This window comes from Pristis pectinata, chromosome 29 (genome assembly GCF_009764475.1).
Source record: "Pristis pectinata isolate sPriPec2 chromosome 29, sPriPec2.1.pri, whole genome shotgun sequence".
NCBI lineage: Eukaryota > Metazoa > Chordata > Chondrichthyes > Rhinopristiformes > Pristidae > Pristis > Pristis pectinata.
Window position 1 is genome coordinate 22,276,857 of NC_067433.1, and position 72,089 is coordinate 22,348,945.

Consider the following 72,089-nt stretch of genomic DNA (forward strand, 5'->3'; position numbering starts at 1 on the left):
CTTAAGTATAACCCGCAGTTTTCTACTGTTGTTGGTAACAATGGCGGTGTTTTATATCCCGGTAAGCTGCAGTCTCAACTGCCGTAGGCGGAAATTGATGTCTAATTCCAATGTTAAGTATGGTTTCTCTCGCTGCTTGTGTCCACAGACCTCGTCCAGTCCCTGTTCTTTAAAGAATGGAATGGAAGCACAAGAGACTGTAGATTCTGGGATCTAGAGCAAAGAAAAACTGCGGCGAATGTCAAAGATTTACAATTACTCTTCCACCCATCCCCGTTATATCACAAGCCACACATCGGGAATGCTGCAGCTTCTCTGTTCCTGCACCAACACATGTCCTTACGCCGTGACTCAGAGCAAATTCCGAGAGGAGCTGAAGATCGCGGTGAAATACCCGCTGAATCGGATTGTGAAGATCGTTAAATCATAGGAAGAAATTGTGTGAAACAGTGTAATTAAATCTACCTGCTCCCTACACTCCAGCTCCCCCCACACGGTTAAAAGGGGAAATTAAGTTAACTGTTAACAATGTTTCATGGAAACAACATAGACACATCTTATCCGGATGCATCACGGTTTGGTCTGACATCTACTCTGCCCAAGAGCGCAAGAATCTAAAGAGAGTTATGAACTCAGTTCAGTCCATCCCGAAAACCAGCTTCCGCTCCATGGACTCTGTCTACAATTTGATACGGCAGCCAACATAATCAAAAATCAATCCTACCGCGGTCATTCTCTGTTCTCCCCTTCATCCGAGCAGCAGATACAACAGATGGAAAGCACGCACCGTCAAGCTCCAGGACAGATCGTCTTCCATTGTTATAAGACCATTGAACGGACCTCTTTTCCCTCAAAGATAAACTCTTGATTTCACATTCCACCTCGTCGTGGCCCCATCACTTTATTGTCTCCCTGAACTGTATTTTCTTTGCGACTGTAACACTATATTATGCATGATGTTATTGTTTTTCCCTTTGTACTAAATAAATGCACTGATGTTTTGAAATGATCTGTACGGATGGCAGGCAGAACAAAACTTCTTTCACTTGTCTCTTTAAATATGTGACAAAAATAAACCAATGATAATTACAATTAACAACGCACCTCCAAAACAACCGATTGCAGCTGATCCGGAAGTCACCCCCGACTCCCCATCCCAGAGATATCCCATTTGACTCGCACATCCTTCCCCCACTCATCTCTCATTCCGACACCAGCTGGTTACCTCTGCCTTCGGGATCTGGCACAGAGTGTCCGCCCTGAAGCTTATAGCTGTTTACCCTTCTCCACTGCTGCCTGATCTGCTGAGTGGCTCCGGTACTTTAAGATTTTCTTTACGTTCTGCTGCTCCTTTATATCGCCATTCTCCCGCCTTCTCTGTCTCTCTGTCGGTCTGTCTCTCTTTGCCTGCCTGCCTGTCTGTCCGCCGTCCATCGGTATGTTTCTGTCCCTCTCCGATTCTCTCTCCATGACTGCCCTTTATCTTCGCTTTCTATCTCTCGCTCCCCATCTGTCCACATTCCGTAGCTCTCCCGCTTTCCTTACTGTATCCTGACCCTGATACCCTCCTTCTCCTTGCTCTTCATTCAAAGACAGCTCACTTATTTAGCAGTATTTGCAACGTGGAATTGCAATCCTTGAATTAACGCTCATGAACAAATTATACTGTTCTATAAATGTTGGTAAACCACCATTAATTCTCCCTGCAGCTTCCTCTGTTTCAGAAAAAAAATCCCAGTATTTAAATTTTTTCCCACAGCTGGAATGTCCCAGAGCTGGATATATCCCCATAAATCTTTTCCTCCGTCACGAAAATCTCAGCTGTTCTGTAATAGGGCAATGATCATAGAGTAATCGGGCACAGAAACAGTCCCTTCTGCACCTGGGGTCCACACTTCAATCACCCATTTACACCGATCCATTTTATTCTCCTCACATTCCCAGCAAACCCATCCCCATATTCTCCCACTCGACGACACACAGGGAGCATTTTACAGTGCCAGTTACCCTACCGACCACATCTCCTTGTAAGTACTCTCGGGTGCAGTAGCGTCGGTTACTGCTGAACGTCAACGGATTATCTGCAGCCGACATGGACATGATGGGCCGAATGGCCTGCTCCTGAGTTGTAAAACAGTATCAGTACATGGTGTAAATACTGAGCAGGTCAGGCTGCATATTTGAGAGGAGAAAGGGAGCGATCGTTTCAGACCAAACACCCTCGGCAGAACTGAAAAAAGGACAAAAGATGCCGGGGGTCGGGGGGTAGGATTTGACCCGAGACGTTAACTCAGTTTCCCTACCCACGGACGCGGCCTGGTCTGCTCAGAATGTCAGCATTTCTTTGTATTTTATATATCCACAATTTGCACTTTCAGATATAACACTCGACCATTTGCTCCGGACTCGGATCCTGTGGCCCAGAGTGTGTGAGAAGCAAAGAGATCACCTCTCATTCACTGAAACCCAGAGAGTGTCGGCCCACGCTGCTGAACCTCTCCTCACAGGACAGACCCGGTGAACATTTTACTGCATTTCCTCGGTCACAGGTATATCCTCCCACAGGTAGGGGCCGGACCTGAAACAGGAGGCCGTGAGTCTTTAGATCTCCCCATCGCAGAGGGTGGTGGAAGCAGAGATGTGAATATTCTTGAAGGCCAACGTGAATACATGGTCAAACAGTAAGGGGTGAAACGTCACGGGGAGAGGAGGGAATGTGGAGTTCAGTTTCCAGTCAGATTATCTGTGACTTTACTGAAGGGCAGAGCATAGCCGGGTGGCCAAGTGACGTACTCCTGCTCCTGATTCGCATGTCCGTATATCCCAGGTGCCGTCTCAACTGGGCCCTGTTAAATTCCAATGAGACGTTCTTACACCGTTACCTAAACCCTCTGCAGTAAAGATCAACATAACGTTTGCCTTCCCACTTGCTCACCGACCCTGCATGTTAATGTTCAGTGTTTTGCGTCCAAGGACTCCCGTCGTCCACAGAACACCAACACCTTTCAATCACTCACCATAACATAAAATCCATTTTCTTCGCAGCATACCACCATGTTCCACATTACACCCCAACCGGCATGTCATCACCATTCCCTTCGCCTATCAATATCCCCCGGGAGCCTCTCAGCATCCTCTTCACAACCCACAGTGACATCCAGTTTTGTGTCATCAGCAACCCTGGATATATTGTCCGTGCAAGTCAAACAAACTGCAGCTGCTGTAAATCTGAACCAAGAACAGAAAATGCTGAAGGGGAAGCATCTGTGAAAAGAGGAAAAAGGTAACTTTTTATGTTGAAGATCCTTCACATTCCGACCTAAAACGTTTACTCTGTTTCTCACTCCACAGTTGATGCCCGACTCGCGGAGGTTTTCCACTTTTTTTTTGTATTTTATTGGCCGTGACTCACTGCTCCAAACCATTGATGAGGTCAGCGGCTCCAAACCCGGAAATAGTCCACTTATTCCCGCTTCCTTCTGAGTGTCTTTGTCGCGCAATCGGTCAGCGCTTTAGGCTGTTATCCGAAAAGTTAATGGTTCGAGCACACCTAGGGAAGCTGGCGATCAGGCAGCTTTTGCTGTGCGTTTCATTTTCAGCTGGTAACACTGTGCTGTCCTGAGACGGGAGCTGCCTGCTGCTACCTCACTGGGTTCAGTGGAAGAACTCCCTGCGGGGTGTCACATCTGCAGCCCTGATATTCTTCTTTCCTTTTACCTGAATATATCAGTTTCTTAAAGCGATGTCCCTGGAATTATTCCGACTGAGTTCTGAGTTTCCGGACTTGCCGAGTTTGATGTTCTGTCTTCAGTTGTCATTGGACCTGTGATCATCTATTTTGAGTCTGAACAAATCCGATGACACGTAAGAGACCTGGAACGTTCACTGGAAATGTCTCCCCACCGACGCTGCCCGACCTGCTGAGTGTTCCCGCCGTTACCTGTTGTTTTTATTTGAGAATGAGGTGCGGCGATATGTTTGGTGGAAATATTCGCTTCATCCTCCGCTGTCACAACGTTTTTTAAACTAACGCAAAACACCTTCAATCTAAAACTCGAGCCAGGAATTACAGTTGCCTTAAAATATTCAGTTCAGTGATGTGTGCGCCGCGGGACAGCATTCCCCCACTCGGCACCCGTGCGGTCTCTCCCCCAACCCCTCTATACACTTGGGAAGGGGAAATAAATACTTCCAGATGCAAAAGTCATCGGGGGCAACGACCTTTAAACTAACCGACTTGCCGCGTTTGGTGACGCAAATATCGGAAATGCGATTTCTTTTGGAGGGTCAATGATCGTTCAGTTTGAATCTAAATAGTTTCTACCCACGGAGGTTATCACGGAATGTTGGGAGAGCACGTAACAGGGGCATGAACTTGAATGTTCAGCCATGATCTCACTGTATGATGGAGCAGGCTCGATTCGAAGGGCCGAATGGCTTGAGCCAGCTCTCTGTGTTTTAATGTCTCGGCTCTGTGCTCAGCGGCAGAGAGACGGCAGTTTACCTCAAAAGCTGCTCACTTCTGTCGGGGATGTAGCTCAGTGGGAGAGCGCATGCTTCGCATGTATGAGGCCCCGGGTTCAATCCCCGGCATCTCCACGCTGCTGAATATGAATTTTGATCAGTGATGGGAATATCCACGAGACGCTGTAAAATCTCTAGCGGCTGAGAACTGACAGGAAGAAACCACCTCCAATATTGCACACACACTTTATACCTCAGTCTCACCCCGCCTGCACACAGCACTGTCACTGGTCAGTTTTACCGATAGTCGACTGCATGGAAGACGCTCACTTGGCCTTGGAACGTCTCCGTTGCTGCAAACAACAGCATTGCAGAAAGAGGGTTAAATAAATAATGTAACACTCATTGCTGAAATGTCGGGATCGTTCGATCTAACTGTGTCGGAGCAAAGAAAGCACAGAGAAAATAACCGGTTGTGACGGAAAGTAAGAAACACTCAGAGAAAGAGAAATGTGCAAGAGCGAAATAATGGAGTAAGTCAGGAATGAACGAGAAGTCAGCAGAAGAAAGGATATGATGTGGGGGAAATGACAAATAAAAACAACGAAGGGAACGAGCAACATTCACAACAGAGTAAAATAACACGACGTTTCCCCAACAGCAGTTTGGCGCAGCGGGAGCGTGCTGGGCCGATAATCCAGAGGTTGATAGGTGGAAACCATCCTCTGCTTTTTGACTTCGTGTTGACAACCGCCCATTTTTCAGCGAAAGTATCTGAATTCACTAACACACCCATGCACTGGGAACAGATCAGTAAGAATAATGAGAATGTTCCTGTGGAGCACAGGGCCTGACAGGGCCAAGGAGTGGGTGCGGGGACATTTACCAGGGTGTTGCCTGGAATGGAGCGCCTCAGTTATGTGGATAAACTGGATCGACTGGGTTAATAATCCTCGAAGCATGCAGGCTACTGGTTGTACAAAATGATGGGAGACATAGAAGATAACTTTACCCAAAAGCACAGGTGTCTGAAACTGGAGAATAACCGAGAAACAACCACGAAAGGGGTAGTTGGAATCAGTCCGAAGCACAGCTTTGTGAACCCCGTCACTACTCTGCCAGGTCAGCACACTGGACCTTGTGGCGCCCCGTTGATCCCCATGTGTCATTCTATGCTGCCTCCGTGTTGCTCTGGGTTTTATTGCAACCATGAAATCTCGGTAAAGAGATTGTTGCATTTGAGGTACGGACCTACAAACATGAAAAGAAAAGAAAATCAGCACCTGATCTCTTTGCAAAGTCAACAGTTCAGTTTCACCAAGAGACAGAATGAGCTGCTGGCTCTCCAACACGGACACCGTAATCTGACATTTACTTGACCACATCAACAGGACCGAGAAGTCAATGAGTACTCGGGATTGGATAAAATGACCCAACCAGATGTAGGGGAAAATATCGTGAGGTGCAAAATTTCCCACAGGGCAAACAAAATGTTGCTCTTGTCATCTACGTCTGCAGGTCAGACGCTGTCTGCTGTTCGGTGCAGTAATGTTTGACCCAAAGAACAACCAGGAGTCAGAGAGAGAGGGAAGACGGAGGAGAAGCAGAGGAAGATAAACGGAATGTCCCACAGCAGGACCGCAGAAAGAGGGTCCAATAAAGAATGTTAAACACGTTCATTTCTGAAATGTCGGGATCGGGTATCCGACTGGGCCGGAACACAGAAAGCACAGGGATAGTAACCGGTGGGGCAGGAGAAAAGGAACAAAGAAAGGAAGAAAGAGAGACAGGGAAAGAGAGACAGAAGGAAAATAGGTCAGGAAATAAAGAGAAGTCATAAAGGGACACGATATGATGTCAGTAAAGAAAATGACAAAGAAAGATGAAAGAAGGGAATGAGCAACATTCACAACACACAAGGTGAGACAATGCTTAACCAACAACAGAGTGGTGCCGCAGGAGCATGCTGCGCCCATAACACAGAGGTCGATCAATCGAAACCGCCCTCTGCTATTTATTAAATCAATTCACTGTTCACCAATTTACCGTGAAATATTGATTGAAACTTCTTTCGCACATACGCACTATAAATATGGGCAAAGAAATGGTGGGTCCGGTCAGATATAAAAATAGGGATATTCCCGGTGACCAGGATCTGTACGAACGGTATGCAAGACAAGTTTCTCACTGTACCGCGGGATAAGTGACAATACTAAACCAATACTAAACAGGACATTCTCGTTGAGCATAGGGAGTAACGGTAGCCCTAAGTGGATAGGAGACGGTGCGGGGGGGGGGGGGGGGGGAGGGAATTGGGTGCAATCACCAGGATGTTGACTGAGGTGGAGCGTTTCAGTTATGAGCAGAGACTGGACAGATTGAGTTTGTTACCATGGAGATGTGTAGGGTTAAGGAGACCTTAGACGGTTATCTCACTGTATTAGGGGCGAAGATGGTGGGAACCTGTTCCCCATTATAGACGAGTTTCAAACTAGAGCGCATCAGAGGAAGAACTTCACCACGAAGCGTATGGTTGGGGTCTGCAACCCACACCTGAGTGGAAGCTGGAGGCAGGTACTCTTGCGATGTTTGACAAGTAGCCACACGAGCTCTTGAATCACCAAGGCACTGAAGGTAACAGACTAAGTGCTGGAAGGTGAGATTAATTAAGATTGGCACTTGATGGTCAGACTGCACATGTTGGATAAAAGGAACTGTTTGTGCGCGCTATGATCCTGTGAACCTATATTACATTTGTCACTGCAGAAGAGAGGGCTAACGCTCCTCACGGAATGGAGGGGATTGAGAGGAGATATCCCAGATGCACTGTCCCTTTTATCGATTGCCCAGAAAAAGTTCAGGTATGCAAAATGCATCCTTGATCCAATGACCACCTTACAGTGGATAATAATTCAAGAAACGGGGATGGGGTCTCTCTTATACTCAACAAGAACCATCGAATTAAATGCATTTAGGAAGTTGCGCACGATATTGCCAGAGAAGGTCACTCAATCCCTTGATTTATGCACGCCGTATTTCTGAAAAGGTTCATTTCCAGAAGTTTTGGTGTCCGAATTTTAAAAGCTCTTTGACCTGCGATGATCCGAAATGGAACCCAGGTCAACTGCTTGGAAGACAGCTATGCTCACTACTGTACCACCATCGCCACACAGATGTGTAGGCGATCCGGGTCCTATGTAATCTGACTCTCTGACTCAATCACCAGTTCCCGAGCTGCTTTCTGACAGCTGAAAACAAAACAAAATACGGCTTGTCATTCTGGTCACACTTGGACACAGTAAAACCAGCTCCCCATCGGGGAATTAAACCCTGCTCTCCAGCGGGACAAGCAGTTATCAAACTTTCACACGTGGAAGAGTTAAAAACTCGCGCTTGGCGGTTCAGGTACAAAGCCTCGGCGGGGCGAAACGCGAGTCGGGGATCTGAGCGGACAATTGATGTCGGTAATGAATAATGAGAACAGATTATTGAGAATTTTCCCACCAGCAAAGTTTTTTCGGAAGTGTATCCTGTGATTTGGGACATCACTGGCACCCGTGCACCTGAGAGAAAAGGGAGTACTTCAGCCAGGGGAACAGCTCCCTTCAAAGAAAAGGTTTTTGGTACCATCTGCTGCAATTACAGAGGGGACTTTTCTTTCCCTATCTTACTTGTGTCAATAATTCATCCCAGACCATTAAAACAATGATGCTGTTTTGTCCTAAAGCTATAACCCTGGGATATGTCTAAGAGGCTGTTACACGGGACCCGGACTCTCAATGTCAGTGGCGGCAAGACCTGAGACAGCAGACCTTCCACACAGAGCTGCTGCAAGTTTCCGTGCATCCCTCAGCGCGTACCCCTGAAGCTGGAATGTGCCAGTCAGAAGAATTCCCTCATGGACATCTCATCCTACTAGGAGAGCAACGAGTTTCGGACAGACCAAAGGGCATCTTTCACCCAGCTGATGATATTCCAGCAGCACTTGATGTCTGCCTGGGTGTGTCGGCGGGAATAGCACGGAGATCACAGGGTTCTGTGTTACGCAGGTGCTCGGGAAGAACCTCGGAACGGACCCTTGCTTGCTTTTACCGACCTTCCTGACAAACGCACAGTCCACGAGGAGTTAGATGATCATCTCAACCGTACGGAAGTCGTCCCGCAATTTGCAATGCCCATCCAGTCAGCACCTCTACCACGAAGGTAAATGGCAGTGGGTGCAGGGAAACATCACCACCTGCGAGTACCAGTGCGAATCACACACTGAGTTTATCTGGAAATATATCACAACTTCTCCATTGTTCTTCGTTCTAAGTCTTTCCATACACCGCCAGCAGAAAGCAGCTAAACACTACCTTCACAGTGGGACTTCTGAGATTGCTAATAAATGTTTCTTTGATAGAAACGCGTAGATCCTAAATAATTCAACAAATAAAATCAATGCGAACGGCCCACTGTTAATCAAGTAGCCAGGCAGGGCGAATGAGGGGACTGCTGCAGATAAACATGGGCAGCAGGAATCGGGATGGAGAGCATTGTAAACAAGTGGCAGCTGTTCGCACGTTCTGTGCCAATACAATCCACAGGAAAAGAGTCGAAAGGAGATGTATATCCGATTGAGAGCAGCACAATTCCAAAGTGGTCAAAGTGTGTGAGTGGCGAAAGCGTGGTATTTGTGGTGGGACTTTCTCCATTGCTCCGAGGGCTGTAGATCAGCACGGGCTCACCAATGAATACAGAGTGGTTTATTGTATTAGGAAAAGGAAATGCTCTTGAAAGGTGCTGAAGCAAGAGTGAAGTAATTTGAGCAGCTTCGCAGCTCTGCAATACAAATAGATTGGAGATGAATTGGAAAGTGAGAGGACATTGATTGGAGAAAGCGTCCCGGGATGTTTCGTGTTTATGAGACCCAGTGACTGGTGGACACAATGTGGGAGTGTGACCTGGACATAACTAGGACTGGCCAGGGAGGCTGTCATGGAGGTGTAATCAGGACGCAGGACTTCCAACACAAGTACAACACGAGGATAACACGTTGTCATTTTATGGTAGTTTGTTTTGTTGACTGCAAATGCGGTTTTATGATTATACAGGTCAAGATTTAAAGAAAAAAAACACCTTGAAGTAAATAAGGAAACAGTATCATGGCTATTTGGTACCGAAAGAGAGATCGGCGAAACAACCTACGAAACGATCGTCGATTTCAGCAAATTCAGGCATGGAATGGACTGCCAAAAATTGAGGTAGGATCAGGACATTGTAAAAAACTACAAAACTCATCGTGATAAAAATTTGAATATAAAAAAGAGACTGCAACAAACTCCATAGTGCGAGGTGAAGTGGTCAGGTCTCTCAGTTTAATAGGTGCAGATGCTTCGGACCTAACGGCCCATTGCTGTGCTGGAAAATGTTGTTCTACCGCTATCCCAGTGTTGTGAATAGGGTCCGTGTGTCCAACAGAAGTGACTCAAATATAAGTGTGGATATATTGATGTCTACAGGGGTAACTGAATAGAGTATATTTTTATTACGTTAAGTGTCCTCAGCTGTTTGCATGAATTCCAGCACGGAAACCTCCCGAAAGCCATAGGAAGGAATGAATCTTCCGCTTAAAGGAAGACGTGTACTTCACTTCACCTGCCACGCTAAACTCTATTTCTTAATTTCAGCAGCCCAGTGTGCTCCGCCTAATGTTACGAATGATATCTAGTTCCAGCTGGTTATAAATAATACTTGTTCCATGTTATATACAATACTTGAACATAGAACAGGACAGCACAGAACAGGCCTTTAGGCCCACAATTTTGTGCAGAAATAGCTAATCCCTCCTACCCAAAGAATGCACAAATCCTTCTACTTTCTTCTCATTCATGCTCCCATCCGAGCCCCTCCTAAAAGCCCCCAATTAATTTGCCTCCACCAGCCTATCAAGCAACGCATTCCAGGCATCCACCACTCTCTGAGTAAAACAATTACCCCTCATGTCTGTTCTGAACCTACACCTTCACACCTTAAATGCATGCTCTTTGGTATTGGATCGCTTAACAATTGGAAAAATATGTTGCTTGTCCACTCTATGTCCCTCATAATTTTATAAATTTTCAACCCCTCAGCCTCAGCCGCTCTAGAGAAAAGAGCCGAAATTTGGCCAGCCTTTTCTGATAGCACATGCCCTCTAATCCAGGCAGCATCCTTTTAAACCTCCATTGCGCCCTCTCCAAAGCCTTGATGTCCTTCCTGTAGTGCGAGCAGAATTGCACGCAATACACTACATACGGCCTAACCAGAGTTTTATGGAGATGCATCTTAACTTCTTGACTCCTGTACTCAATTTCTCGATTAATGAAAGCAAACATCCCATCAGCCTTCTTCACCACCCGATAAGCCGTGGACTTGCACCCCCACGTCTCTCTGCTCTTCAATACTGTTAAGCGTCTTTCCCTGAAGAATACACCGCCTCTTGACATTAGTCCTACCAAGGAGCAGCATCTCACAAATAACCACGTTCAACTCCATTTCTCTACGCACGACTTCAAGTGATCTATACCACGCTGTGTCCGTTGCCTATCTTCTACACTATTCACAACTCCACCAATCATGGTATCGTATGTAAGATACTCATCCAGGTCATTTATGTACATCACAAACAGCAGAGACCCCAGTACGGGTCCATGCTGAACACCACTCCTCACAGGCCTCCAGCCCGAATAAGTCCCTCCACCCACACCCTTTGTCTTCCATGGGCAAGCTAGTTATGGATGCACACAGCCTGTTCTCCCCTGACCCCATGCATCCGAACTTTCTTGATGAACCTATTATGTGGGACCTTCTCAAATGCCTTGCTGAAGACCATATAGATGACATCCACAGCTGTAGCTTCATCAATCTCTCTCTCGTCACGTTGTCAAAAACTCATCCAGGTTAGTAAGACACAATTTGCCCCGCACAAAGCCTTGCTGTCTTCCCCTAATGGAGCCAGAGGATTCCAGATGCTCCTATATCCTATCTCTAAAAAAATTCTCCAGCAATTTCCATACAAATGACGTGAGACTCATCGGTAATAGTTCCTCGGATTTCTCTTGTTCCTTCCTTAAACAGTAAAACAAATCAGCCACGTTCCAGTCCTCCGAGACCTCACCTGTGGACAAAGAGGACAGAAATATACGAGTCAAGTTCGCAGAAATTTCTTCTCTCACCTACCTCAGTAACCTAGGGTATGCCCATCAGGGCCCGGTAATTATTATACACCTTAATACTGTTTAAGAGACCTAATACTACTTTCTCCTTAAACTTAAAATGCCTAACAAGTTTACGTCCTCACTTCCAATTTCTGCGTCCTGTTGTCCCTTACCAGGGTAAATACTGAAGATAAATACTCATTCAGAACCTCGACCACGTCCTCTGTATCCAAACATAGGTTCGCCTCTTTATTTTTAAGTGGTCCTAAACTTTCCCACGTTATCCTCTTCTTCATTACGTAGGTACAGAATGTATTTGGATTCACTTTGGTCTTACTTGTTAAGGATTTTCATGTCTCCTCCTGGGTTTCGGAATTCATTTCTTGAGTTCATTGCTAGCTTCATTATATTCTTCAGGTACTCTATCTGATCCTAATTAGCGAAGCTCTACGCACTTGTTCTTCTTCTTCTTGATTTGTTCAATGTGTTCAGGAATGTTTCCTTCATCTTTATGAAGGTCCAGCTGGAGAGCGCGTTACTGGATAAGTGGTAGGGTTTCAAAGGTGAAGCATTGAGTGCAGAAACTGGATGTTCCTGTCAGAATGAAAAACAAGGTCATCAGAAACGGGGCGCCTTGTTATCGATGGATATTGAGGCCCAAATAAAGAGAAAGAAAGTGACGCACATTCGGTATAAGCAGCTAAGATGAAAGGAGGCGCTTGAGGGGCATATGAAATGCAAGAGAACAAAAAAGAGAAATTAGGCGCGTAAAAAGAGGACACGACGTTGCTCTGGCAGACAGGGTAAAGAGAATCCCGAGGGATTCTACAGCTATTTTAAGAGCAAAAGGTTAACAAGGCACAACATTGTTCCTCCTGAAGAGTAGCGTGGATATCTATGCATGGAAGCTGGGGAGATGGGGAGATAATAAATGATATTTCAGCATCTGTATGTACCCTGGAGACAGACACAGGGACTATAGAACTGAGGTAAAATAGTAGTAAGGTCATGGCCCGTATCCGAATTATTGAAGAGAAGGTGCTCCATGTATTGAGGCGAATTAATGTGCATAAGTCCCGAGACCCTGACAAGATATCCCCTTGAACCGTGTGGGAGACTAGTGCAGAAATTGCAGGGACCCGGTGAGAGATACTTAAAAAGGTCCTTAGCCACGGATGAAGTGCCCGAGGACTGGATGATAGCTAATGCTCTTCTGTTGTTCAAGTAAGGCTCGAAGAATAAGACGGGGAATTGTAGGCTGGTGAGCCTGACGTCAGTCGTGGGTAATTTTTTGGAAGGAATTCAAAGGGACAGGATACTTAAGTACTTGGATAGACAAGGCCTATTGAGGTCTCGTCAACATGGCTTTGTGCGTGGTAGGTCATGCCTACCCGATCAATTTTCGAGGAGGTTACCAAGAGTTTCGATGAGGGAAAAGCAGTGGACTTGGTCCATATGGCTTTCAGCAAGGCCTTTGATAAAGATCAACATGGTAGGCTGCCCCAGAAGGTTAAGTCACTTGGCATTCAGGATAACGTATCTAGTTGGATTCAACATTGGCTTCGCGGGAGAGCCAGAGAGTGGTAGTAGATGGTTGCCTCTCTGACTGAAGACCTGTGACAAGTGGTGTGCGGCAGGGATCGGTGCTGTGCCCGTTGATATTTATCATCTACATTAATGATTTCGATGATACTGTGGTAAACTGGATCAGCAAATTAGCGATAGCACCAAGATTGGGGGCATATTGGACAACGAGGAAGGCTATCAAAGTTTGCAGCGTGATCTTGACCAGGCAGGAATATGGGCTGAATATTTGCTGACAGAAGTTAATGCGGACCAGTATTGTACTTCGGGAGCACAAACCTGCGTAAAACGTACACAGTGAATGGTACGGCACTGACTTGTGCGGTAGAAAACAGCAACCTGTGAATACAGGTCCATAGTTCCTTGCAAGTGGCGTCCCGGAAATATAGGGTCAGAAAGAGAGTTATTGGCAATTTGGCCTTCATAAATCAGGGCATTGAGTACAGGAGTTGGATCTCGTGTTGAAGTTGTATAAGACGTTGACGAGGCCGAAATTGGAGTATTGTGTGCAGATTTCGTCACCTACATGCAGATGTTAATAACCTTGAAAGAGTGCAGGGAAAAGTTACAATGATTATGCCAAGACTAGAGGCCCTGAGCTTTAGAGAAAGTTGAATAGGTTAGGATTTTATTCGCCTGGTGTGCAGTAGAATCTGGGGAGATCGATCGATGTATTTAAAAATTATGAGGGGTATAGACAGGGTGAATGCATGAAGGCATTTCCCCCTCGGGTTAGGTGAGACTAGAACTACAAGACAGAAGTTTAGGGTGAAAGGATAAATCTGAGAGGACACTTCTTCACTCAGAGGCAGGTGTGAGTGAGTTGCCAGCAGAAGTGCAGATGCGGGTTCGGTTGTAACATTTAAATGAAATTAGGATATGTACATGGATGGAAGGAGTATGTTCGCACATGGTCCGTGTGCAGTTTGATAGGACTAGGCAGAATATCAAGTCGGCATGGACTGGATGAGCCGAAGGACCCGTTTTGTGCTGTGGGACTCTTATGTACCAGGATACAGCGAAAACCTTTTGTTTCCATGCCATTAAACAGATCATTCAAATGTAAATACATCGAGGTAGGTCCAGAGCAGAGAAAAAAATGCAAAATGCAGAATATATTGTCACAGCGACATTGAAAGCAAACAATTACAGAAAATACATCTGATGAAAGCAGCTTTCAGAGAGTCGCCATGTCCAGGACATAATGTTAGAATAAGGGAGTCGTTTATCAGAATGAGAGATGGTACTTCATATCTTTATTAGACACATGCACATCGAAACACAGTGAAATACATCTTTTGGGGGCAGACAGCAAGTGTTGCCACGTTTCCGGCGCCAACATAGCATGCCTACTACTTTTTAATCTCTACATCTTTGGAAAATGAGAGGAAACCTGATCACGCCTAGGAAACCCACGCATACACGAGGAAAACGTACAAACTCCCTGCAGTGAGTGGCCGGAATTGAACCTGGGTTGCTGGCGCTGTATTAGCGATATGCTAACCGCGGTGATGTGTCGTTGATGATCGGTGGAGAATTGAAGGGCCGAAGGATCTGCTTCCGTGCTGTGTCTCTCTGCGACATTAAATGTCACACTACCAAGCAGACTCTTTCCCAATGCACCAAAGCGCATCTCACTGACATTTCTCAACCACAATGCTGTTGCACCGTTATCTCTTCTATGTTAACATAGTAGCTTACTACACAGAAGGATACTATTCTGCCCATCGATTCTATGCTGGATCATCGTGGAATTCAATCAAAAATATTCCCTTGCAAGTTATTCTCCCCACTCTGCTCCTCCGCCCATCTCCCAACAAACCTCCACAGGACTGATGGCATCACCTTCAGGAGCAGACACCGACTCTGTATCGATTCCAATCTCCACCTTCAAACCCTTCAGGACTGCAGTAAACTACTCACCCGGCTGTATTTACGAAACATGGGCATTTTCTGCCCCTTAATACCACCCACTGTCATTACGAGCTGGCGCAGTCTTTCACAGAGTCGCAGACAATTAAAGCACTCAGATTGACTTCTCTGCCAACCCTGTCCATGCAGACGGTTTTCGCTAATCTACGCGAGTCCCGTTGACCTGCATTAGGACAGTATACTTCTCGGGTTTGTTCACTGATATGCCGATCTGAATGTCTCTTCACGGCAGTGTCGGATTCCCCCCACTCCCTCTGGCTGCTCGTTCCATGTATCAAACAATTTGTGTTTAAAAATAATATACCCGTTAAATTCTCTTTAAAGCTCATTCCTCTCCTTTTATACTATGGCACCATGTGAAAAAAGTATTTTGACCACTGAATTTGTATTTTTTTCTCCTAAACCTATATGCCTCTGTTTGTTTAATTATCATTCAGCAAAACATTTTACCAAAAACATATGCAGAAGAGAAGCCGTCCATGACCGACGAATCCGTCACATGTAAGTCGAAACTCATTCATTCCTGTGAGATGCTCGAATGAGATCATTTGCTTGACCTTGCGCATATTTTACTAAAATAAAAACTTTGCTTTCACCAGAGTCAATGGGCCTGAAGTAATGTCTTTGTTGACGTGGTTAAAATGAGGTTGCAGAATCAATTATCAGGGGTATCACTCTCAGACCTATAGAAATCTGGAACACTTGCTCAGTGTCAATGCCCGAGCAGTAGCCAGCACAGTGATAGAGGCGCCGCTTCTCACAGCAATGGGAATTGGATGGACGATAATCAGGAGCATCGAGCGAATTTATTATCCTGTTATTTCAGGCATTGGAATTCTCGGTACGGTTCAATCTCGCGGTCAGTGACGTTTACTGATCTATGATACGGATTTCCTTGTCGGCCGCGAATAGAGCAGTTCGGCGACAGAATGTACTAACCCACCGCTCCTTCGATTTATAACTGAACAGAGGCAGTGTTCTTCCTCCAAGCCTGACATTGTCATTATTCCCTGAACTGAATGATTTGCTGTACTGTACGTTGTTTTAGCCAAGAGCCGGAATTAAAGTCACGACGGCTCATGAAGAAATATTACTTCGGGAAACAGAGTATACTGTAACATTTCCAGAAAAGGTCGAACCACATTTCTCCTGTCATCCCCGCTCTCTTGCAATCTCTGGCTTCCTCAGAATTGCCGGAAGATTAATTGGCCGCTGGAAGATGTCGCCTAATTTGCAGCTGAAGGAGACACTATAACAACGTTGGGGGAATTAAATTAGATGAGAGTAGAATTACTGTAACTGTGTTTATGACAGGTAGTGCGCATGGTGGGCCGAACAGATTGTTCCCCTGTTTTTGTTCTTATGGGAAGTAACCATTAATGGGCTGTTTAAGGCATCAGTTAGTTTGTTGGACTGGGACATTGTAGGTATCCTATATAATATCCCGCAAGGTCATCAGCTTGCCGACCACGTCTCGGACAACTGCTGACCAACTCCTATACCCCACCGACAATATCCAACAACAACCCAAACCAGGCGCACATATTCACGCAGTTTGTAGCGTCCGTCTAGGGGTTAAACCTTATGATACACTGAGCGGACTAATCTGGATCAGTTGCTGTGTCCTCCCAGCACTGGACAGCACTCGTGCTCGTACTCGGACCTCACGTAGTCTGTTTCGTGTCGAACTGTTATTTCGTGATTAACTCTGTCTAAAGAGAAACGATTCGTAGCGTGGAAGGCGCCGGATGAGGAAAGAATACGTTTCTCTGTGGTTGGAGCAAAGAAGTTCCAAATGTCATCGTGGTATTTTGCCTTCGGTTTGATCAACAATCTCTCTACTTCCTTGTCTCTCTTTTACAGGTAATGTGGTGGCGATTGTTATCCTGTCCCGGGGAAAGTGCGGTCTCTCCAAATGTATCACTCGCTAGCTAGTGGCCATGGCATCAGGCGACCTCCTGGTCGTTATCACTGATCCCTTGCCGATGCGACTTGGTCCGATTTATTTCCCACATTCATTTCTGCGCATCACGCACGTGTGCAGACTCAATATTGTCCTGCTTATTGCGGCCACGAAGGAATCCGTTTGGCTGACGGTCGCTTACACCATTGACCGGTTTGTGGCCATTTGTTGTTAGAAGCTGAAAACAAAATATTGCACCGATCGAACGGCGGCTGTGGTTGTAGGGTCAGTGAACGTGCTGAGCTGTCTTCTGGTTGTACCATGGTACTTTGTTTATGAGGAATAATGCTTCATTAATGGTGTTCCATGGCGGTGCGACACAATACCAAGCTGGTTAATTTCACCAGCCTGGGTAGCATTTGACATTGTTGACAGCGTCGTAACTCCTTTAATACCCTTCTTACTGATCTTACTACTCAATTATCTGACGGTACGGCGCACCATAGCGGCCAACAGATTCCGCAGGGAGCTCCGGGACAGCAGCAGTGGAGAGAATGACATGGAATCTGAAACGAAGAACCGAAGGAAATCCATTATTTACTCTTCAGTATCACTAGCAGTTTCATCTTGTTGTGGTGGACGAACGTTGGGTATCGAATTTATTTCCGAATTGCATGCAATAGGCGGCCCATGACTGAAGAGCTTGCCATCACGAAACGAACAGCAATCATGTTGCATGTTCTCAGTTCCTGCACCAACTCTTGTATTTATATGGTGACGCAGAGCAGATTCAGAAAGGAACTGAAGAACGTAGTAAAGTGCCCATTGAATTTAATTGTTAAATTGTTCAAGCTATAAAACAGCTCAAAACATTCCGCCAGTGGCATCACGCCCTTAAGATCCCTCCGCCAGACACGTCCCTCATTCTATCCATTCGCTGTTTGAAAACTCCCCGGTAATTCCCTTATTACCTTCCTTACTTTTTGTTTGTCCCTGCCCTCTCCTGTTTGGGTCATGCCAGCCAACGGTAAGCGATTCTTACCATCTCCCACAATCGATGTTCCACTTGATTTGCATTCCACCATCAGGTTATCCTTCAGCACCCTGTGCTTCGGGGAAATCAAACGCAGTTCAACAAATCTCTGCGTGGAACTGAGACACTCCAATCCGGGTAACATCCCGGTGAATGACCTATGCAGTATACAGTCAATGCGGGTCAGCATGGACACATTGAATGTTTCTGCTCAGCGTTGAATAAAAAAAACTAGTCTTGATTATTACCTCATGAAACTGAGGACGTAACTCCTTCCATTTTTATTTGATGGTTTCCATGTCTGTCTCAGTATGTCCAAGTCTATCTGTCTCTCTGCGACTGTGTACGTATGTTCCTCTCTGCTATTCGTCTGTCTGTCTGTCTCTCAGTGTCTGTGTGATGGTGTGCGTATGTGTCTCTTTATCTTTGCGTCGGTCTCTGTATACACCCACTTATTTATCTGTCTGTCTAAGGTATGGCATAAGCGGGAAACAGGAGGACCAACCCCACCTTTTCTCCATTCGCCGGGTATGATGGGGGATAGGATGAGAATGTTCTCCCTCTCTCTGTTCAATCTCTCTGCATGAGAGACCGCCATTGCTATTTGTTTTCTCAACATGTGCGTTATTCTTTTTCGTGTTCGATCAGGATCCGACCCTCTTTCTCCAATAAATCATTTGTCTGTGGGAGAGGTGGTATCAGAGGTAAATATGGCTACTGGCGGTGGTGGTGAGGGAGACAAGCAAGGAACATGCACATTGGAAGAACAACAGTTTAATTTAATCCGAGCGATCTGACATAATATTTTTTCTGAATTTCGTTATTCCTGTGTTGCACAATATATTTAGTTGTATAACTTGCTGTACTTTTTTATACCTTTAAGGCTTGCATTGTTACTGCTACCAGAAAATAACAACTTTCACAAAATATATCAACGATTTTGAATTTACAAAACAAATTGCTTTAATTATGTGGTTTCCCCTTTCTTCCTCTCCCGATGGTATCAAAAGGATAGAAATGCACTTGCTTGTTCTCGAGTAAGTCTATATTCTGCAGAAATGGGAATAGGATTGCCCTGATTGGGAGTTTATCATGGACACACGCGCGCGCGCGCGCACAAACACACACACATATACACACACACACACAAATATACACACATAGACACACAGGCACACAAACACACACACATACACACACACACACACACACACACACACACACACACACACACACACACACACACACACACAGACAAAGCACGCAGCAACACATTCCAGACCAGATACACAAACAGAAAGGGAGAGAGAGATGCAGAGGGATGGAAATCACACAGACAGACATACAATCATCCGAACACACACAATCACTCGGCCTGCAGTCAAACTCACTGGCAGTGAGACATACTCAGAAGAAGAGATACTTAAACACACATGGACAAAAATTGACTCATAAAAACACACAAAAAATCGCGCAACAAAACCTTACATTGCACACGCAAAGAGAAAGACACACACCCGGAAATATGAGCTGGTCACACATCCGCAGACAAACAAGCGTACAATAAAAACACGAAGCACAATTTACTTCAGCGCGACTACGTCAGCATTTCAACTCCACTCAGGCGTTGAGAAATCGAAAGAGCTCAATCAGTATATCTCCAGCCAGGCTTGTTCTTCTGTTGATGCAGGCGAACAGAAGATACAGCTTCTCAAGGCCAATTATTGAAACCACTTCGCCCGACCCATAACAGCCCTACGCAGTCTGTCTGTCTGTCTATCCGTCTCTCTCTTTCTCTATCTATCTATCTATCTATCTATCTATCTATCTATCTATCTATCTATCTATCTATCTATCTATCTATCTATCTATCTATCTATCTATCTATCTATCTATCTATCTATCTATCTATCTATCTATCTATCTATCTATCTATCTATCTATCTATCTATCTATCTATCTATCTATCTATCTATCTATCTATCTATCTATCTATCTATCTATCTATCTATCTATCTATCTATCTATCTATCTATCTATCTATCTATCTACCTACCTACCTATCTATCTACCTATCTATCTATCTATCTATCTATCTATCTATCTATCTATCTATCTATCTATCTATCTATCTATCTATCTATCTATCTATCTATCTATCTATCTATCTATCTATCTATCTATCTGTCTATCTGTCTATCTATCTGTCTGTCTGTCTGTCTGTCTGTCTGTCTGTCTGTCTGTCTGTCTATCTATCTATCTATCTATCTATCTATATATATATATATATATATATATATATATATATATATATATATTGATAAGTTCCCTTTCATCCCAGAGTTAAAGGACTTCGGACTGGGGTTAAAATATTGGTCAGTTTCCGAATGCAGAGGTAGTTGACTGTGAGCAATTCTGAGGTGTTACAGTTTGGGAGGTCTAATGTATGGGGTAAGTATACAGTTAATGGCAAGACCCTGAACAGCATTGAGCTGCAGAGGGATCACGGGAAAACACGGGGTCCTGCTGTTTAGACAGAGCATTGGAAAGGAAAACAAGGAAATCCTGATGGATTTCGGAAAAAAAATCGTTTGGCCACAGCTGCAGTTTTTTTTTTGAAAAGCATACAAAACTGAATAAACTGAAAATCCGAATCAAATAAGCGAAGATCTGGAACGGCTGCATCAGTAGGAGGAGAAGTTATACTGGGTTTAACAAGGACACTGAAACATTTTGCTGGAATAATTGCAATGATGAAAACCTGTCATTCTGTAGATAGACTGGAGAAGCTGAGGACTCTCCCCATGGAACAGGGATATTATGAGGAGATAATATTGAAGTCCTGAAAGTTAGAAAAGGCTTTGAAATAGTAAACAGGGTGAGGCGTTGTCATTGCGCTGCAATCACCCATTGCTCTCGCAGCCTTTGACTGACAAAGCTGAAGAAGCTTTAACGTGCCCTGACACCGCACTGTCCATCCCTGGGAGAGTTGGATAGCGAGTTGCAGGAGCGGTCAGCTCATTCTTCCTTCGGGGAGTTTGCTGGGGTAACGGGGAGACGGCTTCACTCTCTGTTGACGAGTTGTGAACCTGCCTTTGGATATGATCAGAGACATTCCCCACGGCAACAGTGACTCAGATGTAAGGACACAGGAATAAGCCAAAGCTTTATTCGTTTGAAATGTAGCGCTCTCTTTATTGCCAATAACGAATACCTCATTGTTCATTACCGATGTCTCGCACACATTTCTATCAGTAATCGCGGATACTTTGAGAAGGAACTCAGTGAGTGATGGAGAATTCACAAAGCAAATGTTCATCAGACATTAAATACAACCAAACAGAAATGTTGCATTTGAAGTAAATACTTGTTGAATGCATAATAACCCAGAATGTCCAGGTATCTCAGAGCAGAATGAACGCAACATGGGCGAGAAGCAATGGCTGGAGACCAGGGCTTGGATGCGCCAAGAATCCGCGGCCAGTCCGGCCCCATTGTCATGTAGAAATAGGAAGGGGTGAGATTTCACGGCACAGTAATGTCCGAGGGTGGCAGATCTCTTCTGTACAGATATATTACTCTGTTTGTAGTGACACATCCGTCCAATAACGGATAACAGCTGGACAGGGAATGATTTGTCAAGGTAAAGGGTCTGGAGCCGCAGGTCACAGGATCTTGCGTTGTTCCCGTCTCCCTCAGTAACTGGTCATAGCGGCTGGAGTATTATTGACTGATGCCACAAAGTGACCCAGACTTCTTCTGATGGAGCAGTTGCATGGGTTTGTCAAAACAAGAGGGTGGAGAATTTCAAGGAAAACATTTGGGACGATCCTCATACCAGACAGAGGAAGGAGAGAGGAAATGGTGACCTCACCCCGGGGTAACGTGATGACATCAGTTGTCTCTGAACACCGGTTGTGTTAATTGTTGGCTCCGATTAATCGTTAATCACAGGTGCAACAAGGATGTCATGTCGAACAGTGTCGGGCAATGGAAGGTGAAGCAACACATGCCCCACACGGGGATGCGTCTGCAGAGTCACTGTGGTGCGGCTCAGAGTCGGCACCAGTCCAACACTTCCACATTCTTCCAATAGAGGTAGCCCTATTTCACGATAATTAAATAATCCTTGTCCTTGTGGGATAAACGGACCTCCGGCGGTCTGGGATTTCGGGACTAGTTTCCAGATTTCGGATTGTGTTGCAAAGCCAACACAGGGATGTAGAGGTGACAGTTTGGGCGAACTTTCACAGCGTTTAGCTGACTGCCCAACCTAACTCCGTCCCTCTATATCTGCTGCTCTCACACTGTCGACTTTTCTTTCTCTGTGTCTTAGTTCCGTACGTCATTAGCGGTAAAATAGGGGAGAGTAAGTGTTAAAATAAGAAACATAAGTAAAGACCTGCACCTGATGGAGGGTGGAGAAGGTGTGGACACGAAGAATCAGAGTGGTCGAGACGATATAAGGAGAGGTGCACGCAAGGAGCGAAAAAGACTGAGCGGCGGGGATTGTAGCGAAGGGAGCATCAATAAAGAGGAGAATGAGCAAAGTGGGATGGTGAGGAGAGTAAGCGAGCCCGACCTGAGCGAGCGAGTGCAGAGACCCACCTGGAATAACAGAGAAGCAACTGGAAGTATCAACGGATCAGACAGGATGGACAGGATGAGAAGCAGCGTTCGCGCCTCAGTTGAATAGCAATCGTCAGAATTGTGAAGAAGAGAAACCATATCGGTGTGACGGTGCGGGAGGAGCGATGCAGAGTATGTGGATAAAAATAATCGCTCTGACAGGGGGAGAACTGGGTTTTGTCGAGATCCACTGGAAGCGACTGCTTCAGAACACTGTAAATACATGATTTACACTTGCTGTCATTTGGGGTGTCATAGAGTGAGCACGAAGGTTGATTAAATTTCAACGGTTTACACATTTTATTACAGTCATTTCATGAAATAGATAATCCGATTCAGCGGGTATTTCACCGCATTTTGCAGTTCCTCTCGGAATTTCCTCTGTGTTGTGGCTTAAATATACGTATTGGTGCGGGAACCGAGAAGCTGCAACATCGTTGCTGTGTATTGTGTGATATAACGGGCATTGGTGGCTGAATAATAAGAACTCTTTGCAATTCGTCGACAGGTAGAGAACGTCACCATTGTTACCCACAACAAAATAAAACTACCGGTTATACTGAAGAGTAAAACGATGGATTTCCTTCGGTTCTACATCTCCGGGTCCTTATCATTCTCTCCACTGTTGCGGCCCTGGATCGCCCTGCGGACTCGACTGGTCGCTAAAATCCGTCTGTCCGTCAGAGCACTGAGCAGTAAAATCAGAAGAAACAGGACACAAGAGGTTAAAATGCGCTGGAACATCTCATATGCTCCCCATGCAGGGGATGTAGTGTGGCTGTGTTTCCGGACACAATCCTCGGGAACACTATAAATTATATCTCTTAGCTCGTATATGATGTATCAAGGGAACGTGTCTGAGCATCCCAACACACTCACTGTCCCGATAACCACAGCCTCTGTTCTCTCGGTGCAATATTTTGTTTTCAGCTTCCCACAACAAATGGCCACCAATCGATCAAAGGTGAAAGTGACCGTCAGCCAGACAGAAACCAAGGTGCTCGCAAAAGCTAACCATAGACCGATACGGTACACGGGAGTAATACGGAGGAATGATCGTGGAAAATAAATCAGAGCAGTCCATTCAGCAGGGGGTCCGATATAACGAGTAGGAGATCTGCCGCTTCCATTCCCACCAGGAAGCGAGTGATAGATTTGGAGGGACAGCAATTTCCATGGGACAGGATCACAATCGCCACCAAGTTAACTGGAAGAGAGATAGAGAGAGAGAGAGAGAGAGAGAGAGAGAGAGAGAGAGAGAGAGAGAGAGAGAGAAGGAAGCAGCATAGAGTTCAGACACGGAGCCAAGAGTTGGATGGGCTCAGATGATATTTTCGCTTTGTTGCTGCTTCCAGTGGTTGAAATCAGCTCCTGTACCATGAAAAAAGTGCCGCGAGAGGACGCGGTGTCGCGCTGAATCGAGAACGGGATGAGGGAGCTAAATGACTGGATCATTTCTGGGTAAGGATTCCGTACTAAGGATTCCATACTAAGGACTGGAAGGTTCAGGTGAAGTGGGGCGCCAGCGGGGTAACTGACTCTGCAGAGGTAATACGTGAGGAACATCTCTTCCGGGTCTGGTTGTATCTCCCGGTGAGCGAAATGACTAAATCCGGTCGCCCTGCCGCGGAACTGTTCCATTGACGATACATCAAATTCCTGCCGCTCATTGTCAGTGGCAGAATAAGGAGAGGCCGGCTGATTGCAACAGATACAGTGGAGGCTCAGACAAGCTCAGCGCCAGACATTCCGATCAATACTGAGCTCACCACAGCGAGGCAGAGGAGTGTATTTAAAGGGCCAGCAGCTCACCTTGTTCGCGGTGCCAGATGCAGAGATAATCGAGACATAATTTCACAGCAGTGATTTCAATTCAACGCATTTGAGAAATTGATTGAAAAGAGATTGCAGTTGTTGTTGAATCTCGCCACATTACAGTACCGGCATGGTTTATTTGACTCCTCTATGAACTATCTCATTTTCAAAATACGTCTACGTAACGCATATTTATGAAAAAAAAATCGCAGCCTGCATATGAAACATTTCAAAGCTGTCTTTTTGTTAACAGCTACCTTAACCGGTTCCTGGTCATGTCCCGGGCACACGCCCCCTGAATATTTACAGTATTCAGTATCAACACGCGAGCAGATTCAATGCAAATACAGTGCTGCTGTTCCAAGACAAAAGGCGCAGAGACCCGGGACATACCATTGTTGAAACGCTTGGACTAGGCAGATGGCTGTGGAAAGAAGTAGAGACAGAAACAGTTCAGTGCAGTAGAAGTAAATATCAATGTCCATTAACGGCAGCTGAAACAGTGGCTTCCAGGAAACTCCAACGGCTGAAATTACAGGAAGTAAATGTCTCGTATCCGCCAGATTACTGGGTATCCCATTTCACTGAGAATATGTGCTCCGGCATCCAGTGCTCAGGCAGAAACTCTGAGCTGATGTCCTCCAATATCTCCGATTTGTACAGAGGATCAGTCTCCAGTGACACGGTCATATCCCTGACCACAGATCTACGTTACAGTTGCTTGAACAAACACATTACATCAGAGCCATTTTGGTGAATATCACAAAATACATCAACGTCCTCTGGTTTACCGTAACAAGATCTCTCTCGGGAATAAAACATGAAGCCGTAATCATAAGAGACTTATCAAACAACAACCATCGGCTCCATTTACAGTCTTCATCGAGGTCTTCTGACAAATGTCCATTCTGGTAATGAATACGTAAATTGTACCTTGATTTCTGCGGATGTGCGCTGTGTTGAGCGATGTCAGCAGGCCATATCACTCTGTCCTGTAGTTTCCCAGAGGAATGTGCATCTCCTTCCTTCAGTTCTTCAGCTCCCTTCTGGCCGCTGAGTCCTGGTAACAGATGCAGAACGGCACTGTCCTTTCCCAGCTTACCTCCGGTCTCGACTGCCAGCAATTGGAGTCTTGTGAGGATAAATTGATCGAGCTGTCTTTTGAGGATAGGTTGAGAGAGCTAGGGATTTTCATCTGGAGAGAAGAAGGATGAGAGGTGACTTGGTAGAGGTGTACAAGATGATAAAAGGCATACATCGAGTAGACAGTCAGAGACTTTTTTCCAGCGCGACAATGGCTAAAACGAGGGGACATAATCTTAAGGTGATTGGAGGAAGGTAGAAGCAGGATGTCAGGAGTAAGTTTTTAACACAAAGAGTGGTGCGTGCGTGGAACACACTGCCGGCAGAGGTTGTGGGGGCAGATACATTAGGGACATTTAAGAGACTCTTAGATTGACACATGAATGATAGGAAAATAGGGGGTTATGAGGGAGTGAAGGATTAGATAGATCTAAGAGCAGGACAAAATGTCGGCACAATATTGTGGGCTGAAGAGCCTGTACTGTGCTGTAGTGGTCTATGATCTATGTTCTATATTTCTATTGCGTTTTCACAGATATTGATTTGATTCAATCCCACTAAAGATCTGCTGCCGACGTAAACACGCACAGACACAGACAGACAGACAGACAGACAGACACACACACACACACACACACACACACACACACACACACACACACACACACACACACACACACACACACACACACACACACACGGTTGGTGGGATGGATTGAGAAATGGCAGATTGAGTTCAATCCTGATATATGTGAGGTGGTGTTCTTTGGAAGTCCTGCCGAGCCGAATACATGCACCGTAAATGGTCAAGTCCCAGCAAATATTGCAAAAAACTGACGGACTTTGATGCACACGTCCAAAGATCCTTGACGGTGCTGGTGGAGGTCGATAACGTTGCTCCCAATGCACATAGAGGACTGGCCGTCATTATTTGGGACATTGAATTCGGGAGCAGAAAAGTTATGCTCCAACTTCGTCAACATTGGTCAGACCTCAGCTGGAGGACTGCATGTAGTTCTGGTCACTACACTCTAGTAAGTATGTAGTGGCGCTGCGGAGAGTGCAGAGGAGATTTACCACGTCGTTGCCTATCGTGGAGCGTTCCAGTTGTAAAGTCAGACTGCTGAGTCTGCGTCTGTTTTCCCTGGCGTGAACAGGTTTAAATGTGACACGATAGAAGCATTTAAAATTAGGAGTGAATTCGATAAGAATTAATAAAGAAATTATTCCCCTTATCAAAGGCAATTTAACGAGGAAATAGGTAATAGACTTAGACAGGATCTGAAAGTGAACTTTTTCATCCTTAGAGTGGTTAGTACCTGGGCCACACTACGTGAGAGAGCAGTGGAAGCAGGACCGCTGACAGCATTGAAGAAGTATTGAAGAGAACGTTTGCATGATATCGGTACAGAAGGCTGTGGGCCACGTGCTGGACGAAAAGATTAATACCGATGGGTGTCCTCTGGTCGGCTTGGACGTGTTGGGTGGAATAACCTGTTTCCAGGCTGCTTGGCTTTATGACTTTATGGCACACAAACACTGCAGACACACACAAACACGCAAACAAATACACACACACATATAGACACGCACCCAGATGCACACAATCACACACAAAGACACACAGTCACACACACAAACTTACAAGCACAGAAACACACACACACACACACACACACACACACACACACACACACACACACACACACACACAGAACTGTAATGCAGCGAGTAGAATCTCTGCCTCACAACATTGGAGATCTGGGTTCATTCTGACTTTGGATGCCATCCCTGTGCAGGTTGCACATTTTCCGTGTATACGCGTGAGCTTCCACCGAGTGCTCAGCTTTCATGCCACATTAAAAAGACGTGCTTGTTGATAGCTATGTCGGTCGCTGTAGTTTACTTCTGGTGGTGGGTGAGGAGCAGGCGAGAGAAAGTGAAATAGAGATAGAGAAAGAGAGAGAGAGAGAGAGAGAGAGAGAGAGAGAGAGAGAGAGAGAGAGAGAGAGAGAGAGAGAGATGATTCATTCTGTACCTGTAGTCACTGGAACAGTGTGAGGCTGTGGGTTCCTTTTCTGTCTTTCCTAATTCCGGGATTTAGTATCAAAGCGCAAGTAAACTATATATGTTATTCAAACTATATTTACCACACAGTGTGCAGCTACCACTGGTTGACAATACAATTATATTACAGGCAGTGCAGCCTGAAAAATGTTTGTCTTTGGAACAGTATATTTCGATTCATATAGATAAAAATTACATAAACAGCAACTTCTTCCCACCGTATGCAGGCAGACGGCAACTTTATGTCGACATTCTTTCCACCACTTGATCCGCAGCTTTCTCTGCCTAATTCAAGTGCTCGTCCAGATACTTTTTAAAATATTGTGAGAGTGCCTTCTTCCAGAACCCACTCATGGGATACGGTCCAGAATCAAAGAATATAAATCGCACTTCGCTCCCCTCTGAATGCCTTACAGGTTGTCCTTAGTCCATATCCTCTTTGACGACTCAGTCGAGAGAAATAATTTCCTACTTTCTGCTTTCTCTCTTCATCGATTTTCACACGAAGACAATCATTTGATGCAACGCTCTGAGTCTGCATCGTCCAGGCTGTAATGGCAGCGCCAATTGGACTGATGGAATTAAGACTGTAGAGTTTTGGGTAGCACTGTGTGATGTTGTGAGCCGGAATGTGAGGGCGGCTCTGAGTCTCACAGAACTGACACTGGGTCTCTCATTGCAGAATGTGGGTGATTGGTGAACTGCTGGGAAATTGGTATTTTAGGTTGAAAAGGTTGTAGACGCTGGCTTGTAGAGGCTGCGTCCTCTCGAATTTAGGAAACTGCGATATTATTTGTTGAAACACAAAGAACGCTGAGGTTTTAGAAGAACAGGCATGGAAAGAATGTTCACACTTCTGTGAGAATCTATCACTCGTGGATACGATTTAATGAGTAGCGGTCACACAATTAAGGGTGATGTGTTTCCCGCGGATCGCCAGTGTCCGGGACTCTCTCTCCCTGTCTCTTTTTCTCTCTATCTTTCTTCCAGGGATTTGGAAGCCAGGTTTTAAATGTCGTTCAAAAGAGGTAGACAGGTAATTTATTACAGTGGTTAGAGGTTACCGCGGGTAGGTGGGGAAGTGAAGTTGGGGTTCTCATAAAATAGTGCCTAATCTGATTGCATGGTGGAGTACGCTTGTGCGGCTTAGTGGGGGCTCCTGCTTCTAATCTGGATGTCACTGTTTTTGTATGCCCTTGTGGTCTGGTGACCAGGACTGCACACAGCTGTCCCGCTTTGGCGCAAATTGTGTTTGTACAGTTCCAGCATATCTCCCTGCTCTGGCAGTTTGTGCCTTTAGCCAACATAGGAGTCTTCCATCCGCCTCCTTAACCCACCGACCCACATGTCCCCCTACCGTCAGGCACATGTCCACCTGCCCCCAGGGTCCCTCTGCCCCTCCACATATCTCCACATCCCCCATGAACTTTGGGTCCCCTGACAGTTGTTGGTCTACCCACCTGCATCACCCCACCTCCCGGGAATAATTCCCATTTATGACCTGTCTGCCCACCTGCCCAACCCACTGATATCTTCTTGAAGCCTTCAGCTTCCCTCCTCACTGTCAGCCACACGGCTAATTATTGTAACATCTGCAAACTCCTGCATCAGCTCCTCACACTGAGAGTAGAGTCGTCCCTTCCCATCAAAAGCAGGAGACCTGGCATTGGTCCCTAAGGAGTCCCACTGTAGGCAGCCTTCAAAGACAAGTCAACTGTTCCTCACTTCCCGTAATGAAGCCAATGCTGAGCCTAACTTGCGAATTTACTTTGGCCTCCAACAGATTTTAGTTTCTGACCAAACTGTTTGTGAGGATTATGTCACACACATTGTCAACATCAAAGGAACCACTGAAGAGGCACAGACGTCCCAATTCCTCCTTGTGACGTCTTCCAAATATCCTTCCGCTTGCATACCCACATGATACACCAGTAGTAGGTCTCGTTGATAATAATTCAGCACCTGTCTCAGTGATGTTTCCTGCGGCCTATTTGAAGTTTTCCAGTAATCCCTCCGCCCTGCTCCGACGATGACTCTTCTGTGGAAATACGGACTACCCTGGAGTCACAGAGTAACACGACAATAGGATCTGGTACTGAGATTGATTGTATCCATGACAATCCTCATGTTTACATCTATATTAATCCTACGTGCCAGCCAGCTAGTCCCCCAAAGCCTCCTTTGTCTTGGCAATTGAAGAGTTCGCCGAGATACTCTTTCGACGCTGTTGGAAATTCCTCGTCCCTCATCCAGTCGTTAAGTGCATTCCAGATTGCAGCCGTTCCCCTCACTGTGTGAGAAATTTCTTCCTCAAATCCCTCCAAGCAACATCCCATTTACCCTCAACCTGATTCGTATATTCGAGGTGCCGTTTCACCAGGGCCCTGTGAGGCGTGTTTTCCCATGTACACAAACCCTAAAAAAAAATAAGGCCGGCACACCGTTCGTCTTACTACTCGCTCACTGACTTTGCATGGGACTCCTAAGTGTTGGTGTTCTGAAGAACGCCCGTGTTCCTCAGAACACCAACAACTTTTTATCTCTCACAATGGAAATGATATAACTACTCCTAAAGTGCACCCAAAATCTATTCCACACCACACACTGTCACCCAGAATTGTGTCATCAACATAGCTGTGTACATTTTACACAACCTTCCCATCCCAACACATCAAAGTCATTGTGAAAATCCGGGTGTCAGCACCGATCGCTGCTCACCACTGTCCAACCTAATGATGAACCATGTATTACCACTTCCTTCAGGGAGTCACAGTGGGGTACCTGGTCAGCACATTAGGCTGCAGACAGAACACGATGCTCTTTCTTCCCTACAGTTTTGACGCAGCCCTCGCGGTAACACTTATTCCTTCGAACCATTCGAATATCCACTCCAAATTTCTCTCCATGAATTGCAAAATCTACTTTTTATACACATATCAAACAACTTCTTATTGCATGACAAATACTTACTGTCACAGGACATTCCTTTTGCGCCAGTTTTAATCAATGGACGAAATAGAATATATGATCCCTCCATTCAAAACCGATTACAAACATCTTGCTATCTTCCGCAACACAAGAAAATCCTATCCTGCGCATTGTGGATGTCTTGGCCAGAAGTACGTAGAGTGCGGGAGGATCACACGCGGTTTTCCTGGTTCAATTTAATTACGTTTGCAACCAGTCGGTTTTACTGATAGTTGACTCCGCCGAAGACGTTCACTCAGCATCCGAACGTCTGCGTTGGCATAAGCGTCAAAAGAGTGAAAAGCTTTAAAAAATCTCGATTTTCTGACGATCAGCGAAAGGCATGGACACTGTCCTCCATCACGAAAGAAAAATACAGACATTACTCCCGCATTGGAGGGCCTCAAAGGCGTCAGTCGAACCGATATGCAATGGGTGAGCCTCAGCTGATGATTTCGCATTCCTAACTGGCCAGTATACTGAAAAACGACAAAATGGGCTCTTGACGTCACAATCTACCTCGTTGTGACCTTGCACCGTATTGTCTACCAGCACTGAACCTTCCCTGTTGCTGTTACGCATTATTCTGTATTCTGTTATTGTTTTGCCTTGTACTACCTCAAAGTACAATGTAATGAATTGATCTGTATGAATGGTATGCAAGACAAGCTTTCAACTGTACCTAGGTACATGTTGTCATCCCGAAATCAATTTTCCCTTTCCGTCCGCTGTAAATAACACAGTGCCACAAGGTAGATTCGAACAAATACCTTTATTAGCAGTGCACCGCTAGGAGAATTCTCTTCAGCACTCACTAACAGTCGCTTTCCGAGTTCTCTCCGAACATAGGACAGACAGACATCTGTACATCAATTGTCACGCACATCCCATGCAGACAGCGCCGTGAATTCGGTCAAACTATAGAGATCCCGAGACAGCTATAACACCTTTTGTCTTAGTATAATTGAGTTATAATGAAGGCTTTCAAATGCAGGTATTAACCTTCATTGTTCAGACCAAGTCTTCACCTCGATGTTAATTACACTCAGTATCGCCACCGTCTGACATATCGGAATGGTTCGTTACCACAAAGAAAGGCAGTTAACATACTTAACATTCCAACCTAACTAGTGGGTCAGCAGCTTGCTAGTCCTTGCTAAAGAAATATAAATACATATATATATATATATTGTTTGCCAGTTATAGGTATGGTTGCAATTCTTAACTCTTCACTTCCTCATTCCCTCCTTTTTTTTCATTTCATGATAAACTAGAGCGGCGCTGAGAACGCAGCCAAGAGCTCATTAATATGGACCTTGCAACAGGTATTTAGACAGGCCAGCACCACACAGCATATTATTATAATCACTATTAGTCCCACAGCTCCATGCAGTAGGTATAATGCCCACGACCCCCCTAGCAGCCACCCCAACCAACTTGTCCCTCCTGTATTATCTGTCTAAAGCTATCTACTTGCGTATGAATGTCCTGAATGCATGGGAGATGTTGTAGGACTCATCTCTCACGTTGTTGATACATTTGTCCCCAACTATAGCACATACTCCTCCTTGCTGAGCTAGCTGGTAGTCCACAGCATACCGGGTTTGCTGGGCATAAAGTCGAAGCTCGGCCAGGTCCCGGTTTATCGCCTTCAGTCCCTCCGTAGTACTGTTTCCCAGTGCATCCAGTCCACAAATAAGGTAGTTCCGGTTGTTTGTGGCTATAGTTCCTGCCGAACCCCCCAGAAAGAGAGTACTCAGGAATCCATGACTTAACAATGCTAAGAAAAATCCCAATGACATAGGATCCCTCTAATCCTCACAGATATCCTCAATAACTGACCGCACCACAAGTCTTCGTCGGACATGAGCCTTCTGGGAGCAGGGGACCGTGACCGGCCCGATCGTTCCTATTGCAAACCAAGCTGGCAGAGTGGGGGTGGCTGTGATGTAAGCGCCGCTAAAGAGGAACACATACCCTTCCTTAGCCCTGGAGCAGATTACATTTCCAGATTGCCGTGGACTGGTCATTTGAGAATACCAAGAGATCCCAGCAACATTTCTCCCATGCTCCTTCATATATTCTCCCTGGTTAGCCATTCTAAAGAGACATTAGACAATTTCACATGGGTCCCGTTCCCTTCTCCACAAATCCATCGCTCTCCTGAAAGTAACGTAGCACATCCAGTGGCAGAGAACTCACAGCTAAACCATCCCACTTTAAACCCTTAATTTAAATCTGTACAGGTAGAGGCGGCACATTCTATCGTATGCTGTACAATCGCTAGCCCACAATCCCACCCTTCGCCGGTGAAACAGTGGGAGAAGGACTGCTGGTGGGCTGCACTATTAGGTCCTGTTACTGTTCCCTGCAAGCATTTAACCGGTAGTACCCTCCTGTAAGTTCCCGTCTGCCCAACACACTTTGTTTTTGAAAATTCATACTTTAAGAGAACACTGGGGCTCCAGCTTGGCGTGGCTACAAAAAGGCCTTCCACTGACTCTGCCAAGGGGTAACAAACGGTGCAATTCCCATGTAGCTGCATATGTATTTTGTAAAACAAATGATCCTCAAACACACACACACGAGTACTAGTAATGGTGCGGAGTCCGAATTTAAAACGTATTAGCTTTCCTCCGGTGGCCATCGTTTACAGTCGCTCAGATGAATCCAACGTTCCTGGCCTTTTACTTTCACGGCTGTTGGTGTTTGGAGTAGTATCTGAAAGGTGCCTTTCCACCGAGGTCCCAGTTTAGGGCGGTCCCAATCCCGTATCAGAACCGAGTCTCCGATTTCCAGGTCAGGCAATTCGGTGTTCTGCCCTTCAGGTGGTTTAAAGGCGCTCTCCACCTGCGAATGAAGAAACTTTAAAGAGGACGTAAGTTGTCTGAAATACCTTTGTAGTTTATCCCCCATGATATTAAGGTCAACCTTTGTGGGAGTTTGGGTGGCTGCATCCTATGGGGTTCTTCCCGGACGCCCATAGACGATTTCAGCAGCCGATACACTGCTGGCCGAGTGGGGGGGGGGTGGTTTGGGGGGATTCTCATATGGTATAATGCTAAAGGGAGAACCTTCAACCAGTTTAGACCTGTCTCTGACACTAATTTGGTTAGTTTATTCTTAAGGGTGCTGTTAGCTCTCTCTACTACACCTGCTGACTGAGGGTGGTAGGTTCAGTGGAACTGCTGTTCGATATGCAGTGCCTCGCGCAATTCCTTATTTATTTTCCCTATGAAGTGGTGGCCATTGTCAGAACTTATCCGTCGGACTATAAGTAGTAACTTTACTATGGTTGAGGCCTTATTGTTAGTGGTTGGAAAAACTTCAATACATCTACTAAATACATCAACAATAACGAGACAGTCCTTGTAACAATGTACAGGCGGTAATTCAATGAAGTCGAGTTGTATGCATTCAAAAGAACCACCTGGCAAGGGGGTTTTGCCTGGGGAGCACTTCACCCCTTTCCCAGCATTGGTTTGTTGGAATATCGAACACGACCGTATTTTGCATTGTGCTGCTTCCTCCAATCTGGGGTGCCACCAGGTACGTCGTAAAATGTTACTCATTCCCTCCATTCCAAGGTGGGTGTCAGAATATAGGTAGTCAATAAGCATTGGTAACAAAGAATCAGGTATACATACTGGAGCAACCCAAAGGCCGTGTAGCGCATAGTGCGCACACCCATGCCCCTTCCACATTTGTTTTTCTGAGTCGGGGCGTCCCCCTGTAAGTGCTGCACACTGACCATGTCTGGGGTGCCCGGCGTTGCTATCTTTGGCTTGCCAACAACTGTTTGTTTTTCCACAGTGGAAATGATTTTAGACCCCTGGCGTGCTGCCAATTTGGCTTCTGTATATGCCCTGTAATTGCCCTGGGTCATTAGGGAGGCATCTGAAAGCCGAGCGGAGCATCCATGATGGCCAACTTGATTGGGAGGAGGATGGCTTGGAGGAGGTTCTTTACACAAGCCGCATTCTGTATGGGGCTACCTGTAGAGGTCAGAAATCCCCTGTGTGCCCAGAGTTTGCAAAAATCATGGGCAACTCCAAAAGCATAGCGGGAGTCAGTCAAGATGTTAGATACTTAGTCCTTGGCTAAACTGCACGCTCGGGTCAGGACAAAGAGTTCTGCTTTTTGGGCAGATACTGGGGGCTGCAGAGATGCAGTTTCCACAATCTGGGAGTCGTTTACCACGGCATATCCGCCAAGGTTGGTGCCCTGTTCAGAAATGTAGGAACTACCGTCGACGTACAGGTTTAAGTCGGCTGACTGGATGGCCTTATCTGAAAGGTCCGGGCTGGGTGCAGTTATAAAGTGGTTACGAATTAGACAGTCATGAGGTGGGTCCGCAAGATCCTCAGGTGGGGCATCTAGGAAGGTGGCAGGATTAATGGTCGTACAGTAGGCAAAAGTGAGTAGTGGGTTATTCAGGAGAGCTATCTCGTATCTGTTTGAGCGGGCCTGGGTAAGGTGTTGCGTCTGGTGAGAAGTTAAGAGTGCCGTTACGGTATGGGAGGAATAAACCATCACTGCCTGTTGCAGGGTTATATTGGAGGCTGCTGTTACTAGGGAATAAATGGCTGGAAGCATTTGTGAGCATGGTGGAAGTCCACTTGCAACTGGGTCCAGCCGAGTGGAGTAGTATGCCACCGGTCTTTTCCTATCCCCATGGGTCCTAGGTAATTACGAGAGTGTGGTGGTGGTGGTGGTGGTGGTGGTCCACAAGGGGGTCAGTACACTGGGGTTCTTAAGTCATTGGGGTACAGTGGGTATCCTTTACTGGACCAGTAAACCCCTTCTGGAAGTAAAATTGCCGCTCCATTTGAAGCCCGTATTGTCGGAGTAGGAAGGTTCGGGCCGAGGGGGTCTCTGCACCATTTCCTGTTTTGCCTTTGTGGCTTTCGTATCGCGCCCGTTACCCCAGAAGTGGACAAGCGCCCTCCTCATGGCTTGTCGTGTGTGGTCAGGCAAGTTCGTGTCATTAGTGCGGATAGCTGAGGCCACTCCCGCAGGGATGCATTGTAGTAGGAGGGCATTGAACTCGGGGGAGGCATTGCCTCTGTTGTAGGCATCGTCCCCCGCATAGGTACCGGAAAGTGAACAGAAACGGTCCCAAAAGTCTGGGCCGTCCTCACCTTGTTTCGGTCAGCATTCTAAAACTTTAGTTATGTCAATAGGCTGTTGGAGGGTTTTACGAATGGTAGTTCTAATAGTGGCCACCTGGTCCTGAGGCCGGAAGGCTGCCTGAAAGGCTGTCCAGTCAGCATAGTTCCCCAGGTATTCTTTCCACTGTGCCACTTCATTAGTCGTAAGGGGAATGCAATAAAGACTGAAAAGGTCTTGGGGGCGGTCTGATACATCAGAATTTTTCCGATCATATTATCGATGAAATCCTCCGGGTTGGGTTTACGATTAGGCGCCTGACTCATGATTAAGCACATCTCCTGAGGCTTCCAAGGGGAGTAAATTTGGATTGTAGGATTAGCGCTGGCTTGGGCTGGATCAGGATTGGGAACACTCCTGTTGGGGAATTGTTTCTTAACCTTGTCTCCCTTTACCCCGTTCAACATGGTTGGTAGGCTGGGATCTGTAGGCTCGCCATAATCAGTGGTAGAATCAGAGTCGGTGTCCGTCTGAGAATGTATTGAAGGACCGTTCCTTGCCAAAAAGCTTCATCGTTTGTCTGTGACCTTAGAGCCACCTGTATGTGGGCTTTCCCTTCGACTAAGCCGCATCCTGGTTCGGGACGCAATAGGGCCATGGACTTGTCCTGTGGGCGGGACTTGGCTAGCAGTCGCTGGTGGTAAGGGCGGGACGGCTGGCGGGCTAGCCGCATTATATGGGGGCGGCAATGAAACCGGAAGGGGGGGGTAGGTAGGGGCTGTGGGTCGGACCATCCAATCCTCCTCCTCTTCGTCCGTATCATTACTTTGGAACAACAGGGGCATGCCAGACATGTCGGGAGGTACCTCCACTTTATCCTTACTACTTTAATTTTTATTTCTGCTCTTCTCCTTATGCGCCTCATTTACCTCTTCTCTCTCCCTTCTGCTCTTTTCAGCATCGTGGTCTCCGCACTGAGACTTCAGGACTTCCCAACACTTAGGATTTCCCTGTTCATCACACACACTAATTCCCCTTTTGCGCGCATTATGTTCCCAGCTAGCCTGCTTAGATTTATTTGTTAGGTCTTCGGCCGTTTTTCTCCAAGTGGTCATTAATAATTTCCATTTTTCCACTGTATTCCGCTCCCAAATTGCCTTTTCTGCCTTTAGGCATTTATCTACGTCCCAAGTTCCCCCCAATGGCCATATTTCGTTTCCCAATTTCTTATTGAGGCATGCTGATAATTTACGGAAGTTACGCTCGTTCTCGGGATCTTCTTTACATAACTTAGATAGTGGGGTATTGGACCCAGACTTATCGAGAGTTTGTCCCATTTTTGTATTCTACCAGATCGGACGGTACGAATCTCTGCGACCTATAAGATCTGTCTCTTTCCTTCACCCATTTCAGGTTCCTGACCTTCCCGTGGGGGATTTCCCCTCTTAAGAACCGGTCTAAGGCAGGGTGGTAGTACCGGAGAACCGATCTCAGAACTTAGAGCTCAAAACCTTGAAATTCACAACTTAAAATCCCAAACCCAAAACGGGGGACTCAAACCCCGAACTTAACTTAACTTAACTTAACTTAACTTAACTGGGGAATCGAACCCCGAACAGAACTTAACTTAACAGGGGACTCGAACCCCGAACAGAAATTAACTTAACTGGGGACTCGAACCCCGAACAGAAATTAACTTAACTGGGGACTCGAACCCCTCCTTACCTGTGGCACTTGGACAGGTTCGCGAGGAGTCCGTCAGAGGATTGTCGGTAAGCGAAGGGATCGATCAGGTGTCCGACTGCCTGAGAGGGATCAAGGTGAATCTTACCTTGTGGGCCCGTCCGTCTCAGGTGGCCGTTTTCCCCGTCGGTCGCCAAATGCTCGCCAAATTGTCGTCCCGAAATCAATTTTCCCTTTCCGTCCGCTGTAAATAACAGTGTCACAAGGTCGATTCGAACAAATACCTTTATTAGCAATGCACCGCTAGGAGAATTCTCTTCAGCACTCACTAAGAGTCGCTTCACGAGTTCTCTACGAACAAAGGACAGACAGACATTTATACAGCATTTGTCACGCGCATCCCATGCAGACGGCGCCGTGAGTTTCGGTCAAACTATAGAGATCCCGAGACAGCTATCACACCTTTTGTCTTAGTATAATTGAGTTATAATGAAGGCTTTCAAATGCAGGTATCAACCTTCATTGTTCAGACCAAGTCTTCACCTCGATGTTAATTACACTCAGTATCGCCACCGTCTGACATATCGGAATGGTTCGTTACCCGAAACAAAGGCAGTTAACATACTTAACATTCCAACCTAACTAGTGGGTCAGCGGCTTGCTAGTCCTTGCTAAAGAAATATAAATGCATATATATATATTGTTTATATATATATGTATATATGTTGTTTGCCAGTTATAGGTATGGTTGCAATTCTTAAACCTTCACTTCCTCAATGTGACCATAATAAACCAATTTCAAATCGAATTCCAAACTTTGACACTTCATTGTTACGGATAACAAACATGGTGATGTTGTTGTGAGCACTGCAGCAGCCGTTCTTTCGACAACATTTATTGACTGGTAGACCTCAGATGTTGGAAATATGAAACAATATAAATGCAACGAAAAGAGACAATTTGAAATGGGGATGAGTCGGGGATCTTTATTTTAGTAAACTAGTTGTGTTTATGCTTCCGTACTAAGAAGACATTTGTCAGCCATGTGTTGAGTGTATGGAAATCCACTAGATTGCTGTTTAAATTCTAACTTTTAAGTTTATTTTTATCATCTACAGTGAATTTTAATCTCATGACATGTGGAGCAATAGTCCTGAGGTGAAAATAATAATTAAATTTCCATTGTCTAATCTAATGACTCAGTCTCTCTTATTAAACATAATCAATGTACTGCAGGATCTGGAAACAGCAGTCTCCTGGACTTCCGTATAAATGTTTTAATGATCAACAAATCGGGTTTGCATTTTTACAGAGCCTACCATTTACTGTGAAGAGGTATTTCACTCCATTCTTCAGCTCCTCCCTGAACTTCCTCTGTGTTAGTCCATAGATACATGTATTGGTGCAGGTACTGAGAAACATTAACATAAACCCAGACTGTTGCAGGATATACCTCGGCGTGCTATAGTGTCTGTCTGTGTAGGTATAGTTTTCAGCTTGCCAATTCACAGAATGAATAACATTGGGCATCCACAACAATATGAAATTGGCTGATAGAGCGAACAACAAAATCATTGACTTTCGCCGGTTCTCCAACTCCTGATCTTGATTCTCACTGCTGTTCCGGAGTCCCCGACGGACTCGATTTGCAGCTAAAATGTGCCTAACAGTTAAAATATTAAACAGCAGAATTAAACAGATTGGTAATACCGGAGTCATGATTACGGCAAATAACTGGTAGGCTCTCCACACAGGCGATGTAAAATATTCGGCTCTGGTGACGCATTGCGATGAATCCACTGTAAAATAATATGGAATACACTTGGCAATATACACGGCACCCACTAGCACTATCACAACGGTTGCTGTTCTCTCGGTGCAATATCGTTCCCGCAGTTTATGACAGCAGATGGCAATATAGCGATCGAATGTGAAAACCACCGTCAACCAAACGGAACTATCTGTCATTGAGGCCCTTACGACAAACATCACAGAACACGCAGGAGTTGTGAACAGGAAATGAGCAAACAAATAGATATAATTAATCTGCTCCAATATAACGCCAACGAAAACCACAATCAGATCAGCTGCTGCCATTGCCACCAGGTAGCGAGTAATGCATTTGGAGAGACCGCAATTTCTTCGGGACAGGATCACAATCGCCGTTAAATTTACTAAATGAAATGATAACACATGGCGTTACTTCCCAAAGGACACTCATTCGTAAGTGTGAATGGAATTGCACAGTAAAAATAGTATTTCAGACAGGGCCACTTTCTGGAGTCACCGCCAGGTTACCAGTCCGCCTGCCGGGACTGAGATGGGATGAGGATGGCCAGTCAGACTGACGCTGCACTAGCGATGCACAACTGACAGCACACCGATCTCAACCAACAGGAAGGAAAGCTGTAGGCTGAGCTTTCTTTGAAATAAAAGTGTTTCTGTCAGTTAGTGAACAGATGGCTGGATGTATCTGTACTTGGCCTCAAAAGGGGAGGGTATCCAGCTCAGTCCCAATGGTTTGAATAGGGTTGGCGACTTAAGTGGACAGGCACAAGCTTATTACTTGGAGTTAATAGACTGTTTTACGGTGCGTTTGGAATGAATATATTTAATAATTGCATCTGTAAAATATCTTGAAACTATTACATCTGTTTCAGATAGATATTTGGACGGAGAAAGTTTTCTGACCTCATGTTATGTCAAACGGCTCTAAGGGGTATCCGAACAGGGAGTCACATCATCCTCGTTAAATTGAGCCGTCACTCGCTGACAGCTCTGCCTTGCAGAACGAAGATACCAGCGAGACTTCCAGGACGCGAGGAACTCCATGGCAGTAGAGATCAATCGTGTGATCGGGCATCACGCACGATGGGAAAAACAGAAGTTGCCGGGAAGAGTATGATCAATGAAACGTTTATGGGAATGAATATGTTAATAGAAAATCTGTTGTAAATTATTAGTCTTACCCAGATACTGAGGTCAATACACTCAGTAATCATTTAGTTAGATGCCAGAACTGGAAAACGAGAAACAAAGCACCACATGAAAGGAGTGATTAAAGCAATGGGTCAAACATTGTATTCCCCATCCCTGGAGGGAAAGGACCTGAAGGTGGCGATGAAAGGGACAGAATCAGTAGTGGGGAAACGGCTGCAAACACTGCTTAGAAGAGAAAAACTATTCTTGTTTAGAGAAATATACATAAACAGCTGACAGACAGAACTACACTTTTCTAAAAGAAAAAAGCAAATTGACTATCAATCGGTACACAAGAGAACAGGTCGTGTTTGTTCTTTGAACACCAAATTCCAATTGGCAAGGTAACACTTAAAAAGCATTAAACATGAACGCATTTCTGAATGACAATGATATCGGTTCGTAATTGAATGCAATTCGAACGGGTGGTGAAATGACATTCCCATTTATTTTCTGTTCCAACGGACAAGATTTCTTCAGTGTCAGGTATCTTGGTATTTTTCCAGACAACAGCGTTTGAGCCATTTTTTTTTGCCTGAGAGTTAAACGACATGGACTTGCGCAGAGACGGGACAATTATTATTCTCTCAGATTGGGATGACAACAGAGGAAGAACTTCATTTACATTTAGAGGCAGGAAAAGCTGCCGATAATCGACCGCTGCCAGAATGCGTCTCCCTGCTTTCTCCCGGCTCCTTCAGTCAACCTTCACGATATTGTAAACACAATTGTGCTGAGACTGCCTGAAGCAAGAGCGGATTCAGTAGTGACCAAGTCTCAACTGGCAAACCAAACAGACCTCAGCGGCAGTGAGCTCTGATTGCATTTGAAAGGAGGTGACCTTGTTGCAGAACCTTATCAACACTGCACTTTAAAAGAATAGTTAAATCTTTCTGGTATTCGAAGGTGTAAGTAAAAATATGCATGATGTGTTTAGGTTGATAAGACATAAATATATATGTAAATGTATCAAAAACCTCTCAAATTGCCATACAGAAATACACCACGGAGGTTATATTAATTATATTTTAAAACAAATTCCTTCTCTCTGAAATGTTACGATGGACTGAGCACCTGGACAGCAAGATGCAGCTAATCCACGATGCCGCAAGCGTAAATTACGAGCAGACCCACATATATACCAGTGAGTTCCACTACCTTACCAGGAATACCGACCGCTGCAAGTACAGGATAGTAAATTATGACGATATGAAAAATTGCTGGATATCCCATTTTCTGCCTGAAGCAGAGATCGGTTGTACGAAACGTTCCAACTGTCCACAGCCTCTGTTTCACGGAGCTCTTATACACCAGACGAAATGTCAGTTGAGCCAATTGGTGTCCTCCTGTGTCAGATATAATACAACCCACTGAACAAACACCTCATGTTAACTTTTTTTTAATTCATTTTGACATTGAGCAACATATTGAACCCTTAGAGGATATAACAAAGAAACACTGTATGTCGTTTGGAAAGAATTTCAGTGGAGGACGTTACAAGTTCTATTCTGTCACGAAGTTTGTAGAAACATATTTTGTCCAATGGTTCGTTCCTTCTGAAAACAAATGCCATCAACTTCACATATCGATCAATTATATCATTAGTGATATCACCTGGACGTAGGATGAACAGAATTTACTGTCGCAGATGAAATGAGGGATAAGCCTTGCTGGGCGGGGTTAGTTTATCAGCCGGCTTGTATTTCAAGTGGGTTTAGTGCTGGAATAAATAGCTAAGGGTTGTTGAGATATAAAATAACAGGTTCAGAGCATCCCGGTATTGCTCATGACATCTCCCTCTAAAAAGATCCGATAACCTCCTCTGATATTTTGCACGGACACCCAGTTGGCAGAAAGCTGGTTGCAATGTGTACACAGACAGAGGACAATATTTTACAGTATAGATTTAGTGAATTTGTCTAACTAACTTCGCAAACATAAGCCATTATGCGGTCCTTCCTTATTTATTATTATATCTGCATTATTTATAAGTATTTAACGGGTCAGATTCTTTCGATAAATCTGACACATCTATTTTTCTTTGAGCAAAACTTTCCAAGAAAAACGACAATTTTCTCTTGTCTTCTCATATCGTCACTTCTCCCCACACACGAACTCTGACCTCCGAAGAACGTTTTATCCCCTCCTTTATTTGCTTGTTTGTGAATCTTCATGACTTTATGGTGTAGCCGAGAAAAAGGTGTTAAAAATATTGTCAATCATGGACGTACAGTAGCATGCAAAAGTTTCGGCACCCCGGGTCAAAATTTCTGTTGCTGTGAATAGCTAAGCGAGTAAAAGACGACCTGATTTCCAGAGGCATAAAGTTAAAGATGACACATTTCTTTAATATTTTAAGCAAGATTGCTTTTTTTTATTTCCGTCTTTTACCGTTCCAAAATAACAAAAAAAGGGAAAATGGCCCTAAACAAAATTTGGGCACCTTGCATGGTCAGTACTTATTAACACCCCTTTTGGCAAGTATCACAGCTTGTAAAAGCACTGTAGCCAGCTAAGAGTCTTTCAATTCTTGTTTGGGGGATTTCCGCCTATTCTTCCTTGCAAAAGGCTTCTAGTTCTGTGAGATTCTTGGGCCCTCTTGCATGCACTGCTCTTTTGATGTCTATTCACAGATTTTCGATGATGTTCAGGTCAGGGGACTGTGAGTGTACTGGCAAAACCTTCAGCTTGTGCCTCGTGAGGTAAACCGTTGTGGATTTTGAGGTGTGTTTTGGGTTCGTTATCCTTTTGTAGAAGCTATCCTCTTTTCACCTTCAGCTGTTTTACCCACGGTGTGATGTTTGCTTCCAGAATTTGCTGGTATTTAATTGAATTTATTCTTCCCTCTACCCGTGAACTGTTCCCCGTGCCACTGGCTGCAACACAAGCTGAAAACATGACCGATCCACCCCCTGGCTTAACAGTTGGAGAGGTGTTCTTCTCATGAAAGTCTGCACACTTTTTTCTGTAAATATACCTTTGCTGACTGCGGCAAAAACTCTATTTTAACTTCATCAGTCCACAGGACTTGTTTACAAAATGCATCAGTCCAGTTTAGAAATTCCTTTGCATACTTCCGACGCCGAAGTTTGTGGTGAGGACGCAGGAAAATGTTTTCTTCTGATGACTCTTCCATGAAGGTCATATTTGTGCAGGTGTCTCTGCAGAGTATAGCAGTGCACGACCACTCCAAAGTCTGCTAAATCTTCCTGAATATCTTTTGCAGTCATACGGGGGCTTTTACTTGTCTTTCTAGCAAGCCTACGAGCAGTTCTCTCGGAAATTTTTCTTGATCTTCCAGACCTCAACTTGACCTCCACATGTCAACTACCATTTCTTAATTACATTGCGAACTGAGCAAACGGCTGCCTGAAAATGCTTTGTCATCTTCTTCTAGTGCTCCTTTCCTTATTTTCGCTCTACAATTGTACGAAACAAAAATAATACACTAATCTTGCTTAAAATATTGAAACGAATGTTTCATCTTTAACGTTATGACTTTTGGAGATCAGTTCATCTTCAACTCACTTAACTATTCACAGTAACAGAAATTTTGACGAGTGGTGCCCACAATTTTGCATGCCACTGTATAGAGCGCAAGCAACAACTGATAATGTATTTTTCTCGCACTGCATTCCACATCTACACTCTCCGTGAAACTAGCTCGTTCAGTCACAGTATGACTGTCCCTCAAAGACAACATCTCAGCCGGACGTCTCTGACGTGCCACATCTTGACCTGGTTGCCCAAATATTTCTCTCTCATTGTCAATCCATGGATAAACCGCAATATATCATGAATTTTGGATAACGTAAAATGCATATCAGCAAAAGTTTTATCGATTTACTTTTGCATTTCCGTGTTTTTCAGGCACAATTTACCGCATTAATCCACACTGATTCCGAAATCAGTCCTGCACATGCTGGAGATCGCAACATTGACACCTGTCACCTGTCAGTCCTCCAAGATCGGGGAGGATAGGTTATTCGGGAGAACAATGAAATGAAAAAAATAGAGCAAATAAATAAATACTCTGGAGATCGTGTATCTGCATGGTGCCGTGTGTTATCTCCATCTCTTTTTGAACGACAGCTTCTCTGGTATATACAGGAACCACAGTGAATAAACATCTGCGATTTATTACGAGGAGAAAAGGCATTGATGACGCCCAGGAGAACGTTGATAAGTTGAATGTCTCTAGCATGTGGATATCAAGAAAGGGGATGTGCTGAAGCTGTTAGGAAACAGCGAAGCGAGGGAGGAGATGGCTGAACAGTTGGCTAGGATCTTTGGGTCTTCATTGTCTACGAGAATGGTACCGAAGGATTGGAGGGTGGCAAATGTTGTCACCTTATTCAAAAAAGGCAGTAGGGAAAGTCCAGGGCATGACAGACCAGTGAGCCGTACGTCTAACGTGGGCAAGCTGTTCGAAAGGATTCTTAGAAATACGATCTATGGGCATTTATGGAATCATGGTCTGATCAGGGACAGGTAGCATGACCTTGTGAAGGGTAGATCATGTCTCACAAGCCTGATAGTGCTCTTTGAGGAGGTGACCAGGCATAATGATGAGGCTAGTGCAGTAGATGTGGTCTACATGGATTTTAGTAAGGCATTTGACAAGGTTCCACATGGTAGGCTTCTTCAGAAGGTCAGAGAACATGGGATCAGGGAGGCTTGGTCGTGTGGCTTCAGGATTGGCTTGCCTGTACAAAGCAGTGGGTTATTGTGGAGGGAGTGCATTCAGATAGGAGGGCTGTGACTTGCGGTGTCCCACAAGGATCCGTTCTGAGATCTCTGCTTTTCTTGATTTTTATTAATGACTTGGATGAGAGGGTATAAGGATGGGTTGGCAAGTTTTTAGACGACACAATGGTTGGTGGTGTTGTGGATAGTGTGGAGGACTGCCGATTATTGCAGAGGTACATTGATAGGATGCAGAGCTGGTCTAAGAAGTGGCAGATGTATTTCAATCCGGAGAAGTGTCAGTTGATACACTTGGGAAGGTCGAATTCCAAGTCAGAGTACAAAGTTAATGGCAGGATACTAGGTAGTGTGGAGGAGCAGAGGTATCTGGGGGTCCATAACCACATAGCCGTGTAAGTTGCCTCACAGGTGGAATGGGATTTTAGGAAAGCTTATGCGATGTTTGCATTCATATGTCGTGGAAATGAGTTTAAGAGCCGCGAGGTAATGATGCAGCTCTACAAAACTCTGCTTAGACCACACTTAGAGTACTGTGCCTAGTTCTGGTCGCCTCATTACAGGAAGGATATGGAAGCGTTGGAAATGTTGGAGAGGAAATTTACCAGGATGCTGCCTGGTTTAGAGACTATGGATTATGAGGAAAGTCTAAGGGAGCTAGGGATCTCCACTTTGGAGAGAAGGAGGATGAGAGGAAACAAGATAGAGGTGCACAAAATATTGAGAGGAATAGATAGAGTAGACAGTCAGCGCCTCTTTCCCAGGGCACCAATGCTCAGTGCAAGAGGACATGGCTTCAAATTAATGTGTGGTAAGTTCAATGGGGATATCAGAGAAAGATCTTTTACCTACAGAGTGGTTGGGACATGGAATACGCTGCCTGGGGTGGTGGTGAAGGCTAGTACATTGGTCAAGTTCAAGAGTTTGCTCGATAAGCATATGGAATAATTTTAAATAGAGGGATATGTAAGAGGAAGGGGGTTAGACATACTTAGGTGAGGTTTAAAGATCGGCACAACATTGTGTTCGGCAGGGCTGTATTGTGCTCTACTGTTCTATGATTCTATGTTGATCTTCCCGTCCGCCAGTTGTATTGCCAACCGTGGCCTATTTATTCAATACTTCTCTTCCCGGGTCTTTGCAGCTTTTTGGAACTTAAATGATTTCCGAGGATATTTTTTTACATCCAGCAGCTGGTCTGATACAACCTTCCTCGGAGATGCCTTGAAGATCAGTTAGCTTCCCATTCCAACTTTGCTTCCATTTCGACAAATGTGTCTGTATTTTTGCAGGCTTGCTTTTCCACAGTCGAAGCCAATCTCTCTTAACAACTTTGAACTGATGCATTTTAAATGAATGATTTTATTCTTTTTGAATCCATGTCTCCAACCATGGCTCTAATCTATACAGAAGACGAAATATAATGCATAATAGTGCGTAGGAAACCTCATAAACCGTCCGCCACCCAAACACATCATCGCTGATATCCCATTTCTGCCTAACTTTCTGTTCGAAACCCAGCTCCCTTCAGAGTCTTCACAATCGGCTCCTCTGATCTTCCGCCAAAGTGAATGACCGCCGCTATATCCACACCTTGATCCATATTTCATGTTCTCTCTCATGATGAGTCTGACTCTATTTCTTTGAAAATGATCTTACTGCAGTTCGGCTTGCCACTTATCCAAGTACCAGAAGCAGACGTGGATGATTCGCTCATCCAGAATTTTGGTGCAGAGAAATCAAAGGAGAAGGGTTCTGGGCTCGTGACAAAGATGGTTTTAACCCATCTACAGTCCCGCATGGAGCTCCAATTAAATAAAGAGTGGTAGATGTGATTGCCTTAACCATGAAGAGCAGAGGAGTTAATACATAATGACCGGGCTGTCAGTGTAAAGCCAGAGGCAGAAAAGCTAAAGAAAAAAATCTGTCGAAGAACATAAGTCCGCATTTGGAAAGGTGGGGATTAATCGGTGATACTTACTGTGGTTCGTTTTCCCCAAATGCTCGGCTGCACCTTCTCTATGTTAATTACGATCTCCCTTCTCCTGGCACTGTTTCTTCTGCATCATTCAAGGGTACTTCAATTTGTTTCACATTCCCAGATCGTTCCTCCTGTGTCACCTCCATCAACTGCCCAATTTATTTCAATGACTTGCTGAGCATTGCACCGAGAATATCAGTAGCTCTTACAATACATTGGAGATACATATTCTTACAAATCACCAATATCACTCGTTTCCACTTCATTCAATACACCCATGAAATATAGTGCGGCAGTACACAGGGCCCAGCCCCTCAATGACCCTTGGATGCAGGCCACGACCTCACTGATCTTATTGTGAGATCTGCCTCTCATTTATTAAAACCGGGAGAAGGACGAAGACTTCCCTTCACCTTAAGCACTTGTTAAACGTTTAATCCTGAAGCCCAGCATCAACAATGTTAGTTTCAAGGATTACATAACGTCCTTGAAACCCGGCTCCTTTCATAGTCTTCACAATCGGCTCCTCTGATCTTCCGCCAAAGTGAATGACCACCGATATATCCAAACCTTGCTCTATATTTCATGTTCTCTCTCATTATGAGTCTGACTCTATCTCTTTGAAGATGATCTTCCTGCATTTCGGCTGGCCACTTATCCAAGTACCAGAAGCAGACCCGGATGATCCGCTCATCCACAGCTTTGGTGCAGAGGAATCAAAGGAGAAGATTCTGGGCTCGTGCTGTGAACATTGGTTTTTCATTTGTTTCAGAGCCTTTGACACTTAGCGCGAACTGAAACGATATGGCTCGAGGTCACCAAACAGAGTTAGTTCTCATTCACCCACACGGAGGAGTATTTCCATTATTTTCCGTTTTCTGTTTTCACGTGTCTGACGTGTATTGTTTTATGAAATCACTGCCTTCATCCTCCGCTGGCTTATTACTTCATAAATAATGTTATTAATTTATTATTTTATTATTAATAGTAATTTTTTGCCATTACAGGAATGTGGTTACAACGTGGAGATGAGTGAAATTAAATATCCAAGGGTATCATGTATTATGGAAGGATAGGCAAGAAGTTAAGGGAGTCGGGTAGCGTTTTTAGTTAAGAATAAGATCAGGGCGACAGTGAGTGAAGATATAAGATCAAGAGAGCAGAATGTTGAGTCCATCTGGGTAGAGATTAGAACATAGAACACTACAGCACAGTAAGGACCTTCGGCCAACAATGTTCTGCCGACATTTTCTCCTGTTCTGTCTAACCCTTCCCTCCCGCAGAGCCCCCTATTTTCTATCATAGTTATCAGGAATAATGAATTGAAAAATCAATGCTAGTAGTTATATGTGGGCCACCTAATTACAACGGCACAGGCAATAAACCAAAAAAAAAATATTTGATGCATGCAAGAATGGAAGGGCAGTTGGCATTTCTCCGTCAGAAGGCATAAAACCATTTTTAAAACAGTTATTCCATAATACCTGGAGTAATTTCCATCAGATGGTCAGAAGATAAGGCCAGGATCCGGATCTATAGAAATTAAGCGTTTGTTTTTCGACTTGCTGTGAGCGACGGGTAGCTGAGGGAGCAGCTGCCTGAGTCGTACTGATGTTTTTCTTTCACCTGCGGAGTGTGTCCAGCAAATGCAATTTTATCCTCATAGTTCGTGTATCGCAATATTTTTCTCATTGTCTGTAACCGTTGTGCTTTGGATAGGAAATCTGTGAGAGTTGGTGAATTCTCAAATCGTATTTCCATCTTGAACTACATGAGAGCAGCTGCTTCGCCAACCTCTAATTCATGGTCATGACAATTGTACTCCGACACCCAAATCTCTACCCCACCTACACTGTAACCGATCTATCAGTATTTAGATAGCAATTTGTCTTTCTGTGTTAGGGGTAAAATTGCATCACCTCACTACATCCACGTTAAACTGCACCTACCATGCATTTGGTTAATCACACTGAAGCTTCTTTGTTCAAGCTGCAATTGTCCCATCAAGAAAGGCGAAATAGTTTTTGTCCATATTCCTTATATTCCTGAGTTGACAACGATTTGGAGGGGGGCCTGTAAACGTAGTCAAACATTCACAGTTCCAAGGAGGAGTCACAGTATAAATGTTGAGTTGTTTTCACTCGTGGGACGGTCATGAACAGGAGGACTCAGCTAAAAACAATAGGAGGCCAGTGACTTAAAGCTGAGATGCTTTGATGTTTTTCTCTTAGAGGGTAGTTAATCTCTGGAATCCTCTGCACACAGTGTGGTGAAGCAAGATCATCAGAAGTATTTAGAAGGAGATGGTTACATATTAAAGAACCGAGGAGATGAAGGAGATGAGGAACTGGCACTGAAGAGGAGTTGAGAACAACATTGATTAGTAAACATATTATTGAAATAGGGAGGTGAGGGAGGAGACGGCTTGAGCAGCCCGCTGGTCCACTCTTTCTTCGAGATTTATGTAGATCATAGAACATAGAACACAGAACATAGAATATTGCGGCGGAGGAACAGGCTCTTCGTTCCACCATGTTGTGCCGAAAGAATTAAACAAGTAATTAATTGCTTAACTAAACAAATCCCTTCGACCTACACGATGTTAATGTCCCTCCATTATCTGCACATGCTTGTGCCGCTCTCAGAGCATCTTAAATGCCTCCACTACCACTTCTAGCAGCTCGTTCCATCCATGCATCACTCTCCGTGTTAAAAGCTTGTCTCGGGTATTTTCTTTGAACTTGCCCATCTCACCTTAAATGCGCATCCTCTAGTATTAGACACATCAATCCTAGGGAAAAGATACCGGTTGTCTACACTATAAGTGTCTCTCATAATCTTACAAACCAATCAGGTCTTCCTTAAGCCTCAGCTGCTCCATAGAAAACAACCCAAGTTTGTTCCACCTCTCCTCATGGACATGCCGACTAATCCAGGCAAACTGGTGAGTCTCCTGTGCACCTTCTCCGAAGCCTGTCCATCCTTCCTATCTTAGGGCGACTGGTATTGAATGTATACTCCATATGCGGCCTAACTAGAGCTTTGTAAAGCTGCAGCATAAACACCCGACTCTTGAACTCAATGCTTCGACTATTAATGTCAAGCATGCAATATCCTTTCATTACTCCGCTATAAACCTGTGCAGCCACTTTCAGGAAGCAATGGATTGGACCCTATGATCCGCCTGTACATCAGCACTGAGGGCCTTGCCATGAGCAGAGTACTGCCCCTTTACATTTGACCTTCCAAAGGGCAAGACCATACATTTGGTCCTATTATATTCCTTGCAGGGGTACGCATACACACACACACACACACACACACACACACACACACACACACACACACACACACACACACACACACACACACACACTCCACACACGACACACACATAAGCTCCACCTCTCTTCTTTGCTTATTAATTCATATCACATGTAGCTTAGTCACCCAAATCTTTGACTTCCGTTGTGAATAGCTGTTGTTGAGCGTCGATCACCACGTTGTCGTAGTAGCCACAACTCACCACCCACATTGAAACATTCTTGTACTATGGTCTGTATTTGAACTAATTTTCTGTCTAACTGACAATCCAATCCGTGTACTTCAATTTTGATATTAAAGGAACATCATAGAATCTATTTTCACTGTCACCCGATTGTCCATTATACTGGTTCTCCAACACACCCAAATGGATACGTTAAATATTACTTTCCTTTCATAACCCGCGCTGACTTTGTCCAATTCTCTTTATACTTTCCGCTTTCTGTTATTATATCTTCCACACCGCATTCAATGATGTACCACAATTCCGACAATGAACGAACTGATCTGTAAGACCTTGGTTATTCTCTTCTTTGTAAAAAAAACTATGGAGTCAGGATCAGGTCTGTAGGGCCTGTGTCAGAGTCCGGAGAAGTTTGGAAGTTGGCCAATAGTTCAACGACCTTTACGAGGGTCACTTCATTGAATGCAGCTTGGAGGATGAGTGCACTTGAAATAGAGGCAGCATTCAACGGGGAGTGGCATCAGCAAGCGCTGGTAAAACTAATATCAATGGAAACCAAAGGAAAAACTGTTGGATCCGTTGGATCCATATTGTCCTCAATGGAAATCTTTTTTCGTTCTAAGCCGTCAATTCTCCCCGCCTGGGACATCACTGCAGGAGTTCTATGGAGATGTCCCCTGGGACTCACAATCATCAACTGCTACGTTAATGACCTTCCTTCCAACATTATTTTGGCTGGTGGAAATGACCACTGATGATTCAATGTTCTTCAGTCGCACATCCAACTTCCCATATAATAAAGCAACACATACAGACATGACTAAGGCATAGACCGCAGTCAAGCATGCGTTAAATATTGTCAAGTAACAGACACACAACCAAAGTACCCAAGGCAATGACCATCTCGTGCAAGAGAGGGTCGAATCATTTCACCTAGATAATCCATTACGTTTTTATCACTGATTCCCCCGTTTGTGAAGGTGTGAGAGTTACCATCGACCAGAGCCTGGAGCGGGTTCAGGTCTCTTTTGCTAGTCAGACTCTAATTGCGTTCACCGAGTGGCCGAGATGGGGGTTTCATTCTGGACACAGATACTCATCATTGCAGACAGCATTTATAATAAAGCGTTTATTTATTAGTAACTGAAGCGAGGTATAGGGGACAGAGTTGAAAAAACGGAAGCATATGACTTCGATGTGTTCGAGTACAAACACAAACTCACGAATATAAACTGGTGCAAAGCTGGAGCGAGAGGAAACAACCGGGCCGTTTAAAGTGGAAGATGAAAACAGGGCACCATCGTGCGGAGGGATTGAGTATAAAACACAGGAGCAAAATCAATCGAAGAAGGAGAAACAACGGATACGATGGAGAAAGGGGAGCGGCTCCTGACTGGACAGGCCCTGACATTTCCTGTGTTCCACAGAGCCTCTATCTGGGTGAATTATAGCTGGAGGAGACACTCACATATTTCAGGAGAATCGACTGCAGAGCGACTCCAACCTGGATAGCGTAGACCCGCAGTACAATATATCACCAATTAATGGACTAGTACTTCATAGTGCTGAGTGGTAAACCATGGCTCCACATTCCCTTTTTTGTTATATTTCAGAGAACCCCAAAATTAAAAAAAAACAAACAAAAGCAAACCAAAAACTTCAAAAAAAAAGCTGGACTGTTATTTCTTCGGTGAAAAAAAACATTATTATGTTTTATCTCCGCTCCTCAGTATTCAAATAAAAGGTTATTGAAATGGATTCGGAAAAGGTCTACTTACATCATATGGAAATACTGAATAAATGGACTCCAAACTTCCTTAACTTTAAGCGAAGGATCAACAGTACCACTCCTAATTTTTTTATAAGTTTAAATATGTTATAGTTTCAGGCAACCATGGAAATGTGGTCGGAGGTACAGGATCCTTCCATTTAAATAGAATGGATCACTTGGCAATTAATGTAGCACATGAAATCATACGACAAGCTGAAGCGGATAAATGGCCAGAATCCATCATTGGTAACCCAAAAATTGCAGTAATAGGATGAGGTTGTAAATCAATATTCAATACAATTGAAATAATATAAAAAAGTCTTCCCAACATTTTTTCCAAATTGAGGGCAGGACCAAAACATATGTGTCAGGGAAGCCACCTGCGAATTACATCTGTCACATATAGGATTGAGATGGTCTAAAACTGGCTAACTTATCCAGAGACAAATGGGTCCTGTGCACCACCTTAAACTGTATCAAAGAGTGTCTCGCACACATTGAAGATGTATTAACTAATTGGAGAATTTCCTTCCATGTCTCTGTAGGTAAGAGTATCTAGAGTTCTCTTTCCCATTCATTCTTGATTTTATCAAGTGTCTCTGGACGTATCTTCATAATCAGATCATAAATTATTGATATCAAGCCCTTCTGATAAGGATTAAAACCTTTTTTTCCGTAATTTCAATTTTATGTGGTATCGAAAAAGTAGGTAAAGTAACTTTTTAAAAAATTCTGATTTGTAAATGTCGAAACAAAATGTGATCTACGCAAATAGTGTTCATTAGACAACTGTTCAAAAGACAAAATACAATTATCAATGATTAGTTCATGAAAGCATGTTATTCCCTTCGTTTTCCATAAAGAAAAAGCTGCATAAATTCTGGATGGCTGAAAGAAAAATAATTGGCTGGATAGAACGAGACAAAATGAATTTATTCAATCCAAAAAAAAAACGAAATTGAAATCATATTCGTATTGTATGTTTAGTTATTGGGTTAATCATTTCTTTACTCAATTTAGTAAGTGCAAAAGGGAGTGAGGCTCCTAAATTGGAAGATAATGAAGCCCCTTGCACAGACTCAAACTCAAGATACACCGATCGGGGACATTTAATTACATCTAAATATGTCCAAAAAATTAAATACCTAATATTAATTGCCCAGTATTAAAATCTAAAGTTAGGAAAACCCATACCGCCATCCTTTTTTTAATTGTTGTATTTTTTTTCTTACTTAACCTTGTGTTTTTTTTTTATTCTGCCATATATATAAAATAATATTTGAATTAATAGTACCGAAAAAGTATTTCGAGATGAAGGTTGGAACCGCCAGGAATAAATACAAAAATTTTGGTAAAGTATTCATCTTAACCGCATTAATTCGGCCCATCAATGATAGAGACAATGGGGACCATTTAGTAAACAATTTTTTAACATGATCGATTAAGGGTAAAAAATTAACTTTGAATAAGTCATTGTGCTTCTTGGTAATTTTAACACCGTAAAATAATCAGTCACTAATTTAAATGGTATTTGCCTCCAAATTGATACTCATATTTAATGAGAAAAGCTCACTATTATTAAGATTTAATCTACAGCCAGAGAAAATACTAAACTGAACAAGCAGTGATAACACTGCAGGAATGGATTTCTCAGCGTTAGAAATATAAAGTAACAGGTCATCTGGCTCCACATAAGCCAAGGGGAGACTGCAGGGGAGGATGAATGACGTACAACCCAATTCTACTGCAGGAATCATCTGCTTCCACTATAGTTTAACGAACTTCGTGATCAGCTTCAGCGGGTATTTCACCAGGTTCTTCAGCTCCGCTTTGAATTTCCTCTGAATCACACCGTAAATACATGTGTCGGTGCAGGAACTGAGGATCTGCAACATCTTTCTCATGGAATTTGCGACATAAAGCTGATCCGTGTCTAGGTAACGAGGAAACTTTGCTATCCGCCAGTAGACATCAAACACCACCTGCGTTAAAATCAATAAAATGAAATTTCCGGTTAACTGGTGTAAACCGACGGATTTCCTTCGGTTCTCCATCTCCGGGTCCTTGCCATTCTCTCCATTTCTGCAGCCTCGGAGCCCGCTGCGGACTGTATTGGCCGTTAAAATCCGACTGACCGTCAGAACATTGAGCAGCAAAATCAGAAGGAATGGAAGACAATGCATCAAAATGCGATGAAAAATCTCAAATGCGCCCCACACGGGAGACGAACTAAAGCTCACTTTGGCGACACAACCATCGGAAACACCTCAAATATTTCCCTGGGCTCGTAAATAAATTATCAGGGGACACTCTGCAAACTTCCCAACACAATCGCTGTCCCTATAACTACAGCCGCCGTTTTCTCGGTGCAATATTTCGTTTTCAGCTTCTCACAACAAATGACCACACATCGGTCAAAGGTGAAAGCAACTGTCAGCCACACAGAGACACCTGTGCTTGCTGAAAGTAGGCAATGAACGAGGCTGCAAACAGGAGTCATATGAAGAAATAAAGACCAATAATAAAGGAAAACTGTCCACCTCAGCTGCGGGTCAGAGATAACGACCAGGACTTCGGCCGCTGCCATTCCCGCCAGATAGTCAGTGATACATTTGGAGAGACCGCACTTTCCTCGGGGCAGGATCACAATCGCCTCCAGCTTTACTGTAAGATAAGGAAAGGAAACAGAGAAATGGCTGACCAGACAGGGAGACAGCAGTGGGATGGGATCAGATTAGATCTTGAATTGTGTTTTTACATCAAGGAGTAGAAACTGGATCCGGACCGTGAGAAGGAACAGCGAGTGCGCGCTATCGGTGTGGACAGAGAAGGCGCTGAGAGAGCCATGTAAGTGCGTTATATCTGGATAAAGACCGAAACCGACGTGGGGGCAAGCGGCGACACCAGCTGCTTAACTGCTTCCTCAGACGCAATGAGGGGTGGATTTTGGATATGCCAGTTTTATGGCTTCCATGTATGTGATTAATCAACTGAAATCCAGCATGTGCAGTTCGATTTGTTTTGCATTTCTAAAATAAATGAAGCGAATCGCTAGAGGACAACATTGTCCCATCAACCAACCACCCATTTCACTCTGGCTCTATCTCAGTGAGAGGAACAGATGGACAGCTTGTTCTAACATTCACAGTGCAGTCTGGTAACCTTATCTCCAGAGATTTCCTATCACACCGAATCCATCACAGGGAGACAGCAGGAGGATTTCAAGGGAGGGCAGCATCTCAACTAATTTGTGGAGTGGTGCCTGCTGCAGAAAAAGGATTTTTTTGTCAAAGCATACATTCCATTATTGAAATGCAGGGACTTGAATGGTGGTTGTGGAAACAAGCAACGAGAAAAACGCTTCATAATATTGGAATGAGCCATCAGTTTCCACCAACGGTAGGTGTGACAGTAGCCTACTGGGAATTCCAACGGCTGAAATAACAGGATCGTCAATGTCTTCTATCGGCCAGAAAACTGGATATCCTATTTCAGAGACAAGCAGTGATTTCCTTTGCTCCGGAAGCCACAGCTCCAACAGACACTCTGAGCTTATGTACGCCAAAATGCTCTTATTTGTACAGAAGACCAGTCTCCAGTTACAGGGTTCCACCCCGACCATTGCCCTTGAACAAACAAATTATATCACCGCCGTTGTCTCTGGTGCAAAGCCTGTGGGGATTTAACACAAGCACATTAATGTCCTTGACATTATCTCAGTCAGATCCCCCTGTGGGATGGGACCCAAAGCTGGAGTGACACAGGACAGGTAAAATCACAATGAACGGTTCCATTCACATCTTATGAAAAGCTGCATTATCAGCTAGCCCTACTGTTGGCATTCTTTACTTGAACATTTAACTGTGCTTCTCTTTCCACAAAAGCTCCTTGAGTCTCCGTTTCGAGTCTTTTCTGAGCTTTGCACAGTCACTCCGTCCGATTCGCTGTGGGCACTCAATCCAGGGGCCCAAGATAACCACTCTCATTCTCTTTATGCAATATTCCTGCTCAAGTCATTCACCTACTTTCACTTGCTCATCATCTCCCGCTTGACCGCTCAGGAAGCTGATGGTCCTCCTCGCATAAAGTGCCATCAGGTATGAAACATACCCTCAGTTCGGTTCTCCATCTGCGACGTCCGTCTTCACCGATGTTACCAGTTATTAATACAGCCCTTCCACAATGCTTATTTTCGATATGTTGATGTTCAGAGCTGTCCACGGTCACCTTGTTCGATAGAACCATTGTCTCCACATCTGCAGCAGACACATGTGGATTTTTGCAGACACGGGACACCGGACCTTTGATGGGCGGCCCTTCATGGGTTCCTGTGACCGATCCGATCATGGCCACAACTCCAATAATGGTTTCGCTTCGTCTCACTGCACCGTTCCCTATTGGGTCCCTCACATTGCCATTTTTCTCCATCAGCTGAAGCACGTCTTTTGTTGACATCATCTGCAGCCGTGTGCTCAGATTCCCCTGGTAAATACTGCGTGTACAAATCGTCGTCATTGAACAGATTATATTAAACTTTTACCTTCCTGTTGAGTAAAGAAAGTTACCCTTGGAAAAGAAGCGATGTAATGATACCTTATTTCTCCAGATGCCTTTTCTTTGGGGGGAAAAAAAAACACTTATTCACCGCTCTGTCCGACTGCTCTGTAAGTATTTTATGAATGTTGACCATATGAAGATGCCTCCACTGTGTAAAGACGCGGTCCTGTGGTACAAACATCTGGCTTGTTATAGAGCAGATGTCCACTGGCCTTTGAAGATCGTATTTGCACCGCAAAGAAGTGTCTTCTGCCGTGTGTACTCTCATTTTGACCATTTGCCATGGTTTATTGTAGCCAAATGTTCAGACTTTGATGGAGGGCACCCGCTGCCGTGATGGTTTGACGGAATGTGAGGGACAATTTCACACTATATTCTCTGCCGTGTGCAGATTTATCTCTGTATACAGATATATTCTGCTGCTTTAACACAAAAACATCCGGGACCGCCACACCACCAAACTGGAAACCTATTTTCACAGAGGCACAGACACACAGACGCAGACGGACACAAAACACACACACACACACACACACACACACACACACACACACACACACACACACAAACACACACACACACACACACACACACACACACACACACAAACACACACACACACACACACACACACACACACAGAGCAATGCATGCATTGAATAATTTGCCGATCTTTCTGCCCACACTTTTCTCATCGCCTTTGAAACAGTTTCACAAAATTTTCTATCGTTGGGCCAGACCACTAATAAAGAGATACAGAAAACAAAGGAGGTTTGTCAACAGTCACAGAGCCATGTTGTGGAAGCAAGAGGTATTGGTGACAGAATTCAAGGCAACGGGGATTTGGCTCAGTTTGCTGCAGAACAAATGAAAGTTATTGCGTAAGTTCTCAATCTGCGAATGAAGGTACAGGTTGCTTGACGGCTGTTTAAAAAAAAGCTTAAAATACATAGTTCGATACAGAGGGAGAGATAGCCATGGCAGCGCAGGGAACATCAACAAGAGGGTGACGATGAGTCTCTGACAGAGTGTGGGGTTTATTCTGTACCTGTCAGTCTGTGGCACAGTGTGAGAATGTGGTATTCATTGTGTACTTGTCAGTCTCTGATACAGTGTGTGAGTGTGTGGTTCATTCTATTTCTTTTTGTTGTTCCGTATGTTTGGAATGTATTCGCCATATATCATTCGTCCGAAGGTATTGTTTAAACTATATTTAGCACAACTATATTGAGTTACAATCTGGCAGAAACTTAAATTACATTATAGACAATGCAAGCGCAATTGATGTGGGTGACATTGGAGCAGTATAACAGGTGTCACAGAGTCGTGCAGCACAGAAACATGACGCTTCGCCCTCCATGTCGTTGAAGACTATTGATTACCAATGCACACGGATCCCATTCACCAACTCTTGGTCCGTCCCTATCAATATATTGGCGATTCCGATGCCCGTCTGCATAGTTCCTGAATGTTGTGAGAGTGCCCGCTGCCAGCACCTACACCGGCAGGGCGGCCGGGAATCAGAACACATTCGTACGGAATAAAATTCTCCCCCTAATCCTCTTTGAAGCTTTTCGCTTTATCGTAACTTCTTGTTGCCTGATATTTTTCACCGCACCTACAAATGAGAAGATTTTCCGACCATCCTCATTATCTCTGCCTCAATTTAGAATTGAACCGCACTAATTTGATGGAAGTGTTCAAATCTATTTCTCGATAACGTAACTTTCAGCTTGACATTTTCAGCATCCTCCACACCATCACTGTGTTGTTGACACGCTCGTCGGGTCCGTTCTCATAACTTGCATAAAATGACAATTGGCTTCAGCCAATGGTTTACAATAGATAAGAAATCCTTCCTTCCTTGCGCATTCGGTGATCCCTTGAAAAGTTGTACCGGATGTATGAGAACATGGAGCCTGAAGGTCTATAAAAGATAGAAAATGCTTGAAGTGTTCGATGGGTTAGGTAGTCCCGGAGACAGAAAGTCCCGGAGACAGGTAGTCACGGAAACAAGAACATTTCAAAACTTACTTGCAGAGGCATGGCAAGCACGTAGTTCAGACAATACACTGAAGATATACGATATCTAAATTTACATGAATTCAGAAGACACTAAAGAGGAAAAACGTGTGCAAAAAGACATCAATGCAAAAAAGAACAAGCATCAACAGAGACAATTTGGTTGTGCAAGATGTGGTCCGCAGTGTTCCATTGCTGGGGTAGGTAGCTGCAGGTCGGACAAGAACTTGATGGCTATAGATAATCTTTCTTTTTTAAAAAAAACTTACAACAGCCCTCCCTGACTGAGGTCACTGTTTCAGTCTCTTAACCCATGCCTATTTGTTAGGATGAACGTTAATATTGTTTTCATCTATGATGTTCTTTGCATCACATAAATACACTTCCATCAGAAACTGAGCAACTTGGGAGATACAAGTCAGCACCAGTCAAGAAATAGGCCGAGTACTGCAGGAGGCCATTCAGCACATCCTCTTCTAACGGATGTTTTCGAAGACAAATACATCCATTCTGCTGTTTTAGCTCAATCTATTGTCTTGCCGATTCACCATTGGGGTGTGACCTGAGGATCGTTTGATCCGTACTTTCCAATTGTTTCAACTCACACTTTCCAAAAATTGAAAACTTTTTTGGTGAGCAAAATTATCCTCAAAGCTCCAGAGCGAACTTTACAAAGCATCTCCAATTTGTGACCTCAGGTTATGCACTTCCAGCAACTGAAAACGGTTTCTAGTTATTTACTCCATCTGCGCACTTCCCCACTCGGAGGAAAGACACAATGATTTCCTTGCTCTGCCTTGGTATTCACTAACTGACCCTATCCTCTTTAGCCTACTCTTCTTTCGGTGGCACGCAACCCATCACTCTGGAACATCGTTTCCCTCCATTTTTCGCTCTAACTCTCCCTCTCACACAACTCCTCCTCTTCCCTACCCTCCCTCTCCAGATGGAACCCCAGGCAGAGTGGTTCAGAACGATTGAACACATGGTGGGGATTCAACTAGACGTTCCCCACTGCAGAGGTAGATGGGTGACAGGACTCAACATGTATTTTACATCCAAATGTTCAACCACTGTGGAGGGTGATGGGACAATAGCAGAAATATGACAGGTATCGCCGCCAAGGACCTGACGTCCTGGGGCTGTCAATCGATCGGACAATCCGCCCCGAGTGACACCTGGGAAACCATGCGGGGAATGTTAGGAGCTGGAGAATGGACTGGAGACGCTGCGGCCGCCTTTGGTTTGCTCTCAGGGCTTTGTTTTATTCGTGAACTGAAGCACTGAGGTGGCCAGATATTTCACCGATCTGTTCACCCACTCCATGAACTTGGACTGAGTCACCGCCTAAATAAATGTGTTCGTAAAGTAGCTGACGTTACTCAGAAAATACCCGACTTCGTAAAAAATATCATTTCAGAATGACTCCCATCTGCGCGTGTTCCTGTGATCTGAGAAAAGACGAATTCCACAACAGTCGTCAGCCACAGCAGGATGAAGTTACCGGACAATGTGCAGAGTTAAACCGCGCACCTCCTTCTCCTCTCCATCTCCGAGTCAGAACGGTCCTCCCCCTTCCTCTGACCCCTCAGACCCTTGCGGATCCGACTGGCCACTAAAATGTGTCTGACTGTCAAAGCTTTGAGCAGCAGAATTACAGTGAAGGGGTGCGACGGAATTGAATTTGGATCGAACCAGTCGAATCCCACCCACCGGGTATCAGTGAAATAGCTATCCTTCCATGCACAGAACCACTGTACACTGTCTATTATTTCGCTGTTTTTTTGTGAAAAGCAGTGAGGTATGTTTTACAGACAGAACAGAATGGCGGTTGTTGGTGGAGCCGCGGCCGCAGTTTTCTAGGTGCAATATTTTGTTTTCAGCTTCTGACAACAAATAGCGACAAAGCAATCAAAGGTGAAAGTGACGGTTAACCAAACAGAACAGCCTGTAGCTGCATACTTCAGTACACCTATAACACTGCACACAGGGGAGAAGTCCAGGCTATTCACCGGAGAGTAATAATAATCGATATAAAAGAACCACTGTGAAAATGACCAGTAGATCCGCCGCTTTAATGGCCACCAGGTAGCCAGCGGTGCAGGTGGAGAGGCCGCACTTTCCATGGGACAGGATGGCAATCGCCAATAAATTCACCAAAGGAAGACAAGAGAACGGACACTGGTCATTACTGAACACATTTGCCGGGTCTGAACACTGGCTCGGGTTTCAGCTGAAAATCAGTAGTGTTGGAGTTGGTGAGTGCCTGCAAATTGAACAATATCAGACACCTTGTGCCCGACCTGCCAGCTTCAGCGGTGATTACGTAAAGTGATGTGTGGGAAAAGGCTGGGAGAAAACGTTCAGTCAGTCATCCGCTACAATTGGCAGAATGGCCCTTTCCATGGTAAAACCCGTTTACATTCTCTGATGGGGTCGGTTTCACAGACACATCTTTGGCGAGCGATGTTTTTAAGCTGTCTGGAAACTTAGCATATGATACGACTGAGGACAGTTTTAGAAGCAAGCCAGGGACAAGTCTGTATCCGTCAGCAAAATAGATTCATGAATGGATTTGTTCATTGAGATTTCATTTCGCTAACAATGCACGCCAGTGCACCCGCGGTCACTGGGACATGGTGTTCACTTTGATTAATAACTCAGGAACAGCGATATTCACAATGTAAATCCCTCCCAGTCACATATTCTGGGAGATTTGCCTGCACCGAACACTAGTTCAACTCTGGGCAACGTGTACTGAAGGAAAAGCAACATTCTGGTGAATTTTCTATTGGAATAGAAGTTCTATTTGCGTTGTCTGAAAATTAGATAATTCAGCTTTAATTTCGGAAACATACCGCAGCCAATCTATATCACTTCTTGTTTGCATAACGATGACCAGCCGGGAGGCTTCTGACATGATCAAAAACATGTGAAAGACAGTTACACACGAAGTTACAAAACATGAATTGATCTGTTCACTTACAGGGACTCCAATGACGGCAGTGATCACGTACAATATTTTCTCCACACTGTAATATCTGTCCAGCAATTTCTCTACCCAGCGATGTATTCCTGCCTGTGAGAGGTGATCTCTCGGAATGTAATATTGAAGCAGATCATTGGTAGGGGTTCTATGCCATTTACGATCTCCACAAGAACAGTGAAGATTCAACAGAGTTAAACAAAAAGAGGTTAATATTATTAACACACCGATTACGTCGGTCAGGTGAAATCCCTCTGTGGCAAATTGTGATTACTTCATGTTGGTAATTGAAAAGAAAAGCTCCATTGCTTGCAAATTGTGACGATACTGGTGGTTGTTAATTGCGAGCGGCTTTATCCAGTAAAGAGGCTATTGTTACAAACACCATCAGATCCAAATCTTACTTCATTTTTTTGGATGATTTCCTTCAATCAGCTTCCTTCTGCAAGGCAATCCCAAATACCATGGACATTCTCTGGGCTTATGGCTGCCTGGTATGCAGATGGCATGTGCCACCTTTGTTCATAAGTGGCAGACCAACATTACCCCTCCCCTCTGTCTTGCCACTCAATCTGACTGTAGCTAATCTGAGTGCCTGAGCTCCACGCCTCTAGCAACCAGGGAAGCAGTTCACACCTTTTCTTGCCTGGGATGCATTTACCTTTGCCATGGTACAATAAAAATTTCTGCCTTTCATCACCTTTCCAGAGGAACGTCACGTCGCTCAGAGAGAAGAAACATAACCGCCTATGATTTGTTGCAAATGACACAGAACGGAGAATGGTCCAGAGCAGAACAGGCCTGTCGGCCCACTATGTCTGTGCCGACCATGATATCAATTTAAAATAAAACCATTTGCCTTGACATGGTCCGTTAGCCTCTATTCACTGCCTGTGCATTTATCCGTCTGGATGCCCTTTAAACGTTGTCACCAACCGTCTCAGCAACTTCCATGCTCCTCATATTCCTGAGAAAAAAGTTACCTCACAAATCTCTCTTAAACATTCCCTCTCTCTCCTTAAACATCTGCCTTCTTGTATTTCACATTACAATATTGGAAATAAACGCTAACTACGTTATCCTTGCCCCTCATGTTTTTCTATTCTTCTATCATCGCCCCTTAGTCTCCGACGCTGCAGATAAAAAGATCCAAGTGTGTCCAAGCTCTCGTTATAGCTACTACTCTCTATTCCATGCAATATTCTGTTGAATCCCTTGTGCACTCTCTACAAAGCCTTCACTTCCTTCCTGTACTGCTGTCGTCCCGAAATCAATTGTACCTCTCCGTCCGCTGTAAATAACACAGTGCCACAAGGTCGATTCCAACAAGTACCTTCATTAGCAGTGCACCACGAGGAGAATTCTCTTCAGCACTCACTATGAGTCGCTTCCCGAGTTCTCCTCGAACAAAGGGCAGACAGACATTTATATAGGAATTGTCACGCACATCCCATGCAAACGGCGCCGCGAGTTTCAGTCAAGCTATAGAGATCCCGAGACAGCTATCACACCTTTTGTCTTAGTATAATTGAGTTATAATCAACGCTTTCAAAGGCAGGTATCACCCTTCATTGTTCAGACTAAGTCTTCACCTCGATGTTAATTACACTCAGTATCGCCACCGTCTGACATATCGGAATGGTTCGTTACCCCAAACAAAGGCAGTTAACATACTTAACATTCCAACCTAACTAGTGGGTTAGCAGCTTGCTAGTCTTTGCTAAAGAAATATAAATGCATATATATTGCTTGCCAGTTATAGGTATGGTTGCAATTCTTAACCCGTTCACTTCCTCACTGCGACGACCGGAACTGCATTCAATATTTCAAATGTGGCCGAACCAATGTTTTATACACCTGCAACATTACTTGACAAGTTTCAAAATTATTGCCTTGAGCGATGAAGACAAGTCCACCACAAGCTTTCTTTCATTCTCTCTCCTATTGTGTAACTACTTCCAGGGAGGAATTAGAGCTGCCTGGATTAGAATGTATGGAATATGAGCACAGACTGAAGGTGCTAGGGCTTTATTCACTGGAAAGGAGGAGGATGAGAGGAGACAAGATAGAGGTATATAAAATATTGAGAGGAATAGATAGACAGCCAGCGCCTCCTTGCCAGGGCACCAATGCTCAAGACGAGGGGGCAAGGCTTTAAGGTTATGGGTGGGAGGTTCATCGGAGGTGTCAGGGGGAGGTTTTCCACCCAGAGAGTGGTTGGTGCATGGAATGCACTGCCTGGGGTGGTGGTAGAGGCAGATACTTTGGACAGGTTCAAGTGTTTATTGGATAGGCACATGGAGGAATGTGAGATAGAGGGATATGGAGGAGGAAAGTATAGATAGTGTGAGGGTGGTTTGATGGACGGCAAAACATAGTGGGCCGAAGGGCCTGTTTTGTGCTGTATGGTTCTATGGTTCTATGGAGATATCGACTTGCCCAGTAATCCGTTTTGAATTTAAAACGACCACTTTGTAACAAATAGTATTGGCTACAGAGCACAGACTGCTGGCTCACGGTCGGAGGCCATTCAAGAAATATTGGTTGGAAACTGACATGACCATGCGACATTCTCGCCTGCATCAGCCAAGCATACATTATTGTGGCATGTTACTTCGCCTGCATCAAATCATGTATCAGAGATGTCCAGCTAAGCTATTTTGCACCATTGTGACTGAACTCAAGGAAGGTTCGCTACAAGAATCATTTGTCACTTCGCCCATCAAATGTGATCATGAACATATTTGCTCAGTCTATCAATGATTGGCATATTCATGTCCGGAGAGTCAGTTATCACTGGTTCAGGGTGTCTGATGTTTCCGTCCTCAGAAGTCTTTAAACAATTCATGTGAATTATTTTGTCCCAATGAAGCTGTTTGACCATTCAGAAGTACCTGTCAGAAATAGTGGACACCCATTGTAAATATGTACGTCAATGGAACCGACAATTGTCTCAAAATATTGAAGTAAACTGTATCATTATAGTTATGGAAATTGTATTGAATTGATCGTTGTGTTTGTTCTGAAAAGAATAAAAACTTAATACACTTTGAGCTTAGGAAGATTCTACTACGATTGTCTCCAAGAAATGCCTGCTTGTCGCAATGGATTAAAAAAAAATCTCTATCGCTACCAACTTCAGGGTCCCTGTGACTTCGTCACCGTCACAACATTGAGTGCCAAGATGTTGTTTTGTAGAGTGGTAATTATTCAGGAAACGCACAGGTATTCAACCGCGTGCCTGAGGGTGACATGTCTTCTAGTTGTCAGGATATCCAGTCTCTGCCCTTGTGTTATAGCCACAGTATTTTGCCGCCACTATCGAGCAAAGGAAAATCGCATTTGCTGATCCTGGATGGCTTCACCAAATTCATTGCATTTGGTGTCAATGGCAGGTAGTTAGAGTCATTCTCTTTGGAGATGGTCATTGTCTGGTATTTTATTTGTTGGAATATTGGTCATCATTTCTGTCTACGACTTGCCGTTTACAGGCGTGGAATGGTTCATTGAGTGAATGTTGGGAAAACTAATCAACCGCCAGTTAGATCAGGCACGGAAAGGGTCGGTATAAAGAAGCTTCTCCTCACAGCAGATGAGTCGTAGACCAGGGAACTTAGGTTTGAGGTGAGGCAGGCGAGATTTAGAGAGAATGTAAAGATGATTTTACATCGTACAAAGAGTGGTTGCAATCTGGTACTCACAGCCGGAGAAGGTGGTGGAGCCAGGTTCTCCCACAACATGTGAGAAGCAACTGGACGGGCACTTCAATCCCCAAAGCATAGAACTCTGGTAACTGTGATTAGTACAGACAGGATGGTCGGCATAGACAACATGGGTTGAAGGATCTGATTCTGTGCATATTGCTCTGAGATCTGTGACACAGAGGGGAAATTATTGTTCATCTAAATCTCAGGAGGAAGTCACGCCCCTAAAATTATTTCAGATCTGACTAATCGACATGAACAGGACAGTTTGAGTACAGGAGAGGCAGATACAGGGACGCGGAGGAGAGTTCTATGGGAGAATCCGCCCTCTCTATCTTCCACCAGGTCGAAGGTCCTTTTTTCCTCTTTGTGTAGACGACGGGGCGGTCTGGAGGAAGGATGTGCAAACTGTCCCCGTTACCTTGGAGCACGAGACGGTTCTGGTTGTGGTGGTGGTGATGGGGGTGGAGGAAGGGAATGGAGCATCATGGGGCATATCATAGTTAGGGCATTAGACACTGTTCCCTGACAGGTAAGGTCGGGAGTGTGGAGTTGAGGTTGCAGTCCGACAAGCCGCAATCATACTGATTTGAGAAACAGAGCGGATGGGGCATTTCAATCTGAGGTGATCTGTGAAACTACTTCCGGACTACATCCTGAGACTGACCCCAATGCGTGACGTCAGACCCCAGAACAACCGAGATCTGATACCAGTGTGTGACCCCTAACCCTACCACACCGTGAGACCTGACCGCGTGTATAACCTCAGACCCCACATCATCCTGAGCTCTGACCCCGATGGGTCCCCGAACTCAACACAGCCTGCGATGTGATCCCAGGGTGCGATCCCTGACCACACCACTCCCTGACATCTGACCCCGATGTTTCACCACTGACCCCACCTCACTCTGAAACCTGACCCGGGGTATCTGACAGCTGAACCCAACACTACAAGAGATCGCACCACATTTGTGCAACCCCTCAACACACGACCCACCTGATCCCGGTGTGTGACATCTGACCACAACTCACCTTCGGATCTGACAACGGTGTCGACCCTGAGGTTATCACGCCCTGAGATCTGACCCGGTATATCCGACGCCTGAACCAACCACTCCTGAATTATGACGCCATGTGTGTGACACTTCAACACACGCCCCGCCTGACCCTGGCGTGTGAATCCTAAAAATTATACATCATGAGGTCTGACCCGGAGAATCTGAGCCCTGACCCCACCAAACCCTGAGACCTGACCCCTGTGTATGATGGCTGACCTCAGCAAACCCTGAGACCTGACCCACCATGTGGGAGTCACGGCCAAATGACACCCGAATTCCTGACGACGGTGTGTGACCCGTCTGCCCAAACGCAAACTATGATCTGACCCGTGTTGAACCCTGAACCTCCCACATCTTGAAATGTGAACCCAGTTTAACCCCTGACCCCACTACACCCAGAGATATGACCGTAGTGTGTGGCCCTTCATCCTCACTACACACCAATTACTCCGATGGGGACCATTGAGACCACATCACCCTGATATCCGACCCCAGTCTGTGAGCCCGATCCACACACCCTGATATTGACAGATTTGTGTGACTCCTGACCCGACCACACCCTGAGACCTGACATGCATGTGCGACCCTTGACACCACCAGCCACTTAGCTGCGATCCCACAACATGAGATCTCACACCAGTGTGCGATTCTAGACCCCACACACCTTGAGATCTGACCTGATGTTTGACCTATGACCACACCACTCCCTGGAGCTGACCCCGGTATGTAATCCTCGACCCCACAACACCCTGAGGTCTGAACCGTTGTGTGACCTCCTAACGCCATCATAGTTTGAAATCAGATCCAGGGTATCTGACCCGTAACACCACCACACCTTGAGATCTGATACTGGTTTGTGAGCCCTGACACCACCACATCCTGAGATCTGTCCCGGCGTATCTGACCCATGAACTCACCACACCCTGACATCTGACCCGATGTGATTAACTTCTCAACCAACACTTCATCTGACGCCAGTGTGTGAGCTCTGAAGCTATCACACCCCGAGATGAGACCCTGTTGTGTGACGCCTGACCCCAACACACCCAGAGTCTTGACCCCCGTGCGTGACCCCTGTCCCTAACCAAACCCTGAGCTCACGCCCCAGTGCGTGACCTCTGCCCATACCACATGCTGAGATCTGACCCGGGTGCGTGACACCGACCCGAACCCCATGCCATGTAATGGTGGTGTGTGACCCCCTAACCCCACCACAAGCTGAGACCTGACCATATTTTGTGACCCCTGAACCCGCCAGAGTTATGACCACGGTGTGTGACCGCTCATCATACTGCACCATGACATCTGACACCTTGACGCCACCACACCGAGACCTGACGCCCATGTGTGATCTCTGACACCACTACACCATGCGATCTTACTCCATGTGTGACCTCTGATCCTTCCACACCGTGAGATCTGACTCTGTTCTTAGATCCTTGACACCAACAGACCCGCAGATCTGACCCGGGTGTGTGACCTCTGTCCCCAACACAACCTGAGATCTGAATCATTTGATTTTACCCTGACCCCACCATATTCTGATATTGACGACATTGTGTGACCCCTGATCTCCCCAAATATGTGACCCCGGTGGGTGAAACCCTAAACCTACCACCGCCTGATTTAACCCGGTGTGTGACCTACTGATCCACCTCATCCAGAGATATGACCGTGTGTGACCCATGTGAAGCAACAACCTGAAAATCTGACCCTAGAATGTGCCCCCTTACTCGACTACAAACTGCGATCTAGCCCTGTTATCTGATCACTTACTCCAACACACCCTGAGATCTGAATCGACTGCACAACCCCTGATCCTAACCTCACCATATTACCTCGGTGTGTAAACACTCACCACACCACACCCTGAGACCTGACCCTGGAGTGTGACAAAGACCCTGAATACACACCATCGAACAGTGGTTTGTGTTTCATGAACCCACCACACATTGTAACCTGATTCCTCTGTCTGCTCCCTGACTCAACCGTACCCTGATATTGACCCCCTCGTATGGCCACTACACCCAACACACACTGAGACTGAACTCCGTGTGAGACCCCTCATACAAACCTCACACCAGTAATCCCGTTGTAGGACCTGTAAAACCACAACATTCTGAGATCTGACCCCATTGTATGACAACTGCCCAGCCCAGAAAGGTGAACCAGGTGTGTGACCACATTACCCCACCAAGGCCTGGATGTGTCCCTGGTGTGTGACCCACTGACTCCATTTTCATCAATCTGACCCTTGTGAACCATGACCCTACTATAGCCTGAAATCTGACCCGGGTTGTCTGATTAACCCTCAGCACACACTGAGATCTAACCCCACGTGTGATATCCCCTGCCTCCACCACTCCCTGAGTTCTGACCAAAGACTGTGGAAATGACCTTATCACACGCTGAGATCTGACTTCACTTGTGTGACATCAAACTCCACTCCTCCATGGGATCTGACCACACAGTGTGACACTAGCCCCGCCAGATCCTGAAATCTGATTCCCATTGTGACATATGAACCCATCATCCAAGAGATGTAATCACGTGGACCCACGACCCCACGACACGCTGAGCCTTAACCCCCATGTGACAGCTGACTCCACCATATTCTGAGTTATGACCCGAGTATGTGACCCCTGACACCAAACTGCCCTGAGATCTGTCCCGTGTTTTCTGATCCCTGACCCACCACATTCTTACATTTAACGCTGGTGTGTGATCCCTAACCCTACGACACTCTGACAACTGACCCGGAATATGTAAACCCTGACCCCACCACATATTTTGATCTGACCTCGATGTGTAACAGCCTGTCCCCACTACACCCTGATACGTGACGCCCATGTGTGACCACTGACTCTGGATTAGATTTTTGTGTGCGAGTCGAGATCTGATCAGATATTCAGATCCCAGAATATCCCACATATAAACCGTGATGTGACTCCATTACCCCACCATACCCTGAGACCTGACCTCCGTTTGTGACCGTTGAGCACCCAACCGAGAGATTTGACGAAGGTATGCGACTTCTGACCACCAGACCCTGCTATTTAACACGTTTGTGTAACCCATGACACTAGAAATCCGTGAGAACTGATCCTGGAAGATGACCCCTGACCATAACACACCCTGACATCTGTCCCCTGTGAGTTACTCTCTCCCCAGTACACCCTGAGTCCTGACTCGGGTGTGTGACCCCTGACAACCATACCCTGAGATCCGTCCCGAGACTGTGACCTTCGACCCCACCACTCCCTGAGATCTGAGTCAGGGTGCCTGACCTCTGACACCAGCATACGGTGACATCTGATCTGGGTGTGTAACCCACAGGACCCACGTTAGTTGAGTCCTACCCTCTTCAGTGACACCTGACTCCCTGCTCCGTGATATCTCACCCCGTTTTCGGACACCTGACCCCACCACATCCTGAGATCCGATCACGTATATGACCCCTGACCCCACCTCAACTTGTGATCGAACCCAGGCTATCTGATCCCAAACACCAGCAGATCGTCCCCTCTGACGGTGCTGTGTGATCCCTGACACCTCACTCCCTTTGATCTGACCACAGGGTGTGACACTGACCCCAATAGATGCTGAGATCTGACACCGTTCTGTGAACCCTGACACCATCACACCCTGGGATCTGACCGGGTGCAACTGAACCCTGACACAAAACAACATGAGATCTCACTCCCGTGTGTGACCCCTGACCACTTCATTTCCCGATATCTGACGCTACGGTGAGACCACTGACCACGCCACACCCTGAGATCTGACCCTGTCATCTGAACCCTCACCACAACACAACTTTAAATCTCTCCTGAGTGTGTGTGTCCCCTGACTATCTCAAACCTTGATTTATTACACTGCTACGTGACCCCTGACCACAGCACACGCGGGCATTGACTGAGTTGGAGAACCTCTTACCCTGCCACATGCCGACATCTGGCACCAGTGTGTGACGCCTGGTCTCACCACACCCTGGACATGACCACTTCGAGTGAACAGTGACTCCAACGCTCCCTGAGATCTGACCCCGTTGAGTGACACCTGAGCACTCCACCCCCTGAAATTGACACCCGTGTGTGACTCCTGACCATCCACATCCTGAGACCAGACAGCAGTGTGTGACTCCGGAACCCAAACACAGCCCATTTAACTGCGGTGTATGACACTTAACACCACCGTACCTTCAGTACTGACCCCGGTGTGTGACCCCCTTCCCAACACACCCAGAGATCTGATCGCCATTTTGAATTTTCAACACCAAATCCTGAGATCCCACCACAGTGTGCGACCTTTGACCTCACCATACCCTGAGACCTCACACCGGTGTTACCTCTGATCATACTATACCCTGAGATCTACCTCTGTGGCTGACCACTGACCCCAACGCATCCATGATCGACTCGAGTGTGTGAGCCCTGAGCACACCACACACTGAGATTTGACCCAGGTGTGTGACTCGACCTTCACCACACCGCATATAATCCCGATGTGTGAAACGTGAACCACCACGCCCTGAGGACTGATCCCATTCTGCGACACCTGAGTGCCCTAGAGTTCCGACAACAGTGCGTGATCCATGACCCCACCACAGACTAGGATCTAACGCACATGTGTGACCTCTGACGTCAACACACCATGAATAACTGGCCCCGGTGTGTGGCCCGACCAGACTCTAAGTATTGGTCTTATTTTCTGACAACTGACCCAACAGACACTGAGAGTTGACTTGGGTATGTATCACTGAACCCACCATACCCTGTGATTGACAGCTGTGTCTGTTACCTGAACCCATCTTACTCTGAGACCGGACTGGATTGTGTGACTCCAGACCGCCCAGAGATATGACCCCGGTGTGTGACTCCCAGAACCCAGAAGAACTTGGGCTATACCAGGTGTATTACTCACGAAACCCTCCTCCTCCATAGATCTGACCCTGTGTGTGACCTCTGTGAAAACAACAATCCATGAATTCAACACAGAGTGTGACCTCTGACTAACAAACCCTCAGATTTGACAAAGGCGTGCGACCTTCGACCCCATCGTCCTGAGATTTGATCCCGTTGCCCTACCCTAACCCTAAAACACCATGATACCTGACCAACATACTCAGAGAACTGACCATGGTGTGTGACCTCTGACTCCACTACATCCTTAGATTTTACCCGGTGTGTCGCCTCTGACCCGAATACATCCTGAGAACTAACACTGGTGTGTAACCCTGACCGCACTAGACACTGATATTAACATCCGTGTGTGACCCCCTGACACTAACCACACCACATAGTAATGCGGTGTATGACCCTTGACACAACAAATAGCTCAGCTCTGAGCTACGTTTGTGACCTCCTGAAGCA

General features: G+C 45.2%; 1 non-coding gene across 1 annotated transcript; it reads left to right on the top strand.

Moving 5' to 3' along the window:
- Positions 1–4,527: 4,527 nt before the first annotated feature.
- trnaa-cgc (transfer RNA alanine (anticodon CGC)) lies at positions 4,528–4,599 on the top strand. Its single transcript has one exon. It is a non-coding gene; the product is annotated as a tRNA-Ala (tRNA).
- Positions 4,600–72,089: the final 67,490 nt, after the last annotated feature.